At 36.6% G+C, this 60948-nt stretch overlaps 1 protein-coding gene and 1 pseudogene across 1 annotated transcript; both read left to right on the top strand.

Moving 5' to 3' along the window:
- The first annotated feature begins 3141 nt into the window (after positions 1–3141).
- Positions 3142–41090, top strand: SLC35F5 (solute carrier family 35 member F5). The gene is made up of 16 exons (XM_004004742.5): positions 3142–3419; positions 4281–4371; positions 4522–4663; positions 7434–7577; positions 9774–9836; positions 12860–12941; positions 14479–14669; positions 19754–19835; positions 20591–20678; positions 22798–22862; positions 25043–25147; positions 28439–28598; positions 33418–33508; positions 36675–36829; positions 37373–37459; positions 40251–41090. The coding sequence occupies exons 1-15, from the start codon at positions 3380–3382 to the stop codon at positions 37446–37448; spliced, it is 1575 nt and encodes a 524-aa protein (XP_004004791.1). The 5' UTR covers positions 3142–3379; the 3' UTR covers positions 37449–37459; positions 40251–41090.
- A 12712-nt stretch (positions 41091–53802) lies between these two features.
- Positions 53803–54495, top strand: LOC101108457 (chromobox protein homolog 3-like; annotated as a pseudogene).
- Positions 54496–60948: the final 6453 nt, after the last annotated feature.

Genomic DNA, 60948 nt, shown 5'->3' with positions numbered 1-60948 from the left:
ATATGATAAATACAAGCGACAAGAGTAGTCTGTTGGTCAGCACTTGATCAATAACTGCCAGCTTCCTAAGTTTTTGTCTTGTTTCCAAATTAGAACCAGAGAAAGGTAAATATGTATCCCTCCAACCACAAAGGATGCCTTGTTTCTGGTTAGCTTTCCTTGTTTCCCCATGCCAACCATCAGGGTATACCCGAAGCCTTTCCCAGTTTCTACTGGAAAGCTTTTACACTTCCCTGTCTTTGAATCTCTGCCAAATGCAAGTGATGTGGGCTGACTGCCTTGCTATAGCAAGCTCTGAATAAATGTCTTCTGCTTGTTCTCATTTGAGTGTTCTTTATTTCCACGCTTGGAATTCACAGAACTATTATAAGTGGTTTCAACTATTAACTGGGAGCTTCAAAGACTCATGACATAGCCATTCGTAATTTTACTAAGGCTTGGATTTGAAATGTAATCTTTGATACTGGTGTACAGGAGTGAACTACTGACTGCCCTGTACAGTCACACATGATCTTACCTTCATATTCATATTGTGACACATGTAATTACTGAGGAAATTATATTCTCTATATTTCAGGTAACTTTTTAAAAGATTTTGGACTTAATAACATGAATTTTAAGGGTCTACTACTGAGAGATTTCAAAAGGACTTAAAGAGTGATCAACTTTGAAGAGTTAAAAGGAAATTAATAAACATGAAAAATCAATCTTTTAAGACTGTGAGACTACAAAAATAGTGGTACCAACAAAAATGAAGATATGAGGAAGAAAATAGGCTTCAAAATGTCGAGACAGCAAGATGTTCCAGTTCATTCAAAACACTGACCGCACTTCTGTGTTAGGCCCTAGTCTAGATGCTGAGGGTATAGTGGAGAATAATAAAGGCAAAAATTCTTGTTCTTGTGGAATTTGTATTTGAAAATGTAGACAGTTGGGATTTTGTAGGGAGGGAAATGTAAAGTTCTTGCTTGTAAGGATTAATCACACGGAAATAAGAGTTAAAGTTATACCAGAAAGCAGCTTTCTAAGACTTCGAAGTTACTAAGGACTTGGCTTTGGACAAGACGTGGGGACACAAGAAAGAAATGCCTGAGTTCAGGATGCCACAGCACAGAAATCACACCAGTGTCTGTTGACTCAGAGTAGTCCAGTGGAATTTTCCTCAGAGTGTGCCGGGAAAACATGTTAACGGAAGATTAACCTAGGACTAGAGGCACTGTCCTTTAGCAGATGCTCTGGAAATAAGCGGTAATAATGGTAATTTATTGGAGAAGTTAATGGCAACCCACTCTAGTACTCTTGCCTGGCAAATGCCGTGGACAAGGAGCCTGGTAGGCTGCAGTCCATGGGGTCCCTAGGAGTCAGACACTGCTTCACTTTCATTTTCACTTTTCACTTCCGTGCATTGGAGAAGGAAATGGCAACCCACTCCAGTGTTCTTGCCTGGAGAATCCCAGGGACAGGGGAGCTTGGTGGGCTGCCGTCTGTGGGGTCGCACAGAGTTGGACACGACTGAAGCGACTTAGCAGCAACAAAGTATTTACATTTGCATTATTTATTTAAGAAATAGGTAACAGTATCAGCATATTTCTAATGAATTGAGGTGGATAAAGTGTGGTCAGATTAAGAAGTACAACCTAATTTTCCTAATTCTTAGATCCTGGAAGGTATTCATAATGCTACTATTTTTTTTCAGTCTACTATGGGCCTGCCACTCTAAAGAAACAAGAATAAAGCATCTACTGGAATAATTTGATCAATGTCTGCAAACAAATTTCCCCTAAGTAATTTAAATGGTTATGATTTTTTATTCTGCATGATATCTTTCTGAATATTTATTAGAGGAGCTTAATGCTGATGCTGCTTCTAAGTCACTTCAGCCGTGTCTGACTCTGTGCGACCCCATAGACGGCAGCCCACCAGGCTCCCTTGTCCCTGGGATTCTCCAGGCAAGAACACTGGAGTGGCTTGCCATTTCCTTCTCCAATGCATGAAAGTGAAAAGTCAAAGTGAAGTCCCTCAGTCGTGTCCGACTCTCAGCGACCCCATGGACTATAGCCTACCAGGCTCCTCCATCCATGGGACTTTCCAGGCAAGAGTACTGGAGTGGGGTGCCATTGCCTTCTCCGTTAATGCTGACAGTTTATTAGAAATTGACTGGGTCAACACAAAAAATGTTCAATGGTATTGCTGTACTAGTTAACGGAACAAATTTAATATATTCAATTTCAATAAAACAGGAGCAATTTAGAAGATAAGAAATATACTACATTGTGACAGAAGAAAACTTAAATTTCTTCACACCACCTCATAAAGATGTTACAAATGTGCTGGTAGTAGACAATTCCAGTGAAGAAACTTCTGGTCTCATTTTCGTTTTCTAAATACATATCAGGACGCTGGTCAAGGCTTTTTCTTATGGGATATTTTAAAGCTAATTTTAAAAATCTGTACAATTTAATAATTATTAACATTTGTGTTCTACCTGCATGAATTATCTAAACCCTTCACATTTGTATGCTCAAGTAATCCTAGCATATATACAAATCAATAGACGAGGCAGGTACTATTATTATGCCTACTTTTCAGTAATCTGAGGGCCAGGGAGGTGAAATAGTTTGCCCTTACTGACAGAACTTCTAATTCCCGAACCTGCGATCTATTTTACATACACGAGTTTCCAGAAAGCGAAAGTTCTCCCAGGCCAGTCTGCTCTCCAGAACGCAAAAGTTCTCCCAAGCCATTCTACTCTTCCGTCTTCTTCTCGAGGAAGAACTATTGAGAGTTTCCTGACCGAATTTTGTAACAAATGCAGTTGTTAGCTGTTGTCTTGGTGCGGGGCATCTGGAGGCTCAAGAACTTCCCTGGTCCTTCGCTCCATTTCAACCACCCACGCCTTCTTCCCTCTTCTCATTCCACCGCGCCCAGCTTCCCTTCTTCCCATCTCCTCTCTTGCAGTCCCAGCGGCGTCTTCTCGCTCTGTGCCCAGCGCCTGTCTATAGACAAACTACCCTAGAGGTACACCGTCCCGCGGCCTGCAGTCGCGCAGTCGTGACGAAACCCGTGCGCCACAGTCCGGGGAGAGGGGCGGGGCCGCAGGCAGGGCTGGCAGGCTGGCCGGCCGGGGGCGGGGCCGGGGCCAGGGTCCAGCTCCGGGCCTCCGCGGCCATCGCTGTCTGCGCGGTTCCTTACCTTCGCCAGCCCCCAGCCCTCCCGAACCGAGTGGAGCCGGTTGGCATCGGCAGTGTCGCCCCGAGGGCCACCGCGGCTTCTGGGGCTGGGCCTGCGCGCAGCGCAATGACAGGCGGTGAGAGAGCTCTCTGAGTCTGAGGCCGCGGCCGTGGCCCTGGGCGGCGGCGGGTCCAGGCCGGGTCCGCTCATGGTGCCGCCACGACACCATCCCGGGGCAGGAAGGCCAGGTAAGTAGGCACAGGAGGGCCGCGAAATCACTCGGAACCGAAGCCGCGGACCGAGGGCCCTGAACAGCCCCGCTCTTCAGCCTCTGGTAGCAGCCGAGGTGCTCTGACCGAAATGGCCACAGTGTCTGGGGACCAACTGAGGGGGAGGCTGACAGGGGCGCGCGAGCCCAGTCTAGACTCTGGTAGTTGAGGAAGCTGCCCGGCGCCGCCGCCTCAGGGCTTTAATCTTCTCCGGGGAGACGTCACTGCCTTAACTTTTTTCTTTTTTTTTTTTCCTTCCTGTAAAAAAGTAAGCTTCCCTTGAACAGCTGTTACCCCACCCACCTCGTGAATGACTATTTCAGATCGAAATAGTAGACACAGTGACAGGGGTGGGTGGGGGAAGCGTGGAGGATCCTTTCCCTTGACCATGTGAGGTGCTTGGAAACGTGCCCTCAATACTCAAAACAAATCACTTCCTCTCAAATCTGCCAAGATCACTCAAGATCTGGGACGGAGAAGACACTTAGAAACAGGCGCGTGTCTAGACACTGTCCCGGGGTTGGGTACCTCTGGAGAGTAGCAAGAGCGGCGAATCCAGTTCTGTCTTTATGAAACTATTATGAAGCTGTTCTTCACTAGTTAAGTATTCTTAAATATGCTGTTTGTTGAATTTTGCTTTTTTTCTTTGTACCGTGTTCTTTGAGTATAATTTGAAATGAATAGTAGATAACATAAATGTAGAGAAAAATGTCAGTTATATTTCACATACTTTGACATTCTTTCATTTGCTTTCATTTTAAAGGTGAGTGAAAAAGAGCTTATGAGTCTTATTTTGAGTGGTTGATGTTTTCACAAGCATTATTCTGTGGTGATTTTTAGGTGCGCTGAGTTCTTCACCTCCGTTTAGACTCAGATCTGCTAAGTTTTCAGGCATTGCTCTTCAAGATCTCAGAAAGGCCTTTAAAATAAGGTAAATTCAACACTTTAAAAAAACAAAAACTGTATGACTTTGAACATTAGCTTAACAAATGTCATACTTCTGTTGTACTTATATTCTCATTTTTATATGGTTATTTTTTAAAAATCCTTTCTAATGTGATCTGTGTTTTTCTAAAAACAGACTGCAAATGGTGTGTGTGTTTATCATGAACCGAATGAATTCCCAGAGCAGTGGTTTCACTCAGCGAAAGCGAATGGCTCTTGGGATTGTTATTCTCCTACTTGTTGATGTGATATGGGTTGCATCCTCAGAACTTACTTCGGTATGTAAGCCTTATCTAGGAATGTTGCTGTGTTATTGAAACATCATTATATCTCTAGCCATTACTGTCTCTCATGCCCACTTAAGCGGTATTTTGAATATTGTTAAATTTTCTTTTATAACGAACTAGTATCAATTCAAGTTGAAGCTGAAAGGATACTGTTTTGTTTCATGCAGTTTTCTTAAATCCCTAAAAGGAGGTTATTTAGAAAATGAGATACATGCCTATTTTTTCCCCTAAATTTATTTCTTTTTTTTATAAATACTATTTTCTAGTGGAACAACCATCCAGGAGTCACCATTTAGTAGAAAGTGAAAATACTTTTGGACAAATGAGTGAAAGTGATCTGAGTTTTCATGTATGATCACTATTGTACACATACATTGGTGCATGGACATTTATGTGCTTGCTGATTTAAACGTTCTTGTGAAGTACATGTATAGAGTGATTGCCTGTAATTAAATTTTATTGTGTTTTTACTGATGACCTATTGGTAGTAATGTAGTATTTTGAGTTCACAAGATAGTTTTTCTTTCAACTTGTATAGGTACTTTATTCACTTTAGTTAATGATCTCTGCAAAAATTTATTTTCAGAAATTACTGTATTTCAAATTACATGTTGCTATCTTAAGGCAAAAGGAAGATTAGCATTTATAAAATGAACTTACATGTCAAAGGAAGCAGTGTGATACTGCTGGTCATCCCATGTGGTAGCTAAGTAAATAGTTGACATTGACATTGTATCTGATGAATAAATTTTTAGCCTTTTTGGAATTAGACTCTGGAATACATTAGGCCATTGATTTTTCACTGTTCTACAAACTTTATTTTTTTCTCAAGATTAGCATTCTGTAGTTTAACTACAAAGAAATCTGTTTAATGTTGATAAGGAAATAAGTTTATCTTTAAAATTTTATTTTAGTTTTAAATAGTTTAGTTTTTTTATTGTGTTGGTTACTTTCTTTGACATCACAACGTGAGGCCGGTAATGGCTACAAGTCTTACTTTGAATGATGCCAATTTGAGCACTGTAAGTTCCTCATCAGTCTTTAGGTAGTTGTTGAATATCCATATGATTATTGTCCAGATAGAGTATTTCACTAGAGGTTATAAAATGTTGATTTTTCTGAGGATCATTCCTTCTGCATTTATTAGTTGGAATTCTTTAAGGAGAACTTTTCTGCAACTACTGTTTGGTTGTCCTGAAACATGGTTCATATAGGAAAGTTTGGATAAATCTTTATTCCTTTTCTTTATTCATTTTAAATTAATGTTACCTAGCAACTTCCAGAAATAACCATTGAGCATTTTTTGTATATCATTATACATTTATGGATTTTTGTATGTTTGATGTGTTTTAAACAATTGTGGTTATTAATTACTATATGTAAAATTAGATAGCCAATGGAAATTTGCTGTATTTGCTCTATGACACAGGGAGCTCAAATCCACTGCTCTGTGACAACTTAATGGATTGGATGGGGTGAGAGGTGGGAGGGAGGCTCAAGGGGGCAGGGACATACATATATACCTATGGCTGATTCATGTTGATATATGGCAGAAACTATTACAATATTGTAAAGCAATTATCCTCCAATTAAAAGTAAATAAATTTAAATTAAAAAAAAGAAATAAGATTGTGTCTATTATCCCTTTGATGCTTAAACTGCCTTATCTTTGGCCAGTGAGAGCACCTTTAAATTGTCTCTAGTGTCCTTTTTCAGTAGGACCCCATCCTGTTTGCCTTCTGACACAAAATGTCCTAGACTTATGTCATACATTCCTGCCTTGGATTTGACCCTTTCTTCAAGGATCAGTGGTTTTTTTGTTTTCAAAGTGGTACAGATTATCATCTGGATTCTTGTGGTGCTCATTTCTTATGGGTTATTTTTTTCTAGGGCTTTCAATGCACATAACTAGGATTTTTTTTTTAAATAAAAATTATGAGTTCTTTTTGATATTTTCAATTTAAATGATGATTACAAGGATATCCTATGTAGCGCAGGGAACTGTATTCAATACCATGTAATAACTTATAATGGAAAAGAATCTGAAAAAGAATATGTATTTTATATATATATATATATATACACAAACCTGAATCATCTTGCTGTACACCTAAAACTAACACAGCATTGTAAATCAACTATACTTTAAAAAAAATCAAACAAAAATGATAATTGCAGGGTTTTTTTTTTTATAGCTTCCTAATAACTGTAAACTTCATGCAGTTTTCTTATTAGCCCATACTTTTCCATTGACTTTCTTTGTGCTATTTCCTCTGTTTGGGCTATTATTTAGCCTTTCAGATATGGATCAAGAATAGCTTCTTTTGAAAAACTTCTATAACCTTCAAAATGATCTTTCTTTGGTATTCCCATGGTACCCTATACCCCACTGTCATGGTATTAGCATATTACACTGTGTATTCTTTGTATCTATATCTATCTATATATATAAAATCTGTATCTTTATATCTCCTCTCAGGAAAGCCTGTCTTATTTTGCCTTAGTCCCTAATACAGATGCTGTTGCATAGTAGTAGGTTTTCAGTGCAAACTGAAAACTTTTTTTTGCAAGTTGTTTAGAAATATTATGCTTTGCATGTAAGAAAAAGACAATATTCAGAAATGAATTAAAAATATTTTTGTAATCTCTTTTGATCTTTCCAAACGAGCATTTAGAGTTAAAAATCATGTTATAATCTTATTTTATTGGAAATGAGTAATTAGGTTTGTCTCATAGTTTGTGTAACTGTTTTCTTCCACAGTATGTTTTTACTCAGTACAACAAACCATTCTTCAGCACCTTTGCAAAAACATCTATGTTTGTTCTGTACCTTTTGGGCTTTATAGTTTGGAAGCCTTGGAGACAACAGTGTACAAAAGGATTTCGAGGAAAGCATGCTACTTTTGTAAGTTTTAAATTTCAAGTGTTTGTTGGAGAGGGAGTTTTCAGTTTTTCAAAGTACTAGTTTCTTGAAAGATGTCAGATTTTAAGTTGTTCATGAATGAAAATAGCATGATATAACAAAAACTTACTTTTGTCGATACATTAAATTTTTTCTAATCAGCTTGGCATCAGAATATTTTGTGAAAGATCAAAGGTACATAATCAGTTTCTTTCCCTTACCTCATGATATCCTCTGAGTTGTTAAATATTATTTCAGTTCAGTTCAGTTCAGAACATGTGGAGAAAATGATGGAAGAGAAGGGATAAGAAGAGTATCTAGAGTTTTGGTCATTTGCAGACCAGATGAATATCATCTAATTAGTTGATTATAGAAGAAAAATAATTCAAAGTTTGTATGTTAAAATGAAAATAACGTATTTCAGGGCATTTTTCAGATGTTTGGCTAATCAAATTATATTCTTTCATTAATGTGACGTACATGCTTGTTTTTAAGTGTTGGAAAAAATGACAGTTTATATAGTGATACATCTTCCTTGTAGTGGAAACTCAATTTTTGATAATGAAGAATATAAAACTATCTCTTACATTAATTCTTTTCTTTTTCTTTTTTTTTTAGATTCTCTATCCCTCTCTTTTTAAAATTTTGGTAACATATACGTAACATCAAATTTACCATTTTAATCATTTTGTTCTTTATCCTATTTTTATTGTAATCAAATATATATAACATAAAAAAAATTTTACTATTTTAACCATTTTAAAATGTGTAGTTCAGTGGAATTAAGTACACTTATTTTGCTGTGTAACCATTACCACTATCCATCTCCAGAACTTTTTTATCATCCCAAGCAGAAACTCTGCTTGAATGCCCACTCTTTCCTTCCCCCAGCTTCTGGTAACCTGTGTTTTATTTTCTATTTCCATAAATCCTTTTCTTTTATGTGTACTACTTTTTGTGAATTAAAATAATATTATTTCTTGTCTTAGCTAATGAATGCATGCTTGAGAAATGAACTTTTTAGATTTTTATCAGGCTTTTCAGTAATTTTTGAGGTAAAGACTAGAAATTATACTCCTGCGCACAAAAACTTACCAAAATTATGAATGTGTGTAGTTTTTACTTTGTAAAAGTTAAGATGTATACATTATAGAAATGCACGTTCATTGTAGTATTACATGTAGGAATATGTTACATGTGTATTAATACATGTACATTGTTGAAAATTTTAAAGATATAGAGGAACAAAACAAAATAATAAATTCTACCATTCAAGGAATAATCACTGACAGTATTTTGGCATATATACTGTCACTCTTTTACATGTGTGTACTTTTGTTTCACTTTTTATAAAAATGAAATTGTACTGTTACATCCTGTTTTATTACTTGCTTTTTGTGCTTGATAGTATATCATGAACAACTTTTTATGAAACTGAACATTGCTGAAACATTTTTCAGTGTTAAGTATTTTATAATTGCAGTAGTAATAAAGTTCATTGTTGGAGACAAATTATGTTAACAGGAAGAATAAGAATAATCTATTTGTACTCTTGCCATTCTAAGACCATGATAAATATTTGATACTATCCGTAGATACCTATATATATATAAAAGATTTGTAGCAGAAATAGGTTTGGTGTATATATATTGCTTTCTAACCTGACTTGATTTTTCATTTACTATATCATGAATACTTTTCCAGACAAATAAACATTTGTTATCATTGTTTCCTATTGTATTTAACTAACAATTTTTAGAGTGTTTTCACTTTCTCTTTTGTTATAAATAAATAGGAATGCCTTTGTATTCATATGTAGTTATTTACTTAGGCTGAATTCCTAAAAGCATAATTGCTGGGTAAAACACCTAGTGATTTTATAGCTTTTGATTCCTTTCACTAAATTAGTATCTATAGTAGTTTCATCTGATTCATGTCTGTTAGCAGTATATAAGATTGAACTGTTAGCAAAACCCTAATGATTTGCCAGTAGGATAGGCAGGCAGTGATATCTTGTTTAATTTGCATGTTTTTGATTACTTTTTTCATGATTTGTTGCATAGTAGAATTCTTCTGTGAGTTTTCCATATCTTGTCCGTTTTTCTATATTGACTCTTCCTTACTGATTTGAGCTGTGACTCACATCAGTTCTACTTTGTAACATGAGTTTAATCAAATTTTATGTCTCATAATTTGTAGTTTGCAGATGCTGAAGGGTACTTTGCTGCTTGCACCACAGATACGACTATGAATAGCTCTTTGGTAAGTGTGTCTTCTCTCGTCAGGGAGAGACTGGGTGGAGTTGACCATGGCGTGAGGGACTGAATAACTTTGATAGCGCCGCAGCTATGTTACGGTAGTTGTGTCTCCACGTTAGGTGCTCTCCACAGGAGCTGTAATCTGGTACTTTCTCTTTTTTGGTGCATTCTTTCCTTAGAGATACCTGGGGCCTAGAAGCAAGCAATTCAGCCACCTCTAAGGGGAGAAGGGAAGAGGAAATTAGTTAAGGAGTGAAAAGAGAAAAGGAAGTCCTTTGTTTCTTACTGGCTTTGTCACATCATGTTTGTTATATTTTATCACTTAGAAGCAAATGCATTTACTTGAAACAGACTCTGTAAGCAGATTGTGTATTCATTTCACAAATTTTTAAGAGCACTTAATATATTAAACAGTTCTTCTAGACTCTTGAAATATAGCTTATGCTCCAGTGTGTGTTTGAGGAAGGGAGAGAGACAGATAATAAACAAGCTTACAAAGGAATTAACATAGTCACTCTATTTGAGCTTTTATAATTTTGTTGGAGACAGTATGTAAAAATACTCTTTTTAGATCATTACTAAGTTATCTATTTAAAATGTATCATTCCAAGTGTGGTATTCTATTTGAGAAAGATTTTAAAGTTACTCTAAAATTTAGTACCAATTTATGAAGTACTAGCTTGGTGACCTTATTGACAGTACTATCTTTTAGTTCATCTGGCTCTTAGAACTATGGTTGCTTGCAAGATAGGTTATTTGGTGCAGTGTAGGGTTTGTTAACAGAGAAGGCAATGGCACCCCACTCTAGTACTCTTGCCTGGAAAATCCCATGGATGGAGGAGCCTGGAAGGCTGCAGTCCATGGGGTCGCTGAGGGTCAGACACGACTGAGCGACTTCACTTTCACTTTTCACTTTCATGTATTGGAGAAGGAAATGGCAATCCACTCCAGTGTTCTTGCCCGGAGAATCCCAGGGACGGGGGAGCCTAGTGGGCTGTTGTCTGTGGGGTTGCACAGAGTCGGACATGACTGAAGTGACTTAGCAGTAGCAGGGTTTGTTAAACTTAGAGAAAGTGTCATTCCTTTTCTCTCTCAGATCTTTAGTGTCAACAAGACTAATAATTGGGAATTCCCTGATGGTCGAGTGGTTAGGATCCTGTGCTTTTACTACTGAATGTGTGTGTTTGATCCATTATCAGGGAACTAAGATATTACAAAGCTGCACAGCGCAGCAAAAAACAGAACAAAACAAAAACAAAACACACAATAACAACAGCAAAAAGAAAACTAGGGGAAGAAAACACAAGACTAATATCAGTTGTCTCTGTCAGTGTAGAAGACAAGAGTTGAAATGGCAACGTACTCTTCTACTGCTGCTGTGCTGTGCTCAGTCGTGTCTGACTCTTGGGACCCCATGAACTATACGACCCCATGAACTGTGGAGCCCTCCTGGCTCCTCTGTCCGTGGGATTTTCCAGGCGAGAATACTGGAGTGGATTGGTCTTCCTGACCCAGGGATCAAACCCTATCTCTTGCGTCTCTTGCGTTGCAATATTGCAGATGTTTCTTCACCACTGTGCCACCTGGGAAGGCCTACTATTTTGCTAAGTTTTGCCATTATCTGTAAGATGGACATGTCAGATTGTTTTAGGTCAAATGCTATAATGCAATAAAGAGACTCTATTTCCAAATCCTGTTTTCTCTTCATTTACTGAATATTGTTAATTGACAGAGTCTATATCAGGAGTTAAATAAAAATAAAAAATATTTTATGTTGATTTAAGAAACAGTGTCTTTGGAGAATTGTACCTTGAATACAGAGCATCTGAGAAACATTTGCAAGAACAGTTGAGGCATTTAGAACCACTTAAAAATGTAGAAAGAAAGCTGAGTGCTTAAGAATTGATGCTTTTGAACTGTGGTGTTGGAAAGGACTCTTGAGTCCCTTGTACTGCAAAGAGATCCAACAACTCCATCCTAAAGGAGATCAGTCCTGGGTGTTCAATGGAAGGATTGATATTGAAGATGAGACTCCAATCCTTTGGCCACCTCATGCGAAGAGCTGACTCATTTGAAAAGACCCTGTTGCTGGGAAAGATTGAGTCCAGGGGGAGAAGGGGATGACAGGGGATGAGATGGTTGGATGGCATCACAAACTCAATGGACATGAGTTTGGGTGAACTCTGGGAGTTGGTGATGGACAGGGAGGCCTGGTGTGCTGTGATTCATGGGGTCGCAAAGAGTCGGACACGACTGAGCGACTGAACTGAACTGAACTGAAAAATGTAGATCTTTAGAGCATGGTTAGACAAACCTGATTTTAATTCTGTTGTCTGCCACTCAATTATTTTATATCTCAACTTCTAGAAAAGTTCCTTTAAAATTCCATTTTATAAAGTTGTGAGGACTAATGAGAAATGTAAGCTTACCTGCTCTGGACATGAGAAGTAAGAGCTGATAAGAGGAAGCTATTTTTCTATCTATTAATCTAGTTAAGATTTTTAGGAATTTTTGGTTTTAGGTGACTCAAGTAGTAAGGGGAAGCAATTTGGCAAATTTGTGTATATATTATACATGTGATTATTAGACTGACTGATCATTGAGAACAGAGATTTTGTTTCTATTCACTGTTTTATCCCAAGGACCTAGAACAGTACCTGACACAGTAGGAGCTCAATATATATATCTTAAAAGAATGAATGAAAAGGAATGGGAGATAATCTATTAGCTGAGAGAGGTCTGTTTTTATGATATTTAAATGTTAAATATCATAATGTGCCAGTGCTGTCCGATTACATTTCTAAACTTTAAACTTATTCTTTCTGTCTTTGTACCTAAGTGAATCATTTGAGTTTCCTTTTTAAGTCTTGAAAATGCATTTTTGGAAAATTATGCTGTATAAGCATGGTGGTGAAAGGCTCTGTTTTGGGTGGTATCTGTGTCTATAAACCATTCACTTAAATTTAGCCAGTGTATCAGATATTATACTTGCTGTTTATATTTGTTTCTGTTTTTGCTGCATTCCAGAGTGAGCCTCTATATGTTCCTGTGAAATTTCATGATCTTCCGAGTGAAAAACCTGAGAACACAAGCATTGATACTGAAAAAAGTAAGCAAAACTTCAAATTTTATAACTTAGAAATGGATGAAAATTTTAGCTTTTCATTCAAGCCATTCCAAAACTTGGTGGTTTTGTGGGTTGCCTGAGATCACCTGGCAGGTCTTCTGTTCCATGTGGTATTGGTTCAACCTATAGTTGTCTGGTAGTTTGACTGGAAGTTTTCATTAATTCAGTGGAAATAGCTTCCAAATACCAGAAATCTCTATGGTGTTATCATAAACATAGATTTATTTTTTAATGAACAATATTTTCTCTAACCAGGCCATCAAAGATGTTGATAGTGAGTTACAGGAGTTTTCCTAGTTGTGAATGTGATAAGGAAAGCCAGCTTCTGTGTAAGGTGCAGAACTTATCCATGATATTCTCTTGCAAGTAGTGGAACTGTAGAAGAATGTTCTGCACGCTTGACTAGGAAAATAATTCTGATAAATTGAATATCTATGAGGAAAAATCCAAATAAGCTTTTACTATAAATGCTGGGCTGGATGAGTTTACAAGCTCAAATCAAGATTGCCAGGAGAAATAATAACCTCAGATATGCAGATGATACCACTCCAATGGCAGAAAACGAAGAGGAACTACAGAACCTCTTGGTGAGGGTGAAAGAGGAGAGTGGAAAAGCTGGTTTAAAACTCAGTATTAAAAAAGTTAAGATCGTGGCATCTTGTCCCATCACTTCATGGCAAATACAAGGGGAAAAGATGGAAGCAGTGACAGGTTTCCTTTTTTTGAGCTCTAAAATCATTACTTTACTGACAAAGGTCCTAGTCAAAGCTATGTTTTTTCCAGTAGTCATGTATGGATGTGAGAGTTGGACCAAAAAGAAGGCTGAGTGTGAAAGAACTGAAGCTTTTGAACTGTGGTGTTGGAGAAGACTCTTGAGAATCCTTTGGACTGCAAGGAGATCAAACCAGTTAATCCTAAAGGGAATCAGTCCTGAGTATTCATTGGAAGGACTGGTGCTGAAGCTGAAACTCCAATACTTTGGCCACCTGATGCGAAGAACCAACTCATTGGAAAAGACCTTGATGCTGGGCAAGGTTGAAGGCAGAGGAGAAGAGGGCCACAGAGGACAAGATGGTTGGATGGCATCACCGATTAACTGGACATGAACTTGAGCAAACTCTGGGAGATAATGAGGGACAGGGAGGCCTGGCATGCTGCAGTCCATGGGGTTGCAAAGAGTTGGACATGACTTTGCGACTGAACAACATAGATGCTAAAATAATATTCATACAGTATCCTGAATCAGTCAGTTGTGTGTGTATACAGTTGAAGAAACTTTATTTGAATATTGGTCTCATTTTAAAATCTTCAAAATGTTTTATAAATGGAAACATTTTTCCTGCAAACTCTTTTGAATAAGCAGAGCTGTCCCATATAATAATGTAACTTATTTTTACTGTTCAAATGTGATCATAGATTTATTAAATTATATGCATTTATCATTATATTAAAACTTGTAACTTTTGTTGGGTGTGAGGGGAAATGTTTAATGATTTTGTACTATATTTTTCCTTTTAAGTTCCCAAAAAGTCTCGTGTAAGATTTAGTAATATTATGGAGATTCGACAACTTCCATCAAGCCATGCATTGGAAGCTAAGTTGTCGCGCATGTCATATCCTACTGTGAAAGAACAAGAATCCTTACTTAAAACTGTGGGGAAACTTACGGCAACTCAAGTAGCAAAAATTAGCTTTTTTTTTTGCTTTGTGGTAAGTCTTCTCTATATTATATATTTGGAATTTGAATTTTAAGACAGTATACGTACCAACAATATACTATGGAAGTGTAAGACAATTTAGGTTGCTTACTCATGACTCTAAACTCTGTTATCTGTCATCGGAGGGAAATTAGAGTATTAAAGTTAATAATTACTAGTCATATGTGAAAGAATGTAATAAATACTGTACACTACAACTACTCATATATATTTATAATTTGAATAATAAATAGTTATTTTATACTATGATATATATTAATACAAATGCTAGTTAATATCCAGATAAGAGTTTGCATTGACAGCATTGATTTCTTCAAATAATTGCTTTTTTAGTTTTACTTTAAATTCGTATGTATGCTGTCGCTTCAGTTGTATCTGATTCTTTGTGAACTTATGGACTATAGCCCACCAGGCTCCTCTGTCCATGGGATTCTCCAGGCAAGAATATTGGAGTGGGTTGCCATTTCCTCCTCCAGAGGATCTTCCCAACCCAGGATTGAGCCCCAGTCTTTTATGTCTACCGCATTGACAGGCAGGTTCTTTACCACTGTTGCCACCTGGGAAGCCATATAAATGTGGTCAAAATTTCACAAGTATTCATAGTAAACATTTTTTCAGAATATTTTGTTGTATTATAGCTTCTCAATTATTTTGATATAGAAACCGAAAAATATGCTTAATGTTTCACATAAAAAATTCATTTAGCAAATAAAATATTATTTTAGGCTAATCTTGGATTAGACAACTTGTCTGAGTTAGTAAAAACTCTGATTTACAATTTAAAAATGAATCTTAGTACTCAGCCTATTCCAAGGTTGTTTTGTATGAACCTTTAGGATTTAAATATATACTGAGCATTTAAAAAAACTAGGTAATGATGTAGTGCTAATGTCAATATTATTAGCCTGATTATTAGATTTTTTTTTTTACATTACAGTTTTACTTCATATATACTGCATAGCCAATTTTTCACCATCCTCTGCCTGAACAACCTCTGTTTTAGTGATACCTTGATTAATATATTCAGGAATGAAAATCAACGAATCTTTGGGAGTTATAATATGGTAACTACATATGTAATAAGGTTAACTTAAAGGCTCATGTATTTAGATTATACTATTATGATTTCCATTTCTTTGGTTTAAATGTGTAAGCCAAGACTAAAATTAATTAATTTTATCTCTTAACTTTTAAAGGAGACATGAGGTGAAACACAAAGAATCTATATAGTGAAAGTTTAAAAGGAGGAGGGAGATAAGAACCAGATTAAACAGATAATGTCTGTATAGGGGGCAAACTGATGGTGGAATGGGTTGACTATGTCAGGAACTTCCACTAAAAGAAAGCACACAATTTATCTCTAGGCAGTTTGACAGGAAGGAAAGAAGGAAACCTTTCTGATTTACATAGTTTGTTGTCTATTAAAAAGAAGTACTTCTCTTTATTGATAAAGTTAACTTTTTCCCAACTCAAAACTGAGAGAATAAATTTTATAGGCAGCAAGACATTGTTCTGTATAGCAGATTTACAGGTAGATATGTGCAGATAATAACCTTTTAGAAAGATTGAAGTAAAATATACATATCACAAAGCTTACTATTTTAATTATTTTTAAGTGTACATCTCAGTGGCATTAAATACATTCACACTGTTCTGCAAACATCTCCAGTGCCTGTCAGGAGAACTTTTTCATCTTGCAAAACTGAAACTCTATACCCATTAAATGATAATTTCCCTTTCCCACCTCCCTTAGCTGCTGACAGCTATCATTTTATTTTTTGTCTCTATAAGCTTAACTGCTCTGAGTACCTCATAATTATACAACAGTTTTCCTCTTGTGACTGGCTTATTTCACTTCATAGTTTAATAAATTATTCTTATTCTTCAAGGTTTATATTTGTAGCATGTGTCAGAATATTTTTCTTATTAAGGCTGTATAACAGTCCATTCTGTGTATATACCACATTTTATTTGTTCATCCATTGATATACACTTGGATTGCTTCCACTTTTAATAGTCTTTTTTGAAAAACCAACCTTAAGTAAATTAATATAAGAGCAGGGAGCTATGTTAATCTTCAGTAAAGGCATTTCTGTAGAAAGTCAGAGTAGTACAGTCCAGGAATTCAGCTTTTTAGAAACCTGACTCAATAGAGTGATAAGCTTAGTTGAGGTCTAGAGCAGTGCTATTCAGTAGAAATATAATGTGAGCCTCAAATATAAGTCATATATGTATTTTTAAATGTTCTAGTAGCCACATTAAAAAAGAGAAAGTTATTTTTTTTCTTGTATCCTTATTTGAGAATTATTTGAAAATTTAGAGGTTTTAGAATTTGCCAACCATAAATGAGTTTTTGTATTCCATCAACTGCAGGGCTCATAATGAGGATTTGTACTTAGTATGATGTCTTTCATCTTTGGCCTTTGTAACGCGTTATGGGCCTTAATTAATTCTTTGTTTTTCTTTTATTGGAGTATAATTACTTTACAACGCTGTGTTAGTTTCTGCTGTGCAAAGTGAATCAGCTATATGTATACATATATCCCTTCTCTCTTGAGCCTCCCTCCCACCCACTCCATCCCACTCCTTTAGGTCATCACAGAGCACTGAGCTGAGATCCCTGTGCTATATAGCAACTTTCCACTAGCTATGTTTTGCACATGGAAGTGTATGTATGTCAATCCTCACCTCCCAGTTCGTCCCACTCTCCCCTCCCCAGCTGTGTCCACAGGTCCTCTCTCTAAGTCTGCATCTCAGTTTCTACCCTGCAGATAGCTTCATTGGTACCATTTTTCTAGATTCCATATATATTTGTTAATATATGATACTTGTTTTTCTCTTGGTGAGTTACTTCACTCTGTGTGACAGACTCTAGGTCCATCCATATCACATAAGTAAAGTTAATTTTAATACTATATTTTTATTTAATCCACTGTATGTATATAAAACACTTGAACACACTATTAATATAAAGATGGATGAGATGGTTTGCATTCTTTTTTTTGTACTAAAATCTAAACATTTCAATTTTAAAATATTTTTTTCTATTTCATTTCAATTTCTGTTTTTATTTCAATTTCTAAACATTTCAATTCAAGCTAGCCATATTTCATTTGCTTAATAGTGACATGTGGCTAGTGGCTACTGTATTGGACATTGGAGTTCAAAAGGAGTTAATAATTACTGTATTTGCCAGTCCTCCTTTAATTATTTTGTCTCATTAGGGCTTATGGTGTTATAGTTTTTTTTCTGTAAAAGACAATTTAGGTCTCACAAGCTTTTACGCTAATTTTAAAATTAATTACCACTCATGAAATAATGAAGTATTATATAAATTATTTGTGATAGCTCAATTATTAGTAAGTGGTTGTCCTCAACTCTGAAATAATGAAGAGAAACATTGTAAAAATAATTTTTACTGGAGGGTAATTGAGATGGTCTTCCTTTGTGATGAGGCTGTCTTGAGTTTGAGAGCCAGAGAATGGAGTTTGGGGAGAACTAGAGAGTGGGAAGATTTTTCTGGAAAGAGTTCATAGCTAATGATGAGTAGTTAGAATCTTTGCATTCCTACCATCTAATTGTTCTTGTTTTATTTCTTTATGTTGCATTAGCAGAGAGCAGTGAGATTGTTTGGAAAGTGAGCACAGTATTTAAGTATTAAAATGGTAAGGAAAGTAGATCAAGAAAGCTAATTATCATCTGATAAGCATTACCTATTCTTGCAGAAAATCTCCAAAAGATAATTAAAGGGCAGAATCTTCTGCTTCTTGTTTAGTGCATCAACTGTGCACTCCTATTGCCAACTGTGGCTCCTATTGCCATATATATTTGATATTACCCATTTTACCAGTTGCTAACCTCATTTTTTATTTAGATAGTCAAGTGAAATTAGGATGTTAGAAGACTACAGATGGAATCAGAGTCTCTGCTGTGCTTTCAGTCTGGCTTTAGCTTAGAGTACAGTGTAGACTGAATGGAGACTTCTAGGCTCTCAACCATCTGCTGCCTTCTAGCAGTGTGCTAAGATCATGTCTCTATACTGCTTCTTTGAAATATAAAGGCTGGTAATAATAACACTCACTTAACTAAAAGTTCTGAAAGAGATCAGGAGATGTCCCTCCCTTAACAGAGACAAAACGTTCTCCAGCAGAACATGATTATCCAGTCCATCTGTTTAAGCAACAGAAAACAGGTAGACAAGCAGTTAATTTACTTAGACCACCAATCTGCTTCTTAATGTATGCTACATTAGGGACACTCATGCACATGTGTCCCAGGAGGCATATGCTAGAATGATCTTTGCAGCATTTTTTGGAATAGTCAAAAAATGTCCACCAACAGAAAATGGATAAGTTGTAAATTGCATTAGAATATCTGATGGCAGTGAAAATAACTTTGTATGCACGTACACACAAACATCAGGCTTCATCAAAAGAGGCCTTATTTCTTATTCTCTAAATCAAAGTGGGCCCAGGGTTGGGAATATAAGGATACCCTAGCCAAGATGAGCAAAAGGGAAGAAAGAAGGGGGAAAAAATTCCCATAACTTGAAAACCTCCAACTATGAGAACTTTTGGTATTATGTCTCAAAACTGAGAATCAGAGAAACAATCACAGTTAGCCAGTAAATTCACAGTATTCTTGGACATTCTAAAATTTCCAAAGTGAATACAGCCTTTTGTCTGTATCAGTCTGGCCAGTTCTACCTCCTTAAGCATCACCTGTTCAATTGATTTCTCTTAAATTTGATTTAGATAAATTTAATACTATCAGTGCTTAGAAAAATCAGATTTCAGTGTTGATTTGATATTAAATTTATCCTAATTTTAAAAGAAGCCTGAAGAGTGCTAATTTTTAACCAATTTGTTCCTTTCTTAAGGAAAATTGGACAGCAAAGATTTTTGGTCTGATATAAATGTGTGTCTTCTTTTTAGGCCTGTGATTTTTCAATGCAAAACAAAATTTAAAACTTCTTATAATAGTATTTAGCGGGAGAAAAGAAGGAGGGGACTACAAATTATAACGACAAATACAAATAAGTCATTTATTAGGTTTCATTATTTTCTGTTTCTTCAGTGGTTTTTGGCAAATTTATCATATCAAGAAGCACTTTCAGACACACAAGTTGCTATAGTTAATATTTTGTCCTCAACTTCTGGTAAGAAATTTGTCTTATCTGTATTATAACTCGAGGCCTATTTCTTATATATATGTGTACATATAAATATTTTTATCTTGTTATAAATTATTTCATTCTTTTTAACATATATTAATGTATTATAACTACTATTTAATCTTTAAGTTTATACCATAGCCTTGTACTGTTTATAATCCTTCTAATACTTTACAGTATTTTCTATGCAACAAAAATACATTGTATATAAAGTTTTATAGGCTGACCCTTTGTTTGTAGTTGTCTTTCTTTTCACATATTCTTTCTAAGGATATTTTTTTCAACCCTTTGGCTAAATGTGGTTGCTTATTTCAGATCTATAATTTGCCCTATGAAAGGTGTTTTATTTTTAAAATTAAATCAACTTCCAGGTCTAGAAGATAAAAAAAGTATTTTTGAGCTGTAAAAATAACTTCAGCACACATACTTAATTATGATGAGGTCAGAATATTACTGTGAATGCTGAGTTTAACTCTCTTAGCAGTTTTAAAATAAATAGGACTGTACTTGATCTGTATTGGTGAGATAAACATAGTTTAATATGGAGACTGTTTCCATGTATGGTCTTTGAACATTTCAGCCTAGGTCATAGTCATATTCTTAGTCATTTAAAAATGACAAGATTTAAAAGTTAGGTAATAAGTAATTTACTTATTTAAACAATCAAGTTGGCAATAAATAATTTTGACAGTATTTATTTAAGCAAATGTATCTTTTTAAAAATCTTTTTCTTTCCACAGGACTTTTTACCTTAATCCTTGCTGCAATGTTTCCAAGTAACAGTGGAGATAGATTCACTCTTTCTAAACTTTTAGCTGTAATCTTAAGGTAAGAATATAGTATAATAGCTAGTTTGTTCTTAAAAATGCAGTGTTTAAAGCATTTCTGGTAGTGATAGAGGAGGGTTTATATTATAATATAATATCTAGGCAGAGAAAATGAAGATAAAAGAAGGTTTTAAATGAACATCATCTCTGCATCACATCCTTGGCTAGTTTTAGTTTTCAAAACCTTCCTAGGGAGCATAACTGAAGGGAGGATCTTTGGTTCCCATTCATGAGACTGAACTTAACTAAGTATTGTACTGACATTCATGCTTAACTGCATGTTATTACCCTCATAACCTCCCAAGTTTCTGTTTCCTTTTCTTGAAGCAAACTTCTCTTTTTGTTTAGTTTTTAGTTTTTACTTCTCCCATTTATAGAAATCTAACATGCAGTCTTCTCTGATTGTTTCAGCCTTAATCTTTTAGTTATTTTCTGTATAAACCATCTGGCAATTTTGTATTACTGTTTGCAATACAATACATAAGTACCATTAGTAACTAATTTAAATCTTTTATTTTTATTTAGCTTTGTATTTATTTGTCTTGTCTTCCCTAGGAGATTTTAAACCATTGAAGGCTAAATCCTTGTTTTCTGCTTCTTTGTGTTATCAAAGGCCTAGCATAGGGCTTTGCTTACAGTCAGTACTCAAATAGATATATTGATTTGATGAAACTCTTGTTTTTGTAAGAGAAAATCAGAAATCAGAGAAAGTACCAGAATAATTTACCAGAAAGATTAGTGTTTTTGAGCTATCAGAACTGGCTTTGAATCAGAGCTCTGTTTGCCCCTGGCCGCTGCCCCTTAACTCTCTGAGAGGATTTCCTTGATGACAAAATGATGATAGTATCATCTAATTTACAGTTTTGTTTTGAAGTTTGGAAGGATGTATATAAAAAGTGATTATAATAGAGACTGGTTCTTGGCAGTCACATAAGTGGTATTTCTCTCTTTTAGATACAAGGGTAAATTGACAGTGGTGGTTTTCATGGGCAGTCTGGTTGAGCCAACTGATTTACCATTTAGACTTCATGGATGCTAGAAATTTATTCTTTTACATGACTGGCCCATGATTTAGCCAGACAAATTTTTACACTAGGAAAATACAGTATATTTATATTAGGGAAGTAATGAGGTTTATCCAGCTTTGTTCACAATTCATGCCTATTTCTAACTTTTCTTTGCGTTGTTTTAATAAAAGTAGAAAGATGCACAGAAATAGACAATATAAGGCTCTGTGAGGACGGGAATCACATCTCTCTTGTTCCATGCTTAACCCAAACTATTGCTCAATAAGGAACAGTTGAATGAAGAAATAACCTCTGATTTTTCTGCCTCCTTTATTTGGTCTTATTTTATCCATTAAAATGATGGAATTGTTTATTTAAATATTTAAGAATAATTTTACTGTTAATTTTGATTTTACCTGGTGGCTTAGTGATAAAGAACCCGCCTGCCAATGCAGGAGATGCAGGTTTGATCCCTGGGTCAGGAAGATCCCCTAGAGTAAAAAATGGCAACCCACTCCAGTATTCTTGCCTGGGAAATACCATGGACAGAGGAGCCTGGTAGGCTGCAATCCATGGGGCTGTACAGTCAGACAACTTAGTGACTAAACAGCCATAACAATAGCAAGAGTTATTACTATTACTAGGTTTATATGGGTTTAATACATGTACATTTCAAAAAAAAAAAGATTGAAGGAGGGATGACAAATTGACTTTTTCCTAATTGAAAGGCAGAAGATAAGCATAGCAAGTTAAGAACACTAGACTCCGGAAGTAGACTGCCTGCGTTTCAATTCCAGCTATGTGATTTTGGTCAAGTTACTTCATGTTTTTGTGCGTTAGTTTTCTCAAGTGTAAAATGGGAATGGTAATGATAATAATACCTTTCTTATAAGGTAATGTCAGTCATTTTATGCGGATTAAATGAATTAATACAAGAACAGCACTTATAGTATACGGATATTATTCAGTATCAATTAGATCATCAATTCTTTGATGGTTTGACCTAAAGTTAAGATTAGTCTTTATTACTTGTAAATAACTTTGATCTTTATGATTAGTCTTTTAAAGGAATTTATTATGTTACTCATCAGTAATGATGGTTATTTCTCATAGTATTGGAGGTGTTGTGCTGGTAAATCTGTCAGGATCTGAAAAATCTCCTGGAAGAAACACAATAGGTAAATATCTGACTCTGAATTCTTCTTGTTAGAGTATACAAGAAAGACCTGTGCATATCATTGTGCGTGTGCACATATACACACGTGCATGCATATGCACACGTGTGCACACACATACACACACACAGAGGGTGGGCACTAATAAGGCTTTTATTTTAAAAGTTTTTCCTTTGGGAATAATGTAAGAAAATTAAAAAATAGAACACAGAACTCTCATATAACCTTCACCCAGATTCTCTTAACTGTTTATAACATACAGTTATAGTACACAGAGAAGGCAATGGCACCCCACTCCAGTACTCTTGCCTGGAAAGTCCCATGGATGGAGGAGCCTGGTAGGCTGCAGTCCGTGGGGTCGCCAAGAGTCGGACACGATTGAGTGACTTCACTTTCACTTTTCACTTTCACGCATTGGAGAAGGAAATGGCAACCCACTCCAGTGTTCATGCCTGGAGAGTCCCAGGGACGGGGGAGCCTGGTGGGCTGCTGTCTATGGGGTCGCATAGAGTCGGACACGACTGAAGTGACTTAGCAGCAGCAGCTATAGTACAGGTTTAAAAATCAGGAATTAACAGCGATTACAGTCATTTTTATTTAGTCTATAGGTTCTTTTCAAATTTCACCATTTTTTCCCACTAATGTTCTTCTTCTGGTCCAAGATCATTTGTTGCGTTTAGATATCATGTCTCCTTGGTTTCCTTTAATCTGTGACTATCCCACTGCCATTTTTTGTCTTTCATAACTTTAATATTTTTGGAGAATACTGTCCACTTTTTTTGTAGAATGTCCTTCAATTTATTTTTCTGGTATTTCTTTATGGTTAAATGTATATTGTTCATTTTTGGCAAGAATACCAGGGAAGTGATACTGTGTCCTGACAAATCCATCATATCAAGAAGGCTCATGATATTTATTTGTTCTGTTACTAATGACATTAATTTTAAAGTGATGTCTGTCAGGTTGCTCCGATGTAGCTTCTAGTTTTTCCTTTGTAAGTAATAAGCATCTTGTTAGAGATATGGAGACAATACATATATCCTGCCCATCATGCTTGCAGCCACTAATTTTGTCATTCTCTTCTGATTCTTACCTGAAACACTACTATGGTAAGCACTTAGTTTTTGATCCATTGTTTAGATTTAACAGAAGAATCCAGCTTCCTTGGTTTCCTGTATACTTTCTTTAGATATTTAAAGTCCATTGAATAGAATAATGCTTTCTAAACTATTCCTGGATAGTGCCCAGGGAGCTGTGTCTCTTGAACTGTCTTAGCTCTTTCTCATCTAGAGCAGCTCTGTATGTTTAAAACAATACATGTGTTTTGTTTATGAGATTTTGTTGACGGCTATTCTTTAATAGCAATAATAAATAAATGTTGAACTTTTGGATAATTGATTTAAAGCATTGAATGTGGTCACTTGGCAAATAGCACCTTATTATAGCTGTTTTTAAAGGCTTACTTAAATGTTTTTGAGAGTGAGTTAATATATTAAAGAGAATCAGTATTCATTACATAGGAAGGAACTGCTAGTGCTACATTATGTTAGATATTTTAGAACATTAAAAAATATAAATTATATGTTTGCAGTTGTCAAGAAGTTTTTTCTTTTAATCTATATGATTGACAAAATGAAACCCCTAGAGAATAAAATCATACTAGATTCAACTGTAGTAAGTATTAAATTATCTAAAATAGAAGACAAGAAGGATGGAAGTTTAGTGTAGTAGAAAGAGGATGCTTGGTGACAGTGTGGAACTTTAAAAGAGTCTTGAAGAAGGTGGTAGAATGTGTATTAAAATGATACATGGCAGTGGGGAGAACAATATAAATAGCCTAGAGTGGGAAGAAAACATTGTTAAGTTGGCTATGTCAGGTTTCAAAATTGTTTATGTACAGGAAGATAGGAAGTATGCACTTAAAAATTAAATACCAAAGTGTTGGTATTACATGTATAACTGATTGGTTAAATCATCAAGGTGAATGATTTTGTATTTGTTGGTTTATACTTTTAAAGTCCTTCCTGTGTTCCTGGAGGACATGGATAAGGTAGGTTATACTTTATCTTTTCATATTTGAATAGTACTCATTTCTTGAAATAGGGCCTGACTGTGTCAGATTTTAATTAAGTATGTGTTGAATGAGTTCGTGAACAAATACTTTATTATATTGACTTTCACAGGTTCCATTTGGTCTCTTGTTGGAGCCATGCTCTATGCTGTTTATATTGTTATGATTAAGAGAAAAGTAGACAGAGAAGATAAGTTGGATATTCCTATGTTCTTTGGTAAGAATATGTTTAACTTGTTGAGACTATGTACTCTGAATAATTAACGTAGAGTTTTGTTTTTGTTTTTTGGAGAGAGTAGGGAAGGTTCCCTTCCCACTCCCCCATGTAATTCTTTAAAACCATTAGACTTTAAAGGTTATGAAGTCTACTCTCAGTGTTTTTCTCTTATCTTGTTCTGCATAATTGTGGACCTGGAGGAAATGTTCACTCTCCCAATGTGAGGTAAAAGAAATTCTAATGTACCTTTTTCAAATTAATATCTTTAACCTGTAAATCAGATATTTTCCTCATTGATATCACGGGTTATGCTGTTATAAGCATGTGAGGGTTTACCTGTTGTGTTGTATATTTTGCCATTTTTGAATTGTTAGAAGCATAGGATTGGGGAAACTACCCCAAAATGATGTCTAATACTATTTCTGTCCATGAGCTAATTTTTACTAAAAATTTTAGGTCATTTGCACTTTAAGACTCAGACTCTTTTATGACATAGATTTTTTAATTACTCAATTACAGTTTCAGGCATCAATTCTTAATTTTGGTAAATGCCTAATAAAATTTATAAATTCTTATTTGCCTGAAATGAGCTCAGTAAAGAAGTCTGATATCTAGCATTACAAAAGAAGAGTACATTGACATGTCCCAAACAATATCTGAATATCAATAGATAATGGAGCCTAGGGTTGAGAATTCCAAGTACAGTTTATAGGAAACCAGGAGACTTGAACTCTAACTGTTGTAACTTCTTTTATCTCATACCCATCTGAAAATGAGGAGATTAGACTAGGTTAGTAGCTGATTTATGAAGGATCCTAGGAAGATTGGAAGGAAGTGGAGTTGCATGTGTGAGTTTGGTTTCCAGACTGCTCTGCTGCTTCTACTGAAGCGACTCTGCTTTGTTGTTTTTTTTTTTAGCATTATAAGTTAATTTGTAGAAATGATTTTTCTACTAAAAGTACTTTGAATATCTGTACCTAATGATTAACAAAAATAAAATATTTGAAAACCCACCAGACTGGGTGATCACTCAAGTTGCTTTCAAGTAGAGAATTCCTAAGTATACCTTAAATATGAAGATAATTTTAATGACATCTTATTTTGAAGTCATAGAAAAGTCTATCTGGAATGGATTGAAATGTTAATATTTTGCAATTTTTTTTTTTTTTTAAGATTGGCAGCTTTGAAGAAAAATTGCTTGTTTACTCTTACTGGAGAGTATGTGTAGACATATGCCATGATATGTAAAGCAATATGAAATTGACCTGGGCTTTAGAATAGACAGAATTAGAGAAGAAGTAGTTAGAATTGGGATGTGGAAAGTTCTTTGGGCATCACGGTGTGAGCAGAGCATAGCAGGAAATGGTGAGTAGATCCAGTGTGCTGGAGCATTCAGTTGAGGAAAGAGGAGAAGCATATGAGGCGTATGAGAATCTGCAGAACCCGTGAAGTGATTTGGACCTTTCATCTCTAGATCCAAAGGTTGTCACTTCATGCGGAAATTCACAGGCTTCAAGTTCAGGGAACAAAAAGAGATCTGCTTCTTGATAACGCCAAAGTGAAAATGAAGTTGCTCAGTTGTGTCCAACTCTTTGCGACCCCGTGGACTGTAGCCTACAAGGCTCCTCCATCCATGGGATTCTCCAGGCAAGAATACTGGAGTGGGTTGCCATTTCCTTCTCCAGGGGACCTTCCCAACCCAGGGATCAAACTCAAGTCTCCTGCATTGCAGGCAGATGCTTTACCCCAAAGTTTGGTGTTTTAACTACAACTATTTTTTAATGTTATATAAGCCTTGTGTGTGTGTGTGTGTGTTGTTTATTTTTATCACTAGGTGTCTTAAGTTGGTTTTCCTAGAAGCAGGATATGAGACAGTAATTTGGTGTGGGAGATTCATGGAAGGGGTGCTCTGCAGGAAAGACTGACAAGGGAGTGAGATAAGCAGAATAGAGAAGGGGGAAGAACCATGTGATCTCTGGTGCAGCTGAGGCTTGGCCAGCTTGTTATAGGTCCCTGGGCAGGGAGCATAGGGGGAGCAGAGGCAGTCCTCAGAACTGTCCTAGCCTAGAGCCATTAGGATTTGGCTGCAGAGGGTGTGGAGTGGGGAGAGGGTGGGATCTTTTTGGGAAAGACAGACTTGGTCGCTCGCTCTCCAAGACGGTTCTTCAGGGAAGGCAGGTACTGTAAGTCTTAGTGGCGTATAGAGAGTGGGCATTCCCTCCCTATTACAATTTAACTAGGCATCCTAAATACAGGTTTATTATTTAGCAGCAAATATAAAATATATATCTACTGTAATTTAATTTTCTTTTAGGAAAGCTCTATAATTACCTTTGGATCTCACAGTGAAGTTGTGATGTTAAACTGTATAAAATGTCCAATAAAAACTACTATAAAATTATAACATTTGTGTCTTTATATTTTCATGTGTGTAGTCATATATAAGCTCATATTTCTATATTTAAAATAATAGCATTTGTTAACTGTTTACTCATGCCATGTACTGTGTTGTATTTTTGTCTAATTTTCCTAGTAACCTAATTAAATATTATTTTATACTTATAGATTGGAAAACCGAGGTTTGCAAGAGGTTAGCATGTTGCCTAAAGATTACAGTAGTAGTGAATGGTAGAGTGGGATTGGATCCCAGGGCGGTCACGCAGAGCATGCACTTAACCACTAAATGTTATACCCTTCCTTTACACATAGTCCATGCTTAGTTCATACTTATATAGCTATTTGTGTATGTATGTAATCTCACAGACTAGCTTATGAGCTCTAGGAAGGCAGGAAACAAGAATTTTATCTTTTTTTGGAACCTTCCTCCATTATCGCTAGCATAGCATGGGTACTTTAAACATAAATATAGATTGAATCAGAGAGTAAACAGTGTATGTAGTTCCTCGTAATAATTTATGCTGAACACATGCACACACAGATATGCACGAGTTATTCCTTTTAAGTTCCAGGACACTATATTATCATAATCTACTGTTGACACGCAGTCTTTTTGAATCGTTGTAAATGTTTTTTCTTCAGTAGTTGCTCTATGCAGTAGAGATAGTTGAACCTTGAAGACTCCGTGATCCCCAGTCGCTTGATAAAGTTTTTGCTTGTGTTCATCTCTCCACAGGACTTACTTAAAAACAAAAGTAATAGAACTTTCAGTTAAGGAAACCTTAATGAAGCTCATTATGGGAAACCTAATGTTTTCTGATTGTAGAGTTGCAGTTTTGAAAGATTGAAATAAATCACAGTTACTAACTTTTTGTCTCTTTTGTATGTGTTTAGGTTTTTTAGGTCTCTTTAATCTGCTGCTCTTATGGCCAGGTTTCTTTTTACTTCATTATACTGGATTTGAGGACTTTGAGTTCCCCAATAAAGTAGTGTTAATGTGCATTGTCATTAATGGCCTTATTGGAACAGTGCTCTCAGAGTTCCTGTGGTTGTGGTATGTACTGTTTATTACCCTGTGATTTATTAGTTATGAATTTATTGACTTTTGGCTAGTTTAAGCATTTCTATTTTTTCTGTCTTCTGGTGGCCCTTCCTATGTACTTTTTTCACCTTATACACTTACAACTTAATACAGTAACTCCATTAGAGCAGGAACTGTATTTTTTTTTAATTTCTGTGTTCCTATTGCATAGAGTAGTGGCTTGCATATAGAAGCTCATAAATCTTTGTTGAATGATTAGATGAATATGAATGACCTATATTTATACAACTGTTTTATAAAGTAGAGTGTTATGCAGATCAAAGGCATCATTTTCTAATGGACACTCACCCTTAGGAGATGGGTATCCCAGGTATGCATATGTGAGTTCTAAGTGAGAATCTGGGAACTTTGCTTAATCAGGAGTGTTTGAAATGTCTGTTTGATTGTTCAGATTTTTGTTTTGTTTATCCTCAGGACTTTTCAGATGAGTGAGGCAGATATGTAAACCCTAAGCTTTAGGGTTTGATTAATTTGAGGTTTTAACATACTTTGATGTAATATCAACTATGTTGATATGTGATAATAATCTTAAAGTAGTTTGAAGACAATATCATATATAGTGTTTAAGAATACCTTCAAATATAGAGCTTAACACTTAGTTCTATTTCCATCTAATAGAAACTTAGAAACACAAATTGTACTTAAGCTCCTGAATGAATTTTATTGCATGCCATTTAAACTACTGATTAGTTTTCCCTTGCAAAAGACTGCAACAAAAATAGCATTTTCCGTGAAGTCTTGCTTAATGCTCCGCCTGCACTTGTCTCCCCTCTCCAATTAAGGAAGTATCTCTTTCCTTGATGTCCTCCACCCTTACTCCCTTTTATGTAGTACTTAAAGGTTTAGTTTATGTTGTAGTAATTCATGTAGTTGGGTTTTCCTGGTAGCTCAGACAATAAAGAATCTGTCTGCAGTGCAGGAGACCCGAGTTCACTTCTAGGGTCAGGAAGATCCCCTGGAGAAGGGAGTGGCTACCCAGTCCAGTAGTCTTGCCTGGAGAATTCCAGAGACAAAGGAGCCTGGCAGGATGCAGTCCGTGGGGTTGCCAAGACTGAGCATGAGGTCGTTAGACTGAGTAATACACACGCACACAATGTATGTAATTATCTTAAATTCCTTTGTTGATCTAGAACCCTTTGGTATCAAAATCTATTTCCTCATTTTGTATAAATTATTTTAGGTGCTCTTTTTTTTTTTTAACCAAAGGACTTACTTTTTTAATGTATTAATATGTATTATATGTCTTGTTCTTTTAGCCTATCACTTCTTTTGTTATATCATTTCTCTTGCCTCCTTCCACTCTTGGTTCTAGGCTGATGAAACTACTTACTGGTGATGTTTTGAGTGTACTTGGTTGAACCATAAAGAATTGTTGATCTTCAACCATTTTTGATGGCTGTTTGAGAGGGTTCAACTCAGTGAACCCTATGCTTTAAATGATCATTCATTCACTGTATTTTAATAGAAGTTTATATTCTGTACTATTCTAAGTTTAGTTTAAATTAGAAAATTTCAAAGCAGAGTTCTTACATATTTGAAAGAAATAATTTAAAAAATTTTGGATATTAGACTAGAGAAAGGTTTAATATGGTTCATATTACATTAAGACTTATAGTAAACATGGACAGTGCCACTTTCAAAAGTTAAAATACTCATTCCTTATTGAGAGTTTTTATTTTTAATAAATATATAGAATAGAGTTTCATTATGCCAGCAGATTTTAATGTAGGCTTTGAGGATGAATAAATACGAGTTGTGACATATGTGAGCTCTCTTATATGAGCATTCTAAGTTTGCACCCTTGGAAAATTTTGCTCTTAAATAACAAAACAACATGTTTTGAAGTATTCTTTTTTATATTTAACTTTTTTAAAATTTAAGAGAGTAATAAATTCTTTTAAATGTACAAAATGGATTAAAATGAAAAGATAATCTTTCTCATCTGCTACCCCAAATTTTCATTTCTTTTTCTCAAAGGCAACCACTGTTAATTTCTTAGCCTTCTACAATGCAGAATTATCTGTACATACAGAAGTGTGTATCGATCTCTTGGTCCTCCCCCCTCCAATTTGTTTTATTTTTAACATGCAAACTATGGATATCATTCTATACTTTTCTTTGTTCCCACAAATTGTTGTCTTGTAAATCCTTACATATCAGCCACTAGATTCATTTTTTTAAAGCTTGTGTAGTATTCTAATCTGCTATGGTCCAATCCATTATGTAACAGTGCATAGAACATAATGTGTTTTACCAGTTCCTTCTTGAGAGATGTTTTTGTTTATAGTCTCTTGCTCTGAAAGTAATATGGTATTAAGCATCCTTATATATGTTTTTGCCTGTATACATAATTATTCTATAGGATAAATATTGAAAAAACTGAATCAAACACATGGACTTGATTCTGATAGAGAGTTACAAAATATTCTCCACAGAAGGAACACAGTTTATATTCCCAACTGTGTATTTGAATCTTTGTTGTTGAAAAAACTAGACACTCAAAGTCATATATTATGATCAAAGCTACCTGGGCTGGATTTTTCAGGACTTCAAAAAAGTTATATTTTTCAGATATACTTCTATACTCAAGCACTTAAGAGTACTTTTAGTAACAAGTCAATAGCAATAAGTTAATCTGTAATGGAACAAATTTCATGTCCCTTAAATTCTAGGTGTTATTGTAACTTAAAACAATTATAAGAAGCATATCTATATGTTTTATATCATTTAATATCTTAAGAAATAATTAAATCAGAAGTCATAATCTACATTTATGATGATTTCTTTCTTTTTAGGAAGGCAAGATTATCACGTTAACTATAAATAGACAACTAACTTTAGCATATATAATCATGTACTGAGTAGCATACTAAAGATTTAAAAGTGCAGTTGTAAATTTTATTGGAAATTAGAGATGTGTACTTGTCACTCATTGTTTATGTAAAAAATTTTTTCAAATGCACCATTAACTCCATATACTGTACTGCTAGTGTAAATATGAGGTTATCCACCTAGTCTTCCGTCTCAGCATTTCCTGAAGTGTACTGAATGGATAATAGATCAAATGAATTCAGCCATCAGCTAAATTGGGAAACCTGCTATAAGTCAAATGGGTTTTTTAATACTTCATCTCAGACTCGGTCTGATGTTACTTTGCATTATGAATCTAAGAACAAATGTATTTTAAAAACCCAGGATTTTCCTGGTGGTCCAACGGTTAAGAATCTACCTTCCAATGCAGGCAGTGACCAGGTAGGATCCCTGGTCAGGGAACTAAGATCCCAAATGTTGTGGGGCAACTAACCCGACATGCCACATCTAAAGAGCAGCCCACGTGCCGCAACGAAGAGCCTTCGAGCCACAAAGAAAGATCCCGCATGCCCACAGCTAAGACCTGACACAACCAAATAAATAATTAAAAAAAAAAAAAAGGCTCAGGGAATTCCCTGGTGATACAGTGGCTAGAACTCAGTGCTTTCACTGCCAGTCCCAGGCCTTGGTTCTGGTCAGGGAACTAAGATGCTCTAAGTTGTGCGGCCAAAAAAAAAAAGACCAATAATAATTTTTTAAAGCCAATATTTGATCCCCAAATACTCTTTTCACAGAGAAGCTTATGAATTGTGGGCTATCCCTTGAATTCTCTTTATCACATCGATAAGAACTAATTGTGCAACCTCTGTTGAACACTTAAAGTGACACACTTTATCAAGAGTTAGCCTCTTTTATTTCAGGACAATATTGTTAACCCTAACAGCTAGAATTTACTTACCTGTAATTTCCATAGTTCTGTAGTCCTAACTATATATATGATAGCTTTATAATTAATTTTTATACACTCACTATCTATTCAATACAATGCTTTTCTTTATTTTTTTCATTCAGTTATATAAAATTGTATGCAGTTGGTATGTCAGAATTTGATACTAACATTGATAATTCAAAGTGAGAATAAAATGAAGAGCTTATGTTTTGGTTACATCAGTTACTAGAAAAATGAAAAACAGTAAGGAAATATCCTTAAAAAATACTCAGTTCTTTTTTTTAGATACTAAGCCAAACCAAAAGAGCAACAAACATCTAAAGGCCACTTAATTTTTAATGAGAGCAAGATATTTTTGCTTTAATGACAGACTGACCTGTTGGTTATCACTTTCTTACTGTGTTATAAGTTATTATCCTGAACTTTTATTATAGCTGCTTCCTTTGTTATCTAAGTGTCATTATCACAAAACTAAGAATTCTTCTGACAGTTTTATAAAAAATGTTAACAAAATATAAGTTATACATCCAAAGTTGAATATCATCTGTAAGCAGATTTAGAAAATAGTATAAAATCTTTTGAAATTTGTATATTTATATATTAGATTTTTAATATTTGAAGATGGATTTTGAGAATTATCTTAGTAACTTTACTTTTTATTATGTTAGTCCATCCTAAGCTTTTATCCTGATCTCTCTTGCCTATATGATAGGATAATTTTTATTTTTTAAGATTTTTTGGATGCGAACCATTTTTAAAATCTTTATTGAATTTGTTACAATATTGCTTCTGTTTTATATTTTGGATTTTTGGTCAGAAGGCATGTGGGATTTTAGCTCCCCAACCAGAAATCAAACCTGCACCGCTTGCATTGGAAGGTGAAGTCTTAACCACTGGACCATCAGGGAAGTCCCCCTAGGATAGATAATTTTTGGTCATTGTTTTTTGTTGGTTCTTTTGTTGTTTTGGTATGGTAACGTATATTTTCTTTCTTTCTTTTGTTTTTTTTAGGGGCTGCTTTCTTACCTCATCGTTGATAGGCACACTTGCACTAAGCCTTACAATACCTCTTTCCATAATAGCTGACATGTGTATGCAAAAGGTAAGGCAAACTATTTACTAGATATTTTAAGTATATTATTAAATCAGAGCTAATAATGAAAGTTAAGGTATGTGACTAAATTATAAAGATGACCATGAATAATACTTGGTGCCTTCTCTTCCAAGCTGTTTTACTACATAGAGATATAAAAAGTACCAAAGAAATGGTCATCTTTGTAATTTAGTCACATTTAGTTTTTTAGTTAAAAAACAATTCTTTGTTATTTAATTTTGTTTTCTGATTCAGTATATTATTTATTTGCTGTGGTTAAGAATGGAAATCTCTGTAATTGAGAACTAATTATTCTACATATATCATGATTTTAAAAGAATGTGAATATTGTAAAATATATATAATACTAAAATCATACATCATATAATATCCAGGCCTTTCCACATCTTCAGGTCATAATCTTGAATATCAACCAAAATTAGTCAAACTAGGGAAATGATACTTATCAAAGGATTTTGGTAGCTGCTGTGTAAATGAACTTTACCATACTGATATTTTGAAAAATCAGCTTTTTTGCAGATTTGAAAAATAAAAATTGAAGGTTAATTTTATTTTTGAATTTTTAAGAAGACCTGTAATGGCGAATTTAATTTTAGTAAATGATACTGTAATTCGTTCAAATATTTTAAGATGGAGGCAAAACAGAAGGGAAAATATATGTCTATAGATTTGATTAGAAAAACACACCGACAGTCATTTATTGATTGCACATCAGGCGTTTAGTTAAATGAGTAGGCTGGGCCTTTGGTGGGAATTGAAGGCAGAAGATACATTCTGGAAAAAGTAGCAGGGTGTGTCCCAGAGCTGCAATAGGAACAAGGTGGGAGTAGCTTACTTTCTTAGTTTTTTTTTTATTCTAATAGTCAAGCGTATTTATATATATCAATAGTTTCTGCAATTTTTGCATTCATTAACTTTATTTATTGTGTTTAAGATACATCTTTTTTTAACTTAATTGATATTTGGTATAATAGGAAGCATTCCTGATTGCATCCAGACTTATATTCAGATATATTCAGAAATTAGACTTTTTTTGTTTACTTGGGCAGTTTTCATTGTTAATAAATGTCTTCATTTTTAAAAAAAAAATTTGTCCTCATAGCATGCTGGAAATAAAATTAAAAGTTTTTTATTATTTGGCAACATGAAAAGAATTGCATAATTAAAAGTGAACTTTGCCTGTAAAAGTCATCTAGAGTTTTACCTACCTTTATGAAGTTTGGTTTTTTCAGTAGCATTTTTTTAGTTGAATAGTCATGATATCATTCTGTCAACTATATTTGTGTTTTTAACTCTCATTACTACTACTACTACTACTACTACTACTAAGTCGCTTCAGTCGTGTCCGACTGTGCGACCCCATAGATGGCAGCCCACCAGGCTCCGCTGTCCCTGGGATTCTCCAGGCAAAAATACTGGAGTGGGTTGCCATTTCCTTCTCCAATGCATGAAAGTGAAAAGTCAAAGTAGAGTTGCTCAGTCGTGTCCGACTCTTAGCGACCCCATGAACTGTAGCCCACCAGGCTCCTCCGTCTGTGGGATTTTCCAGGCAAGAGTACTGGAATGGGGTGCCATTGCCTTCTCCATAACTCTTATTAGTAATAAGTTTTTTTATGCTGGTTTTTTTTTCTGTTCTTGGGTCATTTAAATTCATCATGTTTTTTTCTAGATTATTAAATATCCTGCAAATATTCCAAGAATGTTATACCAATAGTTTAATAATAGTGTGAAGACTTTTTAGTACTGACTGCTGGGTGTTCTTAGGCTGACTCAGCCTGTGTATATGTACTGTATGAGAAGAATGTGCATGCTGAAATTTATCAATGGTTTTCCTTGTGTTGTGCCTTATGAAAGTGAAAGTGAAAGTGAAGTTGCTCAGTCGTGTCCGACTCTTTGTGACCCCATGGACTGTAGCCTACCAGGCTCCTCCATCCATAGGATTCTCCAGGCAAGAATACTGGAGTGGGTTGCCATTTCCTTCTCCAGGGGATCTTCTCAATCCAGGGATCGAACCCTAGTCTCCCACATTGCAGGCAAACGCTTTAACCTCTCAGCCACCAGGGAAGCCCCTATGCATTATGAGTCCTTCATAAAAAGAAATAATTATTTTCACAAAACTCCTTTACTCTGACTAAAGCTAATATGAAATGGAATAGTATATGTTTCCCACAAGAGGGAGTCTTGCCTTTGATTCTAAACCTCATTTCTTTAATATTTAGAAAGGGTAAGCAGTTTTTCTTCCCTGTTTTAAAGATAGGAGTTACTGTTTTCATCATTATTTTGAAAGCAAACTACCAGTGTGTTGCAGCTGAGTCTCAATAGTTAATCAGTGTGGATTTTTTGGCAATTGTTTTTGATCCTAAGTTGAATCTAGGTGGTAAAGGAAATAATTTTTTTTTAATAACTTTATGGGATCTCATTATTTCTAATTTTCTTGATGACCCAGGTAAAATGATGGTTTGGAGGGTCAGGATTAGCAATCAGAGCTCGTCACCACTGAGGCTTTGCCTGTCTCCTTTGGCTCACATTTCGTAGTAAAAATATTTCTCTTTATAGTCTTTATTTTACTTAGTCATGATTTCCTTTGGAATCTTTTTCTTTTCAAGTTATATTTCATCAGTAAATTGTTTGCCAAAGTTTCACTTAAGAGTTTCATCTGTTTTCAGTACTGTCATAAGAAAAGACCCATAACATAACACAACATCACAGCTATAGCATAACAGTTTTTTATAAATGGGAATTTTTTTAAAAACTACTTCAGAAGCTAGAGGGGAAGAATCAACTTGAGAATAGTCAGTAATCAGTAAAGAACAAATGGGCAGTGTGATGTATAAGACAGGTGCTTAAAAATTCGCAATTCTATTTCTGATATTTCTGCCTAATAACTGAAAAGCACGGTTTCCTGCCTTTCCTTTAGGATATTTTCTAAGTAAGAAGTATTTTTGTTGGTAATTGAAGCAAGTGATTAGTATAAGTAAATCCTTATATTTAATAATAACATTCTCAATATATTATCAGTGCTTAGTATTATTTTCTTGGTATTTTATTTGTCCAAGTTATCACAAATATAAAAGTTGTGTTTAAGGGAAAATTGTCTTAATGATAATTGTGGGTGTTTTTTTTTTTTTTCTTTTTTCCTATCTCTTATTTTTAGGTGCAGTTTTCTTGGTTATTTTTTGCAGGCGCTATCCCTGTATTTTTTTCGTTTTTTATTGCAACTCTCCTGTGCCATTACAATAATTGGGATCCTGTGATGGTGGGAATCAGAAGAATTTTTGCCTTTATATGCAGAAAACATCGAATTCAGAAGTAGGTTCAGTTCCAGTATAAATTTTTCAAGTTTTTGCTAAGTATGGAAATCATACCATGCTGACCTAGCTTTTAGAGATTCTGTGAAGAATTTTTAAAAGATTATAATATTATATGTACAATGCCAGATTAAAGAATTTGTTCAGATCTATGGGTGATAGGATAGTTTCTTCAAAACTGCTGTTTTTTAAAAAATGTTTTAATTCACAGGTGAAATCAAAGTGTTTACAGTTTTGCTGTAACAAATTGAAATGTAGAAAAAATTTATTGATGTGAACAAAGTTCATAATAAAATATGGTAACATTGCCTCATTTTCTTTTTCTTTTTTTTTTTTTTAAGAGAGAAAGCATTTTATATTCTCTAAAACATTACATTACAGAATGTAAAGAACTTCTTACATTCTATAAGGAACTTGGGACAGTTTGTTGAGCAGTCTTGCTCTAGTCTTAGGTCTGACCTCAGGCATTGGCCAGTAGAATAGATCATTTCTAAAAGCTCCTTTCAGGTCTAAAGCTTTCCTAACTATTGTCTTTTTTTTTAAGGGCTCCAGAAGACAGTGAACAGTGTGAGAGTCTCATTCCTATGCATGGTGTTTCTCAGGAGGATGGAGCTAGTTAGCTATAGTCCAGGTTTGTATGTTAGTGGACATTAGTATTGAATAAGGTCCTTATTCTTTTAAAATTTTTACTTATTTTTATTTTTGGCTGTGCTGGGTCTTCGTTGCTGTGCGGGCTTTTCTTTAGTTGTGAGTGGGGGCTACTTGGTTGCAGTACGCAGGATTCTCATCACAGTAGTTTCTCTTGGTGCACGACACAGGCTCTAGAGCACATAGGCTTCAGTAGTTGCAGCATCTGGGCTCATTAGTTTCACCACCTGAGCTCTAGAGCACAGTCTCAATAGTCGTGGCACACAGGTTTAGTTGCTCACAGCATGTGGGATCTTCCCAGATAAGGAACCGAACTTGTGTTCCCTGCATTGACAGGCAGATTCTTTACCACTGAACCACTAGGGAAGCCCAGGTTCTTATTCTTGTATTGTCCAAATACAGAATCAATTTCTTATAATTAATTTTTTTGAGAGTTGATACAGCTTAGAGGCTGAGAAAGTCCGACTCTATAGTCAAACTGCCTGGGATCCAATTCCAGCTTCTGTGTGTACTAGCTGTGTGACCTTATGCAAGGTTCGTGACCTCATTGTGCCTTAGTTTTCTTCTCTGTGAAGTGGTGTTGCAGAAGAACCTCTCTCACAAAGTTGTTAGTTGTTAAATACTTGGTAAGTTTAAAATACATGAAATATGGTACCTGACCCAAATAAGTGATTCCCAAGTATATCCAGTCCTTTCTCTGTGCATGTGTGTGTTTACTATAACTGGCATGATACATCCAACATATCCGGATTCTCTGACTATGCTTTTCACTTAACAGTGTTTCGAGAACATTTTTTTTTTTTTAATTTTAAGAAAGGTATCTTTTATATTTCTTACATGACAGAAAGAGTTTTGTTGTGTTTTGGCTGCTGGGTCTTCATTGTTATGTGTGGGCTTTCTCTAGTAGCCTCAAGTCGGGGCTACTCTCTAGTTGCGATGCGTGGGCTTCTTGTTGTGGTGGCTTCTCTTGTTATGAAGCACAGAACTCTCAGGCCTGAGGGTTTAGTAGTTGTGACACATGGGCTTAGTTGTTCTATGGCGTGTGGGATCTTTTGAGACCAGGGATCAAACCTGGGTCCCTTGCATTGGCATGCGGATTCCTAACCACTGGACCACCAGGGAACCCCTGATTGGTCCCTTTTTCTTCTAGTTTTTACTCTTAGGATGGCTATGCATGCAATAGTGTGAAAAGTTAGAGTTCTACAAGACTTCTTGTTCAGTGTAGCTGTCTCCTGCCTTGCTTATACTGCTCTCAATTTTTTTTCCCGCCCTGAGGAGTCCCTTTAAACTGCTCATTGATTCTTTCTGTATTTTCCTCTCCATCTAAGTACATGCTTATACTTCTATTATTTCTTGATTTTTCAGTTTCAGGCATCTTCAGTTGATTTTCCCACCATGGCAGTATAAGATAGGTTACTTTCAGCTTCCCCCTCCTCTGCTCCCACTCCACTTGCCTGCCTTCCAGCCCTGTATCCTTCCTTCCTCCTCATCATCCAGGATAGTTAACCGTGTGGTTTGGATAGATGTGTTATCAGTGTTTACCAAGTTATGACCATATAAATGTTATTTTTCCTGAACTATGTAGGATTGTGCCTGGCATTTAACCAGTCCAAGACCCTTTCTTCCTACCCTTTTTAGAGAATTAACCTCAGATCTTCTCCTGGGATAGAGAAGAGGCACTTGACTAGCTGTGAAAAGTGAGGGGAGGACATCTGAGTATCTAATTGCCTTTTTCTATAAACTTTGTACCAATTTTAGTACATTTTTAGTTGTACATTTTTTTAGTTTTTTAGTTGTACATTTTTAGTCTGCCTATTTTTGATTGTTTCTTTACCTCTCCCTACAGAGATACCTGATTGTATTTCTTCATTCTAACTAAGAATTAGCTGCTATATTCTTGTCTCTGTTCTTTGTCCATGTGGTTTAAACCTTTAAAAAAAAAATCCCTTTATTGTCTTTCTCCTGAGGTTTTGGAGACGGTAGAACTAAATATGTATTTTGCCATATTTAAATTTTTTAAAAACTGCAAATAGTTATTTAAAGCTTTTTCAGAAAATATTTTATTTATTTATTTATTTCACTATGTTGGGTCTTAGTTGCTACACATGGAATCTATCACTGAGATATGTGTGCTTCTCCCTAGATATGGTGCATGGGCTCTAGAGTGCTCAGGCTGTCGAGTTGCAGGGCACAGGCTTAGTTGCCCCACAGCATGTGGGATCTTAGTTCCTTGACCACGAATTGAACCTGCATCCCCTACATTGGAAGGTGGATTCTTAACCACTGAACCATCAGGGAAATCCCTCTTTGAATCTTTTTAATGCTTTATTTTATGCATTTTCCCTCCCTGGTATGCTATGCATCATTTTCATATTCACATTCATACCCACTCTCAGCCAGAAATTTTTGGAACTGAGAGTGGGATAAAGGGAAGATAGTGAAGACTAAAGAAGATAGACTACAGTAGAGTAGAATAAGGTAGGCTGGGTTAGGCAGGAGTCTTTATCTCCACAGGGATAACGGTAGGATGTATTATGAATAAAACTGTTATTTTGTGATCTTAAAATAGCCATTAGATGTCAGTCAACATGTAGAACTCAGTTACATCAGTTCTTAGTACTCACCTCAAGTTCTAGTATCCAGTTATTAAGTATATAGACTGTGTTTGATATATATTTCAATGTTAACATAATTTTCTTTTTAAAACATAAATTAGAAAATTAAAGCTGACAGTTGTAATCTAATGATGATTATGTGTTTGTTCTTATTTTTAGCTTGATGGTGGAGTAGTATACAGCGAAGAGACAATCTCTGGCAAGTTTTTGTAGAAAAATGTTTCAGTGCCTAGTCTGAAAAATAACAGTTTCAGTTCTTTGGAACTCTAAAACATATTTTCCTCATATCTTTTGTCTTCATTTTCATAATGAAGTACTTTGCTATGTAGCTGTGTACATACCACTACAGTTATAGGAAGTTTCGGTCTACAGTCCATCTAAAGGACCAACCTGCCTTATACATCTCAAGGAATTCAACTGATGAAATAATTTGAACTAATCAAAGGATAAAATTTTAATGTTCTGGAAACTTTATTTTCACTTATTATTTGTTAAATGCTGGACTATATTAGGAAAATGTTTTCAGAAATCAAGTATATAGATCAGTGTTTCCTACAGGTAAAATGCTAAAATAAGCTGCCTATAATAGGTACGAATTATATTTTTCAGTTTTGTAGAATATTACAAATTAACAAAACAAAAAATGTTCAATTTATGCAACAAATATGTTCACACAAATATGGTAGGACTTTAAAAAGAATCAATGTTTGACAGAAGATCTGTTTCATTTACACTGCATATACTGTATTATCCTTTCATAGCATTAGGTGCCTTGTACTTTAAATCTGTGACAAACCATGGTGAATTTTTAAAGGGGAAGTATTACTGTAAAATGAAGAATTATGTATTTCTAAAGGCTGTAATGCTGTAAATTTAATTGATAAAGCTCTGCTTATTTAGAGTTTTGAAGAAATATCCTCTCTTCAATTAAACATTTTCATAATGGAATGATATAAATTGAAGTGATAAAGTATTATTAAAATAAAATGTTTATATATATATGTGTGTGTGTGTATTACAGATCTACCAATTGGTTTCTGATTTTTTCATATATAAATACATGAAATTGTTCTAGAACTGGATGCCTCTTAAAAATAATTTTAGTTTTCCTAAATTTTTATGGTTAAAAAGCAAAGAAGGGAGGCAAGAAGAAATTCTACTTTAAAAATTACAGTTGAACTTTTCCTCTACCAAGATTAAATTAAATATAAAATACTTCTGATTTAACTCTTAGACTTACATCCTTATTGTGCAGCTGCTCCTGGACTTCACTCACTGTAGACCTCAGAGGATGAATGTATGTCCCAGGATCCATTCAGTCTTTTGATTAATCAGAACCCATTTCCTTCTCAAGTTTTGTGAGACTAGTTCATTTCTCTTTAAAATTTCTTAAGAATTGAATTATGATTCAATTCAAAGAATTATCATTTTTAAGAATTCCCTTTGTTATGGTTAGCTTCAGTTTTTCTTATTCACAATCTTAAAATTGCTTTGGTGTCACTATAAGTCTAAAGCGAAGTTTAGCTTGTCCTGAGAACTTTTAGATTACATTAATTTAGAAGATTGTTTCTTGCTAACATTAAATTTTTTTTAAAAAGTCTATTTTTTTATTGGTGCCACCAATAAATCTTATGCTGAAAATCATAATTGATTTTGTTAGCTTGACACAGGTTAAAGGCATGTAAAAAATGTGGACCTCTAAGAAATTTTATCCTGGAAAGAACTACTGAAGTAACATTTCAGTTACTCAAAGACTAAGTTTGGTTGAAATTTATTGTCGGTATACCTCTCTACTTTCTATTTTTGCTGCTTTGACAGTTTGCCAGTGCCTCTTGGCAATTACAGGATGAAATAGTTGAAACAGTGATGGTGAAATTAAAACTTTAAATTATTTTCTAATTATGGTAGGAAAAGAAGTTGAAGTCAGAAGTTTTTAGTTGTCCATGTGCTCTGTGTTCATATGCCATACAGATCATGTGTTGTCACTCAGGATTCCAGAAGTAGTAAGCCTTGTTAATATATTGGAAAAGTCTTGAGGAAGTCTTCTTCCACTTGGCTGTTATGCTTTTTATCAATGAGCAGCCTCTTTAGAAGGAAGCAGTATTATTGTTTACCTGAATGTATGAATTACTACTGCTTTGCAGTATTATCTTCTCTCCTGGTTATATCTATCTTAATGATTTTTATATTTGAATACTGTAACCATGGCAGATGAGCAGTTGAGGACTTCCTTCCTGCATCTCTGTAGTTGAGGGTTCATCTTCTGAAGAAATAGTTATGGTAGATTACTTCCATGCTGTGATTACCTAGAAATCTAGGTATCAGGGCTCTGTCACAGTGTGACAGCAGTCACATTGTGGACCTTTGGAAATACTGGGAGAGGCTACATTGAAATATTTGCTAACGTCCTTCATCTCTGTTGGAAAAGTGTTGGCCTGTGATTATATTTTTCTGAATCTAAAGACACAAATAGAGATTTCTAATACCTTGTTTCAGTCTTCTACTTTTCTTCCCATACATAATTTAAATCCCATTATTGTATAATGTTTCAAATTATGACCTTGATGAAAGGGAGTCTGCTGTTTTCTCAGACTTTCTGTTAAATGAACATCAGAATCTCTACTAAAAACCGAAAAACGAGGCAGCCTTAAAAGCTTAGGTGAACACTTTTGAAACTTAAAAAAGCCATTAAGGGGTACATAGTTCAGTTCAGTTCAGTTGCTCAGTTGTCTCCGACTCTTTGCGACCCCATGAATCACAGCATGCCAGGCCTCCCTATCCATCACACTCCCGGAGTTCACTCAGACTCAAATCCATCGAGTCAGTGATGCCATCCAGCCATCTCATCTTCTGTTGTCCCCTTCTCCTCCTGCCCCCAATCCCTCCCAGCATCAGAGTCTTTTCCAATGAGTCAACTCTTTGCATGAGGTGGCCAAAGTACTGGAGTTTCAGCTTCAGCATCATTCCTTCCAAAGAAATCCCAGGGCTGATCCCCTTCAGAATGGACTGGTTGGACCTCCTTCCAACACCACAGTTCAAAAGCATCAATTCTTCAGTGCTCAGCCTTCTTCACAGTCCAACTCTCACATCCATACATGACTACTGGAAAAACCATAGCCTTGACTAGACGGACCTTAGTTGGCAAAGTAATGTCTCTGCTTTTGAATATGCTATCTAGGTTGGTCATATCTTTTCTTCCAAAGAGTAAGTGTCTTTTAATTTCATGGCTGCAGTCACCATCTGCATTGATTTTAGAGCCCCCCAAAATAAAGTCTGACACTGTTTCCCCTGTTTCCCCATCTATTTCCCATGAAGTGATGGGACCAGATGCCATGATCTTCGTTTTCTGAATGTGGAGCTTTAAGCCAACTTTTTCACTCTCCTCTTTCACTTTCATCAAGAGGCTTTTTAGTTCCTCTTCACTTTCTGCCATAAGGGTGGTGTCATCTGCATATCTGAGATTATTCATTCCAATCCCAAAGAAAGGCAATGCCAAAGAATGCTCAAACTACTGCATAATTGCACTCATCTCACATACTAGTAAAGTAATGCTCAAAATTCTCCAAGCCAGGCTTCAGCAATACGTGAACCGTGAACTTCCTGATGTTCAGGCTGGTTTTAGAAAAGGCAGAGGAACCAGAGATCAAATTGCCAACATCTGCTGGATCATAGAAAAAGCAAGAGAGTTCCAGAAAAACATCTATTTCTGCTTTATTGACTATGCCAAAGCCTTTGACTGTGTGGATCACAGGAAACTGTGGAAAATTCTGAAAGAGATGGGAATACCAGACTACCCGACCTGCCTCTGGAGAATCCTGTATGCAGGTCAGGAAGCAACAGTTAGAACTGGACATGGAACCACAGACTGGTTCCAAATAGGAAAAGGAGTATGTCAAGGCTGTATATTGTCACCCTGCTTATTTAACTTATATGCAGAGTACATCATGAGAAACGCTGGACTGGAAGAAACACAAGGGGTACATAAGACACCTATAATTATTCCTGTAAATAAATTTTGATTTTTTTAATTGATTTTTTTATTGACTTCTATCAGCATGATTAACCCCTTAAGCTGATTTTTCCACTGGCAGGGAACGAATAAAATTCATTGTTTCTACAGAAGTGAGCTCACAAGGTAAAATGAATGTTCTCAGAGTTATACAGTCATATTTCAGGAAGAATGCTAATGCTGCTTTATAGTCAATCATGCAGAGCCAATTTGGGGTTGCAAGGTATGACTTCTATGGAATCCAAGGTTTTTTGTGTGGCACTTAGGTCAGATCTATAACACTAATTCTCAGTGTGCTGGTTGAAGAGGAAAAATGTCCTTACAGAAGGATAAAGTAGGAATTAATTTTAACATATATTTCCCAGAATCATATTAGCAAATAAGTGAAATGTTATTTTTATATCAAGCAATTCTAGTTGTTGTAATCCGGCATCATTTCTGCCTACTTTCTTTTTGAGATAGTTATTACTAAATAATAATATAGGAAGAGAAAAAAAAAAAACTAAGAAATCACTGTTACCTGTGACATCTGCAGATTTAACTTATATGGCTAACATAATTGTGTGCTGACTTTTCTTCAGTAGTGACGAGGCATACATGCAGAATTTGAAGGTAGGGTTCTACTTTAGTATGTCATGTACCAAAGAATCCATTTAGATAAATTGAGGTACTTTTTTTACATAGACTTGCAATTTTTAGGCCCACATCATTTCTTTTTTTATACTATTAGTTTCATTCATCTGTGGAAAAATTAATAATAAGTATTTCATAGTTCATACTCTATATGTACTCTATAGGAAATTTCCTTTTAAATATTGGGAACCTTTAAAAAACTGGAGATAGAAAAAGGGTTCATTATAAAGTTGAAGCAAACAATGACCACTGAGAATTTATTGTTAAAGTTACATGAAACTGTTTTCTTTTGGCCATCAGTCACCGAGATTACATGATAATTTAAATCTCTTTCAATTTTAACTCATTTTAATGATTACCTTATTTTCATTGTGACTTCTTTTCTAAGAAAAAATTGTGCTTTATGTATCTTAGAAATTAAGCATCTTTTAATGTCATTGCATTTATAAAACAATTTTCCTATAAAATTTCCTATATGAAATATACATGTTAGAATGACAGCTAATAAAATCATTGACATATATTTAAGGGAAAATTGCATATGAAAAGAAATTAGTATTCTCTGGTTAGGCATATTTGCCAAAATGCTAAAATGAAATGGCAAAATCTCCAATGAGAACATTATGAATTTTTGTAACATAAATGATTTTATTTTTCATATGGGGGTTTGGAGTAGAGAAGTACTCAGATGATGACACGATTTCCTTCATGATACTAATATTTTAAAGGTGGAAAAGAAAACCCTCCAAATTGAAACTTTGCACAAGGTAATTCACTAAATTCCTACTTGGTTTTCCTATACCTAGTTTTAATTGTGGCAAGTAATAATAAAGTCAGGCACTGGTATTTGTTAACTTCAGTGGATCTTTGTAAGACAGGCAGAGATTTTTGTTTCAAGAATCTTATTTATTTTGGATATAAGGGGAAAACAGCCTCAGAATCTTACTGCCAGTATTTGTTTATTCAGAATAGCTCTCAATTTTCTTTTTTTCTCAACAAAAAAATTCAGTGTCAATCAGTTAGATCATGTAACATCCAAAGCAAAATTTTGTGGAAGGCTATCTGTGTCATGATATTCTGGTATAAAGGGTAATACACTAAGTTCTTTTGCCCTCTGCAGTAGTTTAGTGTAAAATTGCAGGTATTTTAATAACATGTTCCAAGTAGAGTTTTTGAGAGACAACATACTAAAAGAGCAGTGGCTCTGAAACTTGAGGATTTCACCAGCATCTCTTGTGGGGCTTGCTTGTCCCCACTCCACAGTTTCTGATTGCGAAGTGTTACAGAAGTGCTGGGAATTTGCATGCCTAACAGTTTCCAGGTAATTCTCCTGCTGCAGGTCCTAGGAATCATTTGTGAATCATTACCCTGAGGAAACAGTCTTGTTCTGATGGGTGGGGCCATGCTCAGTAAATCTTTAATACAATTTTCTGTCTCCCATGGGTGGGGCTGTGTTCCTTCCCTGTTGTTTGACCTGAACCAAGCTCTGGTGGAAGTAATGAAGATAATGGCAACCTGCTTCAAAAGGAGTATTAAAGATTTACTGAGCATGGTCTCTTCTGCCAAGAGAATGCACTGGTCATACCAAACACCCTCTTCCAACAACATAAGGGAAGACTCTACACATGGACATCACTAGATGGTCAATAACAAAATCAGATGGATTATATCCCTTGCAGCCAAACATGGAGAAGCTCTATAGAGTCAGCAAAAACAAGAAGAAGCTGACTGTGGCTCAGATCATGAAATCCTTATTGCCAAATTCAGACTTAAATTGAAGAAAGTAGGGGAAACCACTAGACCATTCGGGTATGACCTCAAGCTGGAATCCAAGATTGCTGGGAGAAATATCAATAACCTCAGATATGCAGATGACACCACCCTTATGGCAGAAAGTGAAGAGCAACTAAAAGCCTCTTGATGAAAGTGAAAGAGGAGAGTGAAAAAGTTGGCTTAAAGCTCCACATTCAGAAAACGATCATGGCATCTGGTCCCATCACTTCATGGGAAATAGATGGGAAACAGTGGAAACAGTGTCAGACTTTAATTTTTGGGGCTCCAAAATCACTGCGGATGGTGACTGCAGCTATGAAATTAAAAGACGCTTACTCCTTGGAAGGAAAGTTATTACCAACCTAGATAGCATATTCAAAAGCACAGGCATTACTTTGCCAACAAAAGTCTGTCTAGTCAAGGCTATGGTTTCTCCAGTGGTCATGCATGGATGTGAGAGTTGGACTGTGAAGAAGGCTGAGCACTGAAGAATTGATGCTTTTGAACTGTGGTGTTGGAGAAGACTCTTGAGAGTCCCTTGGACTGCAAGGAGATCCAACCAGTCCATTCTAAAGGAGATTGGTCCTGGGTGTTCTTTGGAAGGAATGATGCTGAAGCTGAAACTCCAGTACTTTGGCCACCTCATGTGAAGAGTTGACTCATTGGAAAAGACTCTGATGCTGGGAGGGATTGGGGGCAGGAGGAGAAGGGGACGACAGAGGGTGAGATGGCTAGATGGCATCACTGACTGGATGGACATGAGTCTGAGTGAACTCCGGGAGTTGGGAGTCTGGGAGTTGGTGATGGACAAGGAGGCCTGGCATGCTGCAATTCATGGGATCGCAAAGAGTAGGACGTGACTGAGTGACTGAACTGAACTGAACAATTACACAGTGGAAGTGAGAAATAGATTTAAGGCACTAGATCTGATAGACAGAGTGCCTGAAGAACTATGAGCAGAGGTTCCTGACATTGTACAGAAGACAGGGATCAAGACCATCCCCAAGAAAAAGAAATGCAAAAAGGCAAAATGGTTGTCTGAGGAGGCCTCTCAAATAGCTGTGAAAAGAAGAGAAGCCAAAGCAAAGGAGAAAAGGAAAGATATACCCATTTGAATGCAGAGTTCCAAAGAATAGCACAGAGAGATAAGAAAGCCTTCCTCAGTGATCAGTGCAAAGAAATAGAGGGAAACAATAGAACGGGAAAAACTAGAGATCTGTTAAAGAAATTAGAGATACCAAGGGAACATTTCATGCAAAGATGGGCTCGATAAAGGACAGAAATGGTATGGACCTACCATTTGGTCCAGAAGGCATTAAGAAGAGGTGGCAAGAATACACAGAAGAGCTATCCAAAATAGATCTTCATGACCCAGATAAGCACATAGGTGTGATCACTCACCTAGAGCCAGACATCCTGAAATGTGAAGTCAAGTGGGCCTTAGGAGGCATCATTAGGAACAAAGCTAGTGAATGTGATGAAATTCCAGTTGAGCTATTTCAAATCCTAAAAGATGATGCTATAAGAGTGCTGCACTCAGTATTCCAGCAAATTTGGAAAACTCAGCAGTGGCCACAGGACTGGAAAAGGTCAGTTTTCATTGCAATCCCTAAGAAAGGCAATGTCAAAGAATGCTTAAACTACTGTACAATTGTACTCACCTCACACACTAGCAAAGTAATGCTCAAAATTCTCCAAGCCAGGCTTCAACACTATGTGAACCGTGAACTTCCAAATGTTCAAGCTGGTTTTAGAAAAGGCAGAGGAACCAGAGATCAAATTTCCAACATCTGCTGGATCATAGAAAAAGCAAGAGAGTTCTAGAATAAAACATCTATTTCTGCTTTATTGACTATGCCAAAGCCTTTGACTGTGTGGATCACAGGAAACTGTGGAAAATTCTGAAAGAGATGGGAATACAGACCACCTGACCTGCCTCTTGGGAAATCTGTTTGCAGGTCAGGAAGCAACAGTTAGAACTGTACATGGAACAACAGCCTGATTCTAAATAGGAAAAGGAGCACGCCAAGGCTGTATATTGTCACCATGCTTATTTAACTTACATGCAGAGTACATCATGAGACATGCTGGGCTGGAAGAAGCACAAGCTGGAATCAAGATTGCTGGGAGAAATATCAATAACCTCAGATGTGCAGATGACACCACCATTATGGGAGAAAATGAAGAAGAGCTAAAGAACCTCTTGATGAAAGTGAAAGCAGAGACTGAAAAAGTTCGCTTAGAGCTCAACATTGAGAAACTAAGATCATGGCATCTGGTCCCATCACATCATGGGAAATAGATGGGGAGATAGTGAAAACAGTGTCAGACTTTATTTTGGGGGGCTCCAAAATCACTGCAGATGGTGACTGCAGCAATGAAATAAAAAGACACTTACTCCTTTGAAGAAAAGTTATGACCAACCTAGACAGCATATTAAAAAGAGAGACATTACTTTACCAACAAAAGTCTATTCAGTCAAGGCTGTGGTTTTTCCAGTAGTCATGTTCGATGAGAAAGTTGGACTATAAAGAAAGCTGAGCACCGAAGAATTGATGCTTTTGAACTGTGGTGTTGGAGATGACTCTTGAGAGTCCCTTGGATGGCAAGGACATCCAACCAGTCCATCCTAAAGGAAATCAGTGCTGAATGTTCATGGAAGGACTGATGTTGAAGCTGAAACTCCAATACTTTGCTCACTTGATGTGAAGAACTGACTTATTTGAAAAGACCCTGATGCTAGGAAAGATTGAAGGCAGGAGGAGAAGGGAATGACAGAGGATGAGATAGTTGGATGGTATCACCAACTCAATTGACATGAGTCTGAGTAAACTCCAGGAGTTGGTGATGGACAGGGAGGCCTGGCGTGCTGTAGTCCATGGGGTCGCAAAGAGCTGGACACGAATAAGTGATTAAAGTGAACTGAACTGAGATTTGCCAAGGACCCAGAGATCCCTCAGAGACTGAGACATAATTGTGTTTGAGTGTCTCCTGTGGAGGTATGGATCAGTGGTGGTCTGCTTCAGGGGAAGGGAGTCTGGGTGCAGTAGACCAGGGTGTAGCATAAGCCCTCTTGGAGGATGTTGCCATTAATTCCACCACAGAGCTGCCAGAATGTACACAGGACTGAGGAAACAGACTCTTGGTGGTTATAAACAAAACATTGTGTGCTACTAGGACCCAGGAGAAAGGAGCAGTGACCCCACAAGAGACTGACCCTGACTTGCCCAGGAGTGTCCAGGAGTCTCCGACAGAGTGTGGGTTGGCAGTGGCCTGGTGCAATATAAGGGGCACTGAATGAAGCAGTGCCTGTATGGTACCTTTTAAAGGAGGTCACAATTATCTTTATTACCGCCACCATAGTTTGGCCCCAGGTAAATAACAGGGAAGGAACACAGCACCACCCATCAACAGAAAATTAGACTCAAGATTTACTGGGCATGGCCCCACCCATCAGAACAAGACCACGTTTCCCCATCAGGAAGCTTCCATAAGCTTCTTATCCTTCTCCATCAGAGGGCAGACAAACTGATAACCACAATCACAGAAAACTAACCAATCTGATCACATGGACCACAGCCTTGTCCAATTCAATGAAACTATGAGCCATGCCATGTAGGGCCACCCAAGATAGATGGGTCATGGTGGAGAGTTCTGATAAAACATGTTCCACTGGAGAAGGGAATGGCAAATGACCAGGTTTTTTTTGCCTGAGAGCCCCATGAACAGTTTGAAAAGGCAAAAGATAGGACACTGAAAGATGAACTCCGCAGGTCAGTAGGTACCCAATATGCTACTGGAGATCAGTGGAGAAATAACCAGAAATAATGAAGAGATGGAGCCAAAGCAAAAACAATACAAAAACAAAAACAAAAACACTTGTGAATGTGACTGGTGATGGAAGTAAAGTCTGATGCTGTAAAGAACAATGTAGCATAGGAATCTGGAATGTTAGGTCCATGAATCAAGGCAAGTTGGAAGTGGTCAAACAGAAAATGGCAAGAGTGAACATCAACATTGTAGGAATCAGCAAACTAAAATGGACTGGAATGGGTGAATTTAACTCAGATGAACATTATATCTGCTACTGTGGGCAGGAATCCCTTAGAAGAAATAGAGTAGCCCTTATAGTCAACAAAAGAGTCCAAAATGCAGTGCTTGGATGCAATCTCAAAAATTACAGAATGATCTTTGCTAGTTTCCAAGGCAAACCATTCAGTATCACAGTAATCCAAGTCTATGCCCTGTCCAGTAATGCTGAAGAAGCTGAAGTTGAATGGTTCTATGAAGACCTACAAAGCCTTCTAGAACTAACACCCAAAAAAGATGTCCTTTTCATTATAATGGACTGGGATGCAAAATTAGGAAGGCAAGAAATGCCTGGAGTAACAGGCAAATTTGGCCTTGGAGTACAGCATGAAGCAGGGCAAAGACTAATAGAGTTTTGCCAAGAGAATTCACTGGTTATAGCAAACACCCTCTTCCAACAACACAATAGAAGACCCTACTATACATGGACATCACCAGATGATCAATACCAAAATCAGATGGATTATACTCTTTGCAGCCAAAGATGGAGAAGCTCTATACAGTCAGCAAAAACAAGACCTGGAGCTGACTGTGGCTCAAATCATGAACTCCTTATTGCCAAATTCAGACTTAAATTGAAGAAAGTACGGAAAGACTTAAATTGAAGAAAGCTAGACCATTCAGGTATGACCTAAGTCACAGTGGAAGTGACAAATAGATTCAGGGAATTAGATCTGAAAGAGTGCCTGAAGAACTATGGACAGAGGTTTGTGACATAGTACAGGAGGCAGCAATCAAGACCATCCCCAAGAAAAAGAAATGCAAAAAGGCAAATTGGTTGTCTGAGGAGGGCTTAGAAATGGCTGAGAAAAGAAGAGAAGTGAAAGGCAAAGGTAAAAAGGAAAGAAACACCCATTTGAATGCAGAGTTCCAAAGAATATCAAGGAGAGATAAGAAAGCCTTCCTCAGTGATCAGTGCAAAGAAATAGAGGGAAACAATGGAATGGGAAAGACTAGATATCTCTTCAAGAAAATCAGAGATACCAAGGGAACATTTCTTGCAAAAAATGGGCACAATTTATTGTGGGCAGAAATGGTATGGACCTAACAGAAGCAGAAGACATTAAGAAGAGGTGACAAGAACACACAAAAGAATTATACAAAAGTTCTTTGTGTATAAAAGAACTCCAAGACCCAGATAACCACAATGGTGTGATCACCCACCTAGAGCCAGATATCCTGGAATGTGAAGTTAAGTGAACCTTAGGAAGCATCACTATGAACAAAGCTAGTGGAAGTGATGAAATTCCAGTTGAGCTATTTCAAACCCTGAAAGATGATGCTGTGAAAGCACTGCACTCAGTATTCCAGCAAATTTGGAAAACTCAGCAGTGGCCACAGGACTGGAAAAGGTCAATTTTCATTCCAATCCCTAAGAAAGGCAATGCCAAAGAATGCTCAAACTACTGTACAATTGCACTAATCTCATACACTAGCAAAGTAATGCTTAAAATTCTCCAAGCCAGGCTTCAACACTACGGGAACTGTGAACTACCAGATGTTCAAGCTGGATTTAGAAAAGTCAGAGGCACCAGAGATCAAATTGCCAAAAGCCACTGGATCATGTCATGGAAAAAGCAAGAGAATTCCAGAAAAACATCTACTTCTGCTTTATTGACTATGCCAAAGCTTTTGACTGTGTGGATCACAAAAAAACTGTGGAAAATTCTGAAAGAGATGGGAATACAGACCACCTGACCTGCCTCTTGAGAAATCTGTATGCAGGTCAGGAAGCAACAGTTAGAACTGGACATGGAACAACAGACTGGTTCCAAATAGGAAAAGGAGTACGTCAAGGCTGTATATTGTCACCCTGCTTATTTGACTTATATGCAGAGTACATCATGAGAAATGCTGGAAGGGAAGAAACACAAGCTGGAATCAAGATTGCCGGGAGAAATATCAATCACCTCAGATATTCAGATGACACCACCGTTATGGCAGAAAGTGAAGAGGAACTAAAAAGCCTCTTGATGAAAGTGAAAGAGCAGAGTGAAAAAGTTGGCTTAAAGCTCCACATTCAGAAAACGAAGATCATGGCATCCGGTCCCATCACTTCATGGGAAATAGATGGGGAAACAGTGGAAACTGTGTCAGACTTTATTTTTGTGGGCTCCAAAATCACTGCAGATGGTGACTGCAGCCATGAAATTAAAAGACGCTTACTCCTTGGAAGGAAAGTTATGACCAACCTAGATAGCATATTCAAAAGCAGAGATATTACTTTGCCATCAAAGGTCTGTCTAGACAAGGCTATGGTTTTTCCAGTGGTCATGCATGGATGTGAGAATTGGACTGTGAAGAAAGCTGAGCACTGAAGAATTGATGCTTTTGAGCTGTGGTGTTAAAGAAGACCCTTGAGAGTCCCTTGGACTCCTAGGAGGTCCAACCATTCCATTCTAAAGGAGATCAGTCCTGGGTATTCATTGGAAGGACTAATACTAAAGCTGAAACTCCAATACTTTGGCCACCTCATGTGAAGAGTTGACTCATTGGAAAAGACTCTGATGCTGGGAGGGACTGGGGGCGGGAAGAGAAGGGGACGACAGAAGATGAGATGGCTGATGGCATCACTGGCTCGATGGACGTGAGTTTGAGTGAACTCCGGGTGTTGGTGATGGACAGGGAGGCCTGGCGTGCTCTGATTCATGGGTCACGAAGAGTCAGACATGACTGAGCAACTGAACTGAACTGAACTGAACAGCACGCGAAATGCCAGGCTGGATGAAGCACAAACTGGAATTAAGATTGCCGGGAGAAATATCAATAACCTCAGATATGCAGATGACACCACTCTTGTGGCAGAAAGAGAAGAGGAACTAAAGAGCCTCTAGATGAAAGTGAAAGAGGTGAATGAAAAAGCTGGCTTAAAACTCAACATTCAGAAAACAAAGATCATGGTATCTGATCTCATCACTTCATGGCAAATAGATTGGGAAACAACGAAACAGTGAGAGACTATTTTTTTGGCTCCAAAATCACTGCAGAATGTAACTACAGCCGTGCAATTAAAAAACACTTGCCCCTTAGAAGAAAAGCTATGACCAATCCAGATAGCATATTAAAAAGCAGAGACACTCGCCGTATCCTGGCAGCGGCCCAGAGCACAGCACTGCTCCCCAGCCCCCTACCCCCTTGTATGTGACTGGAGCTTGAGGCGCAGGGCTGGAGACGTCGCAGACCAGGAACCTGAGCAGCTCAGAGGCAGTGAATAATAGCTCTTCAAGTCTGCAATTAAAAAATGGCCTCCAATAAAACTACACTGCAAAAAATGGGAAAGAAGCAAAATGGAAAGAGTAAAAAAGTTGAAGAGGCAGAACCTGAATAATTTGTAGTAGAAAAAGTACTGGACTGCCATGTAGTGAATGGGAAGGTGGAGTATTTCCTGAAGTGGAAGGGATTTACAGATGCAGAGAATACTTCGGAACCTGAAGAAAATTTAGATTGTCCAGAGTTAATTGAAGCATTTCTTAATTCTCAAAAAGCTGGTAAAGAAAAAGATGGAACAGAAAGAAAATCTTTGTCTGACAGTGAATATGATGATAGCAAATCAAAGAAGAGAAGAGATGCTGCTGACAAACCGAGAGGTTTTGCCGGAGGTCTTGATCCAGAACCAATAATTGGTGCCACAGACAGCAATGGAGAATTAATGTTCCTCATGAAATGGAAAGATTCCAATGAGGCGGACTTGGTACTGGCAAAAGAGGCAAATATGAAGTGTCCTCAAATTGTAATTGCTTTTCATGAAGAGAGACTAACTTGGCATTCTTGTCTGGAAGATGAGGCTCAATAATTGTTTGCATTGCCTTTTATATATATATTTATATATATATAAAATGTAGGTCTTGGTTTTTTGATTTATTAGTGTGAAGAAATAACTGCATTCTAGTGAAAATCAGGTTTGATATGTTTGTTTTGAAGTAATAATGGAGAAGTTAACATTGGGTTTTTTGTTTTGGGGTTTTTTTTCCACCTGTAGCACTTTGAACGAATAAAAGCTTTCTGTAGTTGCCTCCTTTAGTAGGAAAGAATTTGATACCATGGTGTATTATTTCCTCAGCATTAGAGAACAGTTTTTCTAAATGTTGGAGGAAATCTCCATAGTCATTACTCAATCAGAATTTAGAATTTGCATTTTTCAATGGCATCCCACTCCAGTACTCTTGCCTGGGAAATCCCATGGATGGAGGAGCCTGGTAGGCTGCAGTCCATGGGGTCGCTAAGAGTCGGACACTACTGAGCGACTTGACTTTCACTTTTCACTTTCACTTTCACTTTCACTTTCATGCATTGGAGAAGGAAATGGCAACCCACTCCAGTGTTCTTGCCTGGAGAATCCCAGGGACAGGGAAGCCTGGTGGGCTGCTGTCTATGCGGTCGCACAGAGTATGATACGACTGATGCAACTTAGCAGCAGCAGCATATATGCCTGAGGACCAGTCTAAGTTTTTTATATGTGTATACATAAAAGACATATGTAAATGGCTTGGGAGTTAATTTTTTGTTGTGGTTTTTGTTTTTGTAAATATATTTAAACAACAGCCTTTCATAACCATGGATAAGCCCATGTTCTGGAATTACGTCATTTTGAGCAATATAAGAAGTAACTTCAACTTAGAATGAAAATTTAAGTCTTAACCTTTCAAATTAAATAATTTTTTAATTAATTAGACAAATTAAGGAGTTTAAATTGGGTAATTTTTTAAAGCATCCCTATCAGAATCTGCATCCATATCTGCATGTAAATGCAGTTTTATATGCAGAAACCCTGGAAGGAAAATTTTTATCACTATCAACAACCTTCCCAACCAAATGAAAAAAGTAGAAAAATTCTGGTATGTTTTAATATAGCAAAGCAAAACTTAGTTAAATGGACACTTGATAGTTCATTTTGGTAAACCATGTTTTACAAGAAATTGAAGTCTCTGTGCTATATTTAGGAAAGGTTGTGATACATCGGATGTCTCAGATTTGTTCACAGAAACCTAATCAGATAGTTTTAAAATATTGGCAGTTTACAATCTACAGGAATAAATGAGTGAACAAACTTTTCTAATCTATGCTTGACCTACATGATTTTTCAGACTTGACTCCAATCCGTTCCTTACATGAAGGCTCAATTTTCTCAGTATTTTGGGTCACTAGTTCAGTAGAAGCCAAGAAAAACAATAACTTTGTAGTAATCAGAATATTATTCAACTGTATATTGTTTGCTGCTAAGTCACTTCAGTCGTGTCCGACTCTGTGCAACCCCACAGACAGCAGCCCACCAGGCTTCCCCATCCCTGGGATTTTCCAGGCAAGTGTACTGGAGTGGGGTGCCATTGCCTTCTCCAGTATATTGTTTACTTTATTGTAAATACTGGTGAATGGTGGTCAATAAATAGTTGTATATTCCTTAAAAAAAAAAAAAAAAAAAGCAGAGACATTACTTTGCTAACAAAGGTCCATCTAGTCAAAGCTATGGTTTTTCCAATAGTCATGTATGGATGTGAGAGTTGGACTATAAAGAAATCTGAGCTCAAAAGAACTGATGCTTTTGAACTGTGGTGTTTGTGAAGACCCTTAAGAGTCCCTTGGACTGCAAGGAGATCCCACCAGTCCACCCTAAAGAAAATCGTCCTGAATATTCATCAGAAGGACTGACACTGAAGCTGAAACTCCAATGCTTGGCCCACCTGATATGAAGAACTGATTCACTGGAAAAGACCATGATGCTGGGAAAGACTGAAGGCAGGAGAAGAAGGGGACAACAGAGGATGAGATGGTTTGATGGAATCACCAACTCGATGGACTTGAGCTGTTGGTGTTGGTGATGGACAGGGAAGCCTGGTGTGCTTCAGTCCTTGGTGTTGCAAAGAGTTGGACATGACTGAACTGAATTGAACTGACCCTGAGGAAAGAGCAGTAAATTTCAAGATAAAATCTCCTTGTTCTACATTAGTGGATTTATTGGGGGGCATTTAATCCAGATAGGTCTACATTTCCTTAGCTGTAAAATGGAGGTTAATAGTACTTACCTGGGACTGTAGGAAATGAGATAGCCAAGTTGGAAATGCCCTGTCCAACATGCCTGAAACTTGATAAATGCTGATTCCTTTGGTTGATTCTTCCCTTCCTATTCTCAGGTGGAAAGTAAGGAACTAAACTTAACATCTTCTAAGTTCCTCTCAACTCTCATATTCTATGTGTCTGAAAGTTCTCTAGTTTAAGAGACAATGCCAAACAGTGTTTTGGTGCTTTATAGAGTGATGTGGTGGTAACATTGCATACACCATAGTTTTGTTTTTTGCTTTTGTTACAGCTTAGCATAGACTCTTAAAGTTTTCAGTCAGATTTATAAAGCAGCATTGAAGAAGTTGTATCTGAACTTGTGATGATTTCTGGATGCTGAGGGTATCAGATAAATGGGTATACTTTTCTAAGTAATTGGCCTTGTTAGCGTCTCCGCTATGTTGCCTCCTCTAAGGCATTCTTAAATATATAGTTTTCATTGCCTTCTTTATTTTCAGACAGTGTTAAATAAGCTACAAAACAAATTCAAGCTAAAATTTTAAGCATATAATTTTTACAGCATGAAATTGTTCAATGTTTTAAAAATAATCACTAGTGTATTATTCACTGTTGTGAATTTATAATCTGAAAACTTGGGGATGCTCAAAGCACTGGGGCTATAATACTATTAGATGTGTTGTGCTGTTTAATTCCACCTTAATAAAGACAATAATCACAGCTAGGGTCCTTTTGCCTCCCCTCTCACCCACCATGTAAATCTATAGATCAAATATGGGGATAAGTACATATAACACAACAAAAAGCATATGCGGCTAATTGGTTGGACTTTGGAGACATATGCGGAACTTGAATAAAGCATTTGCATCCATCCAGAATGGTCTCCTTAAACTGCAGACTACTGGGGGCCTGCCAGATGAGCATTGGAGACTTGGGTGGGAGAATTTTCCCCTTATGTTGTAGGCTCTGACTGCACTTGAAATACTATTTTTAAAAACGTGAGCAGAAAGAGGCTAGTAAGAATGCAGATAGGACACTGAGATTGCTAATTCCCTGGGTTAGTATAACATGAAATATCTGATGGTGGCAAAACAACAAAAAAAGTCAAATGTCAGGATGCAGTGTAAGGTAAAACTTCGTCTAGTATAATCTAAATATATAGATCTAGTATAAATAATATTCAGATTAGTGTTAAGAGATTCAGTTCAGTTCAGTTCAGTTGCTCAGTCGTGTCCAACTCTTTGCAACCCCATGAATTGCAGCACGCAAGGCCTCCCTGTCCATCACCATCCCCCGGAGTTCACTCAGACTCATGTCCATCGAGTCCGTGATGCCATCCAGCCATCCCATCCTCGGTCGTCCCCTTCTCCTACTGCCCCCAATCTCTCCCAGCATCAGAGTCTTTTCCAGTGAGTCAACTCTTCGCATGAGGTGGCCAAAGTACTGGAGTTTCAGCTTCAGCATCATTCCTTCCAAAGAAATCCCAGGGTTGATCTCCTTCAGAATGGACTGGTTGGATCTCCTTGCAGTCCAAGGGACTCTCAAGAGTCTTCTCCAACACCACAGTTCAAAAGCATCAATTCTTCGGTGCTCAGCCTTCTTCACAGTCCAACTCTTACATCCATACATGACCACTGGAAAAACCATAGCCTTGACTAGATGGACCTTAGTTGGCAAAGTAATGTCCCTGCTTTTGAATATGCTATCTAGGTTGGTCATAACTTTCCTTCCAAGGAGTAAGCATCTTTTAATTTCATGGTTGCAGTCACCATCTGCAGTGATTTTGGAGCCCACAAAAATAAAGTCTGACACTGTTTCCACTGTTTCCCATCTATTTCCCATGAAGTGATGGGACCGAATGCTATGATCTTCGTTTTCTGAATGTGGAGCTTTAAGCCAACTTTTTCACTCTCCTCTTTCACTTTCATCAAGAGGCGTTTTAGCTCCTCTTCACTTTCTGCCATAAGGATGGTGTCATCTGCATATCTGAGGTTATTGATATTTCTCCCAGCAATCTTGATTCCAGCTTGTGCTTCTTCCAGCCCAGCATGTCTCATGATGTACTCTGCCTATAAGTTATATAAGCAGGGTGACAATATACAGCCTTGACGTACACCTTTTCCTATTTGGAACCAGTCTGTGGTTCCATGTCCAGTTCTAACTGTTGCTTTCTGACCTGCATACAGATTTCTCAAGAGGCAGGTTAGGTGGTCTGGTATTCCCATCTCTTTCAGAATTTTCCACAGTTTATTGTGATCCACACAGTCAAAGGCTTTGGCATAGTCAATAAAGCAGAAATAGATGTTTTTCTGGAGATTAGGCAGCAGTATTTTTGTGGGACCAGGAATATGTATTTATTTTGCATTTCTTTGTAGTCATCCTGGCACATTCTTGTGAAAGTTTGTTTTGCACCCAAGATATTTTCTATGAGTTGACTCTTGAACAGTATAGGGGTTCATCTGAGTATAATTTATCATTGCCTTCTGTATCCATGGTCCCACCACATCTGTATATTCAACCAACCACAGACCTTATAGTCCTGTGTTGTGCTGTGCTTAGTTGCTTCATTCGTGTCTGACTCTGCGGCCCTATGGACCATAGCCTGCCAGACTCCCCTGTCCATGGGATTCTCCTGGCAAGAATACTGGAGTAGGTTGCTATTTCCCCCTCCAGAGTATCTTCCCAACCCAGGGATAGAACCCATCTCTTAAGAACCACCATCTCTTAAGTCTCTTGCATTGGTAGGAGGGTTCTTTACCACTAGCACCACTGGGAAGCCCTTATAATCCTGTAGTACTTACTGTTGAACAAAATCCATGTATTAGTGAAGCTATCCAGTTCAGACCTGAACAGTTGTTCAAGAGTCAACTGTATTAAAATTTTATAGTATATTCTTAATCCCCTTTGGCTAGGAAACTAAAGCTGAAATTATCATGTGTCAACAAACTATGATTTGTATTTTTACATTAGACAAGAATGCATCATTCTGGTCAAGTTGCCATGTTTTAATTTTATCTGATAGTTCTGTATTGAGTGATCAGCAGCTAAGTGCAAATACTCCCATCCCTGTAGTAGAGATTATTTTACATAAAAGTCACCTTAATTACTAGACCCAGAAGGCCAGAGGTAATGAAAAGTACTTTAGAAAGATGAAATGTTAATGATAAATTAAAGGGAGTAATCTTAGATAGATTTTCTTAAGTGTAATTTAATGCAGATTTTTGTCTCAGATTTGTTATTAAACTTGATAATTTTATTCTTCTGTTTAATAAAATGAATATTTTCAGATTTTCAGAACTTGGCATATTTAAAATTTTAATATAATTATAAAAATTAATTCTAATTATTATGTTATAAATTCTGTTCTAATACAAGGTCGGAATTATCCCAGTTTTGGAGGCAGTTTGAAAGTGCTTATTTTTAGTACTATATGATTTGGGAAAGATTATTTTATAGACTGAATAACCTAATGTAAAATATGTTTGATTTATTTTAATGCATTTGTGTAAAATCATTTGTATATTCTTATAGTTTGTAGTTTCTATTTCAGTAAAAATATGTGAAAAGTTCAGATATATCCTTGTGCAAACCACTATTTGATTTCTAGTTTCCTTTTATTGAAACATTTGCACTTATTCTTTCATGCCTGAATCTCTAAGATATATCTCCTGTGATAAAGTAGATCTTCCTGTAGAACAATGTGGTTCAGCTTTAAGAGACCAAATATTAAGCACGATGAGTTGCATATTATACTTGTCAAGGTCTAAACCCTGGTGGCGCAGATGGTGAAGAATCTGCCTGCAGATTCTTGTGGGAGACGTAGGTTCGATCCCTAGGTTGGGAAGATGCCCTGAAGGAGGGCATGGCAACCCACCTCAGTATGGAGAATCCCATAGACAGAGGAGCCTGGGGGCCTACAGTCCATGGGGTTGCAAAGAGTTGAATACAACTGAAGTGACCAATGGAGAAGGCAATGGCACCCCACTCCAGCACTCTTGCCTGGAAAATCCCATGGACGGAGGAGCCTGGTAGGTTGCAGTCCATGGGGTCGCTAAGAGTTGGACTTGACTGGGCAACTTCACTTTCACTTTTCAGTTTCATGCATTGGAGAAGGAAATGGCAACCCACTCCAGTGTTCTTGCCTGGAGAATCCCAGGGACGGGGAAGCCTGGTGGGCTGCCGTCTATGTGGTCGCACAGAGTTGGACACGACTGAAGCGACTTAGCAGCAGCAAAAGTGACTAAGCACAGCACAGCACAAAGCCTACTCACAAGGTGACGTTTTTGAATAGTTACTCTTGGGAAGGTTCCCTGTGGGAGAACCACATTCTATCTCACAGTA

Source organism: Ovis aries, chromosome 2 (assembly GCF_016772045.2).
Source record: "Ovis aries strain OAR_USU_Benz2616 breed Rambouillet chromosome 2, ARS-UI_Ramb_v3.0, whole genome shotgun sequence".
NCBI classification, from domain to species: domain Eukaryota; kingdom Metazoa; phylum Chordata; class Mammalia; order Artiodactyla; family Bovidae; genus Ovis; species Ovis aries.
Note: the sequence above shows the minus strand (reverse complement) of the source record. Positions and strands in the feature narration are given on the sequence as shown.

Bases quoted from the DNA above. Each gene is read 5' to 3' on its own strand.
- SLC35F5 (XM_004004742.5), top strand. From the start codon at position 3,380: ATGGTGCCGCCACGACACCATCCCGGGGCAGGAAGGCCAG. The intron at 7,578-9,773 runs GTAAGTTTTAAA...CATAATTTGTAG, and splicing joins GAGGAAAGCATGCTACTTTT to TTTGCAGATGCTGAAGGGTA. The intron at 28,599-33,417 runs GTATGTACTGTT...TGTTTTTTTTAG, and splicing joins TCAGAGTTCCTGTGGTTGTG to GGGCTGCTTTCTTACCTCAT.